The 72,089-nt window shown below is 46.7% G+C and overlaps 1 protein-coding gene and 1 long non-coding RNA gene across 2 annotated transcripts; one reads left to right on the top strand and one right to left on the bottom strand.

Moving 5' to 3' along the window:
* The first annotated feature begins 28,760 nt into the window (after positions 1 to 28,760).
* LOC142586978 (uncharacterized) lies at positions 28,761 to 37,880 on the top strand. The gene is made up of 3 exons (XR_012829320.1): positions 28,761 to 28,860; positions 35,999 to 36,078; positions 37,794 to 37,880. It is a non-coding gene; the product is annotated as an uncharacterized LOC142586978 (long non-coding RNA).
* Positions 37,881 to 46,245: 8,365 nt separating this feature from the next.
* On the bottom strand, positions 46,246 to 48,385 carry LOC142586977 (uncharacterized). The gene has a single exon (XM_075697848.1). It carries the CDS (start codon positions 48,383 to 48,385, stop codon positions 46,271 to 46,273), a length of 2,115 nt encoding a protein of 704 aa, XP_075553963.1. The 3' UTR covers positions 46,246 to 46,270.
* Positions 48,386 to 72,089: the final 23,704 nt, after the last annotated feature.

Here is a 72,089-nt window from a genome sequence, read left to right as displayed (position 1 = left end):
GAAGAGTAGGGCGGAGCGTTTCTGCACTCCCAGAGCACGTGTGCGAGTGTCGCCGTGACTCCGCACGAGGAGCACGCATCGGCGGCGTAGACGTCCGGGTACATGATGTGTAAGGTGGCGGGGTTTGGATAAGTATGTGTCTGTAACAAGCGTAGCGTCAGCGCTTGCGGCCTGTTCAGTTTGGGGTGTGGGGTCGGAAAGAGACGTCGTCCCAAGTAAAGGTGTTGGGTGATTTCATTATACGTTACTGGGGTGTCCCTGTTCGCCTCCAACTCTTCCAGCCGCGGTTGCCCGGGGGTGACGGCGCGGTCGGTAAGCGCGCGCACATCATCGTGGGCTGCCTCATTGGGGTTGGGCGGGGCGCCCGGGATCCAACCCAGGTGGGCGGGAAACCAGATGACGGTGTAGTGTTTGAGGGTGCTCGGATCAGCGCCGCGGAGGACGCGTAACGCCGGGTCGGAGATGACCCCTCTCTCGAACGCTTGATGGCCGGTCTCGAGTCGTTGAATATTCTCTTTCGCTTATGGTCGAGCATTGCTAGAGCTATGGCAACTTCATCCGCCACCTTGGGGTTCACATGTGTGCACCGTGGTGGCGTTTAAATTCCGTTGCGAGGACGAGACCGCTGCCGCGGCGAAGGCACGGTTGCATCGGTAGGTGGCGGCGTCCACGAAAGCGATGTCGTCCGATCTCTTGTTTATCCGTGTGAGGAATGTGGTAGCCCGGGACAGGCGCTTGCTTCGATTTTGTTCCGGTTGTACATTTCGCGGAATGGGTGCGATCGTGAACCGGCGTAAACTCCGGTGGATCCTGGGTGTTCGGTGGGAAGTAGCCGAGCTCCCGCAAGATCATCGTCAGTCGTATCATCTGAGCTCTTTCCTGAGCCTAAGGGATCTCTTCGACAGTATTGTGCACCCCGAGCTGGAGGAGTCGGTACGTCGGCGTGGTGATCGGGAGCCTAACGCCCCGCTTCACTAGCATAGGAAAGCCACATTATTTCATAGTGTCCAAGCACTTTTTGCTTGATTCGAAACAATGTAGGCTATTTTAGTAAACTGTCTCGAATGCTGCAAAGATTCCAACTCTCATAAGGAATAATACGATATTCATTACTTAGGGAATAAAAATGTAAGTAAATAATATTTCAAAGGTTGACATGTCGATATTGAACAAAACATGAGGTGATGCAGATACAAGCGAATCAGAAAGTCCTTCCAACTCCTTTTTTTGCCAAGTTACGGCTGTAAATGCAACTTAACATATCCGTTTCCACCAGTGCACCTTCCTTGGACCGGCCCCGTCTTATCTGCAGGTAGCTGTGCGGCATGGCGCTGCTGTAGTCTGTTGAAAAAGGCGCGTGCGCTGCACTCGTCCACGCTGCAAGAGCAACGAAGTGTGATTCGTTTTGTATGAAGCAAGGAAAGAACGTCTATAGAAATGAACAGAGAAATGCAGCCCGCGTATAGGGAAATGTGTGTCGCTTTGAAATGTGTTAGGTGGTGGTGTTGTGAGTGCGCTTAAAGCCGCGAAGTCCGGCGTGATTACACAGTCGGCCGGATGAATTCTACCACAGGGTATGTCAAGTTTATGAGAAATGTCGGAAGTGGTGTGGGGCCTATGTGGAAAAGTAGTGTAAGGTAGGTAGAATAGTACCTACTATCGCGAGCAATATGAACGGGAACACGCGACCGTGTGGCGACTAGCCTCCAAATCGAGTTAGCGCGATACGCGAACGGCGCTGTCGAAAATAGAGAGCAAAGGGGGGGGGGCTCTTCCGGTAACTCTACCCGCTCCCTCCTCTCTAGCGTTGCTGGGTGGTAGTGGTAAACTTTGTACAAAGGGGAAGGGGAAAGGGGGAGGTGGATGAGGGATCGTGCTCAAGTAAGGCCCTGGGTCTGCTTGGCTCAGGGCCTTACTTGCTTTACAACACAGGATCTCAGCCCGAACATGCTACACGCTTGCAGAATGCCTTCTAGTCGCACTGAAGAGATATGCGTGGGAGCGCAGCCTGTTTTCAGTCATTCAGAAGAAATAATTTTCGAGTGCTTATTTTCAGAGCTCCTCGGCGTTCGCTCTTGCGCGTTCTGCCGGCGCAAGCAACACACTGCAGTGTTATCACCCTTGGCAATCGTTCGTCGCCTCTTCGACAGGCGTGAGTACCGAAAGAAGGTATATATTGCCGGTGCCATAAGAAGCGTCACAATCTTGTCTCACTAATGGCATCTTCAGATGGCCGTTTCGGAGCGCTCTAGACCACTCTCGCGAGCAGTGTTGTCTTCGGCTAGCTAAAATAGGTTGCGCGTTGCGTTTGGCTCGTTCTTTTCCATCGTTCCCCTCCATCTTCGAGCAATCTGAGGCGCTCGAACCCCTGTAGTCAGAGCAGTCATCGAGATTGAGAGCGTTTCCAGTGACGTCATCACAACACGCCGTCGCCGCTGTTGGCGACCACCTACCGTTGGTCCAACTAGGCAACCCAGGAACGTGCATGCTGGCGTCTCAACGAAGGCTCCTCCCGCCGGTGCGTTCGTCGGTTTTCCCGGCAGCACCGGGAGCTTTGGATAAGCGAAACACCGGCCGTTGGCAGTAGTCACGTGGTTTCATATCCGCCCTTCCCCTGTTAGAGCCAGTCACACGTTCTAAAGCCCCTTAAGCTTTGTAAAGCAACGCCACGCTTTTAAGAATGCCAGCTCCTCCTCGCACGCTCTTTCAGAGGCTGACGCCGCGTCGCTATTGACCTAATGGCATCACGTGGGCCGTCGGGCCGGCTTCGTTCGTTTGCAGTCGCGCTTCAGCGCCATTTTTAAAGCGAAAGCTTTACTGGCGCTAACTAGCGATTTCGCCATGGCGGTACTCCGAGGATGCACATGACGTCACAACACGCGCCTTGCCGCGGATATTTCTCTCTCTCTCGCTCCCCAGTCACCCCTGCGCATGCGTCACTAGTAGCACCGAGCCACAGGTACTCGCCGGTGCGCAGCGCCGCGCCTTTCCGCCGACACCGTTTAGTATGACGTCACACCGAGTTCCTCGTCGTTTCGCTCGCCTCCGCTCGTTTAGCCAGCTGCGTCGCATACCTGATAACATGCCAGAGGATTGAAAAGGAGAGCTCGCGTGCGCCGCAACCACAGTTGAGGCGGCAGTGTGAATGGCGACAATTCTCATATGCAGGAGGAGGCCTGGAATCGATATCGGAACGAGATGAAGAGGATAGGAATCGCCCAGGAAACAGACGAACAGCGCGCAGAACGACTGGCTGAACGGCGCAACATAGCTAGACAACCAGACTAACCTGGATTTGAAATCAATATTAACCAAGGCTAACCATGCTATACCTTAGCTTTCGCTGCGTATATCCTGGCATAGCCGAGCTAAGCCACGGCCAATTTTTTCTTGAGAAGCTTCTGCGGAGTGGCGAAGAGCGTATGTTGGCACCGCTGCTCATCGGTATCGTTTTGATTTGCGAACGCCTTGAATTAAGTTTTGTGGAAAGTGCAACGTCACTTTGTGGCATTTTATGTGACCATAACCTGCTGTGTCTTCGGATGCCAGATTAGCTTTAGCAAAGGCGAGAAGCTCTTTTTGATACGGTCCGGTAAGCGCTACGGGTTAAGAAAGACATAATTCCATCGAATTGGGGGGCGGGGGGAGAACTTCAGACCAACATTCTCCACGCGACTGTACGAGGGAGTTGTGAGTCTGTCATAGTATAGTACTACATGGCGTGTACTTTGCTTATATAAGGTGTACGTGGTGGTATTTGGTGCGCTTAATCATATAGTTCGCCTACAGACTTGAATTCGCGGGTGCGCGAGGCTGCGTTAGAAAACCTGATTACGAAGCCTTTAGAATTTAGCGCATTCCGTTTGACAAAACTTGAGGATCGAACTAAGTGAAAACTCATCTTAGGAAAGCAACTCTCTGCCTCTTGTGGTTGCTAACTAGCCTTTTTTCGAGCGAATAGCTGCGTTTGCCTATTTTGTTCGTGTTCGTAATTGGCGGTTGCCCAGTGGATTTACGATAGAGAGGAAAAGTGGGCTTGCTCTCCCGAAACCACTTTCGTCGCCAAACGATAGCACCATAAGTATTCGAGACGTATGCACGTGTTAATTAGTGTCAGCTTTAAAGTGTGAGTAGGTTAAAATGCGGCGGTGGAGCGCTCACAAAGAAAACGTGCGGCCGCCCACTCATTCATTGGCAAGTTTAGTCGTCATTCGCTCGTTCGTTTACTCGTTTTTTAAACTATTAACTAGTTCGGCCACTATGTCTCTCAGACACACATGAGGTAACAAATGGTGCCTAAATATGACGGATTTTATTATTTCCTTTACCACAATTTCGGCCGCATTATTGCCCGACAATTGCTTGCGCGGTAATCACTTCACTAAAGTTATATCGCGCAAATATTATTTCGCAGTGAGCGCAACTTCCTCAACACATGCACCTTGGTGCAACTCGTATTGAGACAAGTGTGACACTTCGTGAACGGACGAGCTAACGCACGATGAAGTGCTATTAGTGATGAGTCACTAACCGGAAAAAATTATTCACTTGTTTGAGCCTGAATGAAGCGCTGTTACCGCGATCCTGCCTAGCGAACAAATACTGAAAAACCGCTTTCATTTTGTATATACGCAGAATTCCGACTCAATGATCGGCCACGCGTATTTCTGTTGACTTTGAGGCACGAGAAACATAATAGCAACAGCGCCCAACTCTCAGCTGTTGCGCGTGCTTAGAAGGTTGGCAAGCACGTAAGTTCGCGGCACTGTAGCTTGCAGTGCGTTCGAACCTTCAGAGCAGCCATCGTTCATGCCCTCTGTCGGTCTTTGTACGTCGTAGCTGATGTGCGCCGCGAATTCACATCGTAAGGAGGGCGGGGAATATTTAGGCTACGGAGGGCTTGCTGTAGGTCAGGATATTGGCATTCAATCCTAAATGTGTTATTTAAAACGATTCGCAACAAGGTCAGGCGACACGCACTTGACAAATGTTGCGTAGCTAATTGTAACGCACTTAATGCATTTGCAGTCGTCAAGACACAGTGTTTGCGTTTGTTCAGATACTTTTTTTTTAAATAGTTATGAAAGCAGGAAAAAAAAGCTGCAGCCACTGAATTTTTATAACCATCCGTATAGAAATTCTATGCTGTACACGAAGTTACTCGGAGCTAAAAAGCCAACGTGCACGCTTCAAGCGCACTGCCTTTCGATGCGTGCATTCATCCAGCGAAAGGTCGTCTCCTGCGCTCGAGCGTTGTAGGTGGCGCCGCGATTGAGGTGGCAGCCTGAAAGAGAGGAGAATCGAGGAGGGTGAAGGTGGAGGAAAGTGTCGCTACATAACGAAGTTTAGAAGTTTAAGGGGTTTTAACGCGTTCGGCTTGCGCGTTGTTACGTTTCGCCAACGACGTGCGGTATAGCCGGCGCGGATGCAGCGGACGCCGGGGCTTCGTTCAAAGCGGCGGACATTTTGGCCCGTTCGGCGCCGCCGCTACGCCTCCCCGCCAAGCGCGTCCAGGCATGTTCCAATGCCAAGTGTCTTCGTGTGTGCGTGTGTGTGCGTGTGCATGTTGGTGCCCACGCTTGTCAAAGTGCGGCAGCCGGGGAGAGGAGCTCCCCCAAGTGTGAAGCAAGGAGGTGTGACCGGCGCCGGCCCGGCGGATGCGTCACCTACTCGTCTCAACGTGCCCGAGCGGCGCCGTCACGTGCGCCTCTATCGAGGCGTTCCTTCTTGCCCTCAACTGCGAGAGTATAAAAGCAGCTGCCCCCGGACGCCAAGAGAGAGGCTCAAATTTCTTCTGTCGAGTAACGTGCTCTCCCGTCTCTCCACTTCGGTCGACCTGACCGGCCGCTCTTTTGCGATGCTAGAATAAACAAGTTGTTCTGTTAGCAGTCGACTCATGCTTTGCCGGGACCTTCGAATGCTTCCAGTTGTGCCCCAGGCCGCCAGGCCAACGCTACCCTTGGCGCTTGCAACCCGATTGCAACAACTCGTGCCAGCGGTGCGGTAGCAACAACTGTCTGCCAGCGGTGAGATCGCGACAACGGAGGCCAGCAGCGAAGATATGCTGTTGACTGTATGCTGAGCAGCAAAACGACCATCCGGGAGCAGTGCAACGAGCCCTGTGTGATGACTGGTTGCCTGCAGCGGAACGACTGCGCTGAATTCTTGGCTGCGAGGTTTGGTGAGTGCGGGACTTCCTTCTTCTGAGTTTTGCCAGGCTTTTGTTAGTGTCAGAAACAGAGCTGGTAATCGTGGTTGTCGTTGCTGCCGGGTTAGCTTGCGGCAAGACAATAGTAGGCAGTAGAGAAAGCAGCATTCAGAGCAGCCATGGATTTGAAGTCGTTGCGCAAACCGAAATTGCTGGAGCTTGCAAGAGAGTTGGGTCTGGATGTCTCAGACAAACTCAGAAAACCAGAACTGCTAAGGGCTATTCTTGAGTTAGAAGCTGAGGATGACGAGCTGTCGGAATGCCTTGAGACCATTGAGGGTAGGGAGACGGCAAAAAGAGAAAGACAGGAGCGCGAACGTAAAGAACAGAAAGAGAAAGATGAGCGCGAACGAAAAGAACAAAAAGAGAAAGAAAAAGAAGAGCGAGACCGTCAACACGCTTTGGAAATGAAGCGTCTCGAGGTAGAGATGGAACGCGCTCGTAATGGAAGTCAGGCACACGGTGCAGGAGAACGAGTATCGTTCAAAGTGACTGACCTGATGCGGCCGTTTAAGCTTGGAGAGGACATTGGTTTGTTCCTGGTTAACTTTGAGCGAACGTGCGAGAAGCAGGGGTTCTCTCGGGAAACGTGGCCACAGCGCTTGCTCACTTTGTTACCCGGCGAGGCGGCCGACGTAGTCGCTCGCTTGAAGAGAGAGGAGGCAGAGGATTTGGACAAAGTGAAATCGAGTTTGAGAGGCCGAAGTTCACACCCATCAGAGCAAGGGGGGGACACACGTAGTGCGGATGCGAGTGAACGTCCGACCGAACGTAATAATAATAATAATAATATTTGGGGTTTTACGTGCCAAAACCACTTTCTGATTATGAGGCACGCCGTAGTGGAGGACTCCGGAAATTTTGACCACCTGGGGTTCTTTAACGTGCGCCTAAATCTAAGCACACGGGTGTTTTCGCATTTCGCCCCCATCGAAATGCGGCCGCCGTGGCCCGACCGAACGTAAGGAGACGGCGGTAGCCGAAGCCGAACGCAGAAAGCGGCTCGAGACGAGGCAAGTGCGCGTGTATTATACGTGCCAGAAGCAGGGTCACTTTTCGGCGCAGTGTCCAGACACAAAAACAAAAGTCGTGTTTTTGACATTATGCAGCACTGACGAGAACATGAACCTTCTCGAGCCTTACATGCGAGACCTCCTCGTGAACGGGAAAGAGTGCCGAGTGCTTCGCGATTCCGCAGCTACGATGGATGTAGTTCACCCCTCTTACGTAGAACCCGATATGTTCACGGGCGAGTGCGCATGGATCAAGCAAGCCGTAGAAGCTCATAGAGTGTGTCTGCCCGTAGCAAAAGTGCTTATTGAAGGACCTTTCGGAGCACTCGAGACGGAGGCCGCAGTGTCATCTATGCTGCCCCCCCAGTGCCCGTACCTATTTTGGAACAGGTCCGATCACCTCCTGCGCGAGAAGGGGCTTTTGTTTGCTGAGGCTAGCGTTCAGGCATTAACCAGATCTAAGGTTCGGGAGCTCGCTGCAAAGGCGGTAGTTGCGGGGCCGACGTTGTCGAACAATGAGAAAGGGTCAGAGGCGCAGCAAGCTGATATTCAGAGCACGTCCGAACTGAATAAAATTCAGCCTGTAGCGTTGAAGCACCAGATACTGGAGAGGGAATGCCCGGCACGGGAAAGTTAGAAGAGCTATCTGCAGATTTGCTCATCGCGCCTACGTCAGACGGACTTAATAGGTTGCTAAAAGTCAGCCGGTCGGCTTTGATAGCCGAGCAAAAAAAGGATGGCAGCCTAGAAAACATACGCTGCATTGTCAAGGAAGGTATCGCCAAGAAAAATGCTCGTTTTGTGGAAAGAGGTGGGGTCCTGTACCGGAAATATCTAGACCGCAGGGGAGTGGAGTTCGATCAGCTGATCGTTCCTCAGTGCTACCGTCAGGATCTGTTTCGCTTGTCGCACGGGGGTTCGTGGTCCGGACGCCTAGGAGTTAAGAAAACTAAGGACCGTCTCTTGCAAGAGTACTATTGGCCAGGGTGTTTTCGGGACGCAGACCACTTCGTGAGGACATGTGATACCTGTCAGCGGGTGGGCAAACCAGGGGACAAATCGAGGGCGCCGTTGAAATTGGTACCTATCATTACGGAGCCTTTTAGACGGCTCGTTATTGATACAGTGGGACCTCTGCCGGTAACAGCCACGGGGTACAGACACATTTTGACTGTGATCTGCCCAGCGACAAAGTTCCCTGAAGCAGTGCCGCTTAAAGAACTCAGCTCAGTTGAGATAGTCAATGCACTACTGTCCATATTTGCGCGAGTTGGTTTTCCTGCGGAAATCCAATCAGATCAGGGCACTGTGTTTACTAGCACTTTGACAACTTTTCTCGAAAGGTGTGGGGTAAAGCAGTTACACAGCTCAGTGTACCACCCACAGTCCAATCCCGTTGAGAAGCTCCACTCCATCATGAAGCGCGTGTTGAGAGCATTGTCTTTTGAACAACAAACTGACTGGGAGCTGTGTCTGCCTGGGGTGATGTTTGCATTGAGGACCGCGCCGCATGCGGCCACGGGGCTTTCGCCAGCTGAGCTGGTGTACGGTCGCTCGCTGCGGTCTCCGCTTCGCATGCTTCGAGACGGATCACTGCCCTCTCCTATGGCTGCAGACCATCTCTTCCGCAAATGGCCGCCTTCCGCGCTGGAGCCTCGCTTTGCAACAATATTCCTTTGAGGTGCGTTACAAAAAGGGGAGTCTCAACGGTAACGCCGATGGCTTAAGTCGAAGCCCCTAACGTAGGATTCAGCCTCAAAGTTATTTGTTACTGATGTTTTTCTTCCTGAGGCAGGATTTTTAACATGTTGCTTTTGTTTAGTGTTTAAAAGTGATGACGTGCTTTCTAGTGCAATTTTCCAATTTGTGGACGCGTTCTGAGTGCTGCTGGACTACTGTAAGGAACTAGGCAGTGGTATAAAAGGGGAAAGAGCCTGGCATAGCTTAGTGAGGGTTGTGCCGTGCTTGCTGACTGAGCGGTTGAGTTTCGGCGTAGTTCTAACGCTTGCTGGGAACGAGAAACAAAAATGTCAACTCTCCCGAAGTCACTTTGCACTGTCCTTTATGAACCTGAACGAGAGAACGAGGCCTTCTCTGTGCGCTGCGCTCAAAAAAGGCCAAGGGACGACCGACTTCGGTTATGAGCATCATCGAGCGACATCCCTCCGGACAGCGGATGCAGTCCCCTGACCATCGGGATCTCCTACCCCCGGCGGGGCGGTCTGTTACGTTTCGCCTACGACGCGCGGTATAGCCGGCGCGGATGCAGCGGACGCCGGGGCTTCGTTCAAAGCGGCGGACATTTTGGCCCGTTCGGCGCCGCCGCTACGCCTCCCCGCCAAGCGCGTCCAGGCATGTTCCAATGCCACGTGTCTTCGTGTGTGCGTGTGTGTGTGTGTGCATGTTGGTGCCCACGCTTGTCAAAGCGCGGCAGCCGGGGAGAGGAGGTCCCTCAACTGTGAAGCGAGGAGGTCTGTACGGCGCCGGCCCGGCGGATGCGTCACCTACTCGTCTCAACGTGCCCGAGCGGCGCCGTCACGTGCGCCTCTATCGAGGCGTTCCTTCTTGCCCTCAACTGCGAGAGTATAAAAGCAGCTGCCCCCGGACGCCAAGAGAGAGGCTCCGATTTCTTCTGTCGAGTAACGTGCTCTCCCGTCTCTCCACTTCGGTCGACCTGACCGGCCGCTCTTTTGCGATGCTAGAATAAACAAGTTGTTCTGTTAGCAGTCGACTCATGCTTTGCCGGGACCTTCGAATGCTTCCAGTTGTGCCCCAGGCCGCCAGGCAAACGCTACCCTTGGGGCTTGCAACCCGATTGCAACAACTCGTGCCAGCGGTGTGATAGCAACAGCGTTTGCCCTCGACCTCGGAGCCGGGGAACGCCGGGTCTGCCCAACTCTGTTTCGGGGATGGAGGCAACGAGTTGAAGATACTAGAAGGTTCAATACACGCCAACCTGTCACCACGGCCGGCTTGCTTTTATTGCTAAATGCGTCCCAAACCGAGGCGCCGTGAGCGTGCCTCAAAAGTATACGAAAAAGTTACAAAATAAATTACAATAACGTCGTGGATTCGAGAAAGCGCCAAAACTTGTCGCATTTCAGTACACGTCAAACTGCGTCACTTGGGCGAGGTGCTTTTCACTAATTGCGTCACAAAGCCAGGTGCGGGGAGCGTGTCCAAGAACTACCGAAATAAGTTATAAGAACCTTGGGGCCCGTAGAAAGCGTCGCAAACATCTCCCAGTACCAGTCATAAACTCGAATTAACTACGCCAGGACTACCGAGCTGCTTTTGCTATAACTGCCTCACAAGTTTGGGTTCCGTGCTTTAAAAGCCAAAATTGCTTGAAATCCCTCGCAGACTGTCAAATTTCCTCACCTTGCCGTAGTCCAATAGCGCAGTGGCGCCGTATCGAAGAGCAGAAGGAACGCAAGAACACGCTGGAGCCCAATAAACACACTACATCCAAAGGGATGGGTCACCGAACAGGCGCACTTCGCATGCGCAACCGGCCTCACTGGCCTATCTGGAGCATGACACATGCATCTGTCGCGCCTGGCGTGCTGTTGGCTTGTTGCTAGGTCACGCAGAAAGATAAATCGCAAAGTAGAGATTCATTTATACGCAAACATTTTTAGTTTTAGATGGAAAGACTAAATAAAAAATAAAATGTCTGTAAGTTCATTTGACATTCTTTTTTCCCGATGGTCGCGTCAACTAATGGATGGGATTAACAGTAGGCGTGACGCGTTTCCTGGCGCCGGTTTTTGACGACTGTCCCCTCTTGTTGAATTTCTTGCTCTATGCTATAGCAGGGTTTGCGCACGGTCTAGTTAGTATTCCATTGAAAACTTCTCTTACAGAGCGTACATGGACAAAAGAACCGAAAGAACGACGAAGACAAGTCCTAACTCCCAAATGACTGTATTTTATATTGAATAACACACATATATACCAAGACACTAAAGCAAAAGCGCCCACTCCAAAACCTAAAGTAAGCATGAGTACGCATTCAAAATTCAAAGGAACCATCCGCTGGTCCTTAAGATGAACGAGCGCGCATGTGCGCACTCCAAAAAAGAGCAGTTTCGTCCTCTGTTAGTGCAATTGTCGGCATGATAACCGAGTTACCTTCAGCGATCACTGCAGCTTTAATGATAAGTCTTTTATGTTTATTAGGACACCTAGCTAAGATACTAATCTTTTCAAAGAACAGAGCACAAGCTGAAGGCATATTTAGCGCCAGCAAACAAGGACGGAAGGGAGACAACACCACAATGCTTTCAGTCTACCATCACGCCCAACAAATGGCAACGGAGCACAGCCACATATTGTGCGCAATGGGCACCTAAAAACACTTCCAGCCCTTCGAGCACTTTAGTTCTATGTTCTTGCAGTGTAACATTTAGACGTCTACCTGTCTGCCCTATACAAGACCAACCGATCATTGGTAGACAGGCAGATCTCTAAAGGTTAGACTGCAAGAACATAGCAATAAATTGCTGCGCAAAGCGCGTGAGAGATTTCAATGTGTCCATTGCGTACAATGTGGGTGTACTAGGTTCTGTGAAAATACCAGTATCGTAGAAGGACATCCTAATGAAAATACTAGACTTGTCATTGAAGCTGCAGCGATCACTAAAGGTAGCTCAGTTAGTAAGCATTAACAGATAAAGAAATTGCTTTTTATTTTTTTTATTTTTGAGATCGCACATGCAGGCTTACTCATCTTAAGGAGGCGGTCATTTTTAGTTCGAATTATCAATGCGTACTCAAGCTGGCTTCGTGCTTTCGAGGGGGCGCTTTGGTTTTGTTATATATGGTTGTCATTCAAAATAAAAAAAGATCAGATGGAAGTCAGGCTTGTCATCGTCGTTGTTTCGATCCCTTTATCTATAGAGGCGCTGCAAGTGAAGTTTGCAATGATACTATAGCTCCTGTATTAGCGTTATTACGCAGGAAAAAGCAATATTCTTTCTATAGTCGTTTTTCCGTATGCTGGTTCTCGTGAACGGAGAGAAGTTGCGAGCAGCAGTTGGTTAAAAATTTTTATTGGGTGCTTGTGACACGGTAACAAACTTTGAATTCACGCAAAAAATGGAACCGAATTATCAGTATTAGCTTGTCCCTTTTCGTGCGCGTTTGTAGGCTAATAACGGGTCGCAGCTTTGCGTGCTCGAATGGGGCCTCCATTCTTTCTGGCAGAAACCCGTAGAGAGGCTCCACGAAGGCTATGTCACCTTGAAGACGTGTCTAGTATTGTATAGCTTCCCGAATGTCATCAGAGCCCGCCGAGTCCAAGGAGAGTGTGGAAAGCTTAGCCTTCATACGTGCCCAAACCTGCTCTATTATGTTCTTGTCCTCACACCCCGCACGCCAGTCAAGGCGCATTACCCCTCGTTCATCTAAAAGACGAGTCACGACCTTTACTGTATGTGCAAAAGTCAAATCCTGTCGCAATAGACGGCACCCATGCGGGTGTGGACCATGAAATGCATATGGGTTCATCTCGTGCCCCAGCAGTGTGCAACACACAGCACTCGTAACTCTGCCATTTTTACAAGGAAACTTAGGCCGTCACGTGAAATAGCCACCCACACGTTTGCTGGCGTGCGTATGCTTGTGGCCAACTCCTTGGTGTTCGGACGGTAGGAGCTTGTGCCTTTTCTAACTTTTTTCTGCTGGTCTCAGCGGCTCGAAAAAGTAGATTAGTCGTAGAAGATGACATATATACAATCCGCCACCCTGCAGATGCGGTGATACACCGCGAACTGCAGTTGAGCACTGTTTTTGGCAGCTGCGAGAATGGGCTTCGGGGCGGCGATGCACCCGCCATGGTTGCTCAGTGGCTATGGTGTTGGGCTGCTGAGCACGAGGTCGCGGGATCGAATCCCGGCCACGGCGGCCGCATTTCTATGGGGACGAAATGCGAAAACACCCGTGTGCTTAGATTTAGGTGCACGTTAAAGAACCCCAGGTGGTCAAAATTTCCGGAGTCTTCCACTACGGCGTGCCTCATAATCAGAAAGTGGTTTTGGCACGTAAAACCCTAAATATTAAATTAAATTGGGCGGCGATGCGACTTCGAGTGCGGCTTTCCTTCACATTTGACATACGGCGTTATCCCTTACATTTGATAGGTCGACAGCACTACGCGCGTCCTTCGCACAATTTGTAGGTCTTGGTCCATTGATGTGACGCAGGGTCACCTCTTGTGCGCCGTATTCTTAATGCGTCCTTCGTCTCGGTGTGCTTGGACTATCCGTTTCACGGTCTTCAACTGGCAGCCTGTCAAGGCAGCAATGTTTGCGCTGTGTGTTACCTTCTTTTTGAGAATTCGGCGACTTCTTCCCGCTTATGGAAATCAACTCGCGAGATCGGTAGGCGCTGAAACATAGATGATTGCTAGGCGCAGACAGTCGTGGTCTACATTATAAGCACATTCAAAAAATAAAATAAATGGCGTATCAATGCTCGGCCAACACCACCAAGATGTAAGCAGACCTTGTGTATCATGGCACGCTACGCCACAGCCGATTCCTCTAGTTACGTAGCCTGATGAGTCATCATTTGTGGCTGCGTGTGCTGATATGAACTCATATCATTGCTAGCGGCCGGTGACACGCAATCAGCTGCCGTTTAGTAGCAACCCTAGAGAGGTGGGAGCGCCAACAGTTATACTCGCGGAGAACTTTTCTTCGCTATAAAGCGAAGGTTACGGAAACTAAGCGCGCCTTTTTCACCGCTGCTGGAAGTTGGCCTGCAGTTTATCCCTTGTTTTCTGACCTGGGAAATAGAAAACATTACTTATTTTGCTTTCCACAGCATCTGATACGTAACACAGCAATGATACGTAACATACCCCAGTCAGATTTTGGTATATTATTGTATGTCTAGTCTGCTCTTGCGAGTTTCAACACACCCGAGAGTGTCGCACGTTTTGCACGATCATCAAACGCAAGATGCCGCCCTTGTTTTCTAGTGAGTGTTCGTCGCTTCCTGTCCCGCTAATGAACTCCCCTTAGAGGCTGGTGGCCAAGTTTAGCAACAAAAGACTGTTGAAGCACGCACAAAAAAGTTTGGCCAGCGTCTGCGCGGAAACCAAGCGAACCCATATGGGAATCGCAACCATCGGCATGCACAAACGAAAGAGCGAGCTGACTGCTGCGCCGGCTCCACCGACGCCAGCGTACGTTGCGCTTCCAAGGCGTAATCGACGCCATACGGCTGCTTCGGAACTCCGACTCGGGCTGCGATGCTCGCTGTTCAAAACTTGGTTTGCGATTAAACATTGATTCACGTCGAGTTTATTGTATCTTCCTAGACTAAAGTAAAGAGGTTGTGCGAGGTTGGCCAAACCGAAATGGGTGCCGAGTGCGCCCGCACTACATTGCGCATCAATACAGTCATGTGCGGAGGCTCCGCTCGCGTAGCTTTCACTTCATAGCCAAAAAAAGTTGTCCGCGAGTACAGCGGAACTGCGGCGCCCTTTCCACTTTGCTTCCGACAGCAGCCGCCGCGAATTGCCCCACGTCGTGTTGGACGCTATATGCCACGCGTTAGCGTGTTCTCGCTCTTATTGTTAGCGATAGTATATTTGTATTGCTCTGTATGTATATTACATTGGCTAGTAACAAATAGGAACAATGACCTTTTGATTCACAATTTATATTAGGAGCTTGCTATAACAATCGTGATTGCCGCTATAATGAAAGAGCGTCGATTTACTTTTTAATTAAAAACACGTCTGGCCAGAGGTGTTTTTCATGCGGGAGTGTGTGGGGAAAATCAGCGCTACCCATCAACGTACACTCTTGGTCAAAAAACTTGAAGCCGCTGTAAATGGCCAGGAAGAGGCTGCGCTCCGCTATCGCGGCGCTGCCACCGCCCGCGCACGCCGCTGCTCGCTTTGGCCGATAATAAAGAAGGCGAGGGTAGCATGACTCTTACTCTCAAGCGTCCTTTGATTACAGCGCTCGTGAAAACTTGCGCGGCATTCGTTCTGCCAGCTGCGAGCTCGTCTTGCGGCCGCCATTGTACGGCACTTCGTGCGAGTAAATGCGATGGTCTGGGCGAAACTGCCCGGCTTTCCATGCAGCGCATTATAGTATAAAAGTTATTCTAATCATTCAAATTTCCTACTGCAATTTTATCCTACGCATTCAAAGCGAAAACCTTCGCTTTATGATTGTAGATGTACATTTTGAATGTATTTGTGAGTGCAATTAAAACAAAAGATAAAATATAAAGCTGACATCTCTCATCGCTGTCTAGCGTTGTTCGAGGTTGCATTGTAATATGCCGGCAATTCAAACATTGTTCGTGTAAAAAGGACCAAACGCAGTAATTTCGACTACGAAGGCTCTCTTCGGAAAGGGCCTGTAAGCAACGTTACAGTATAGATAATGTAGATAAGGCACATGCCTCCACGCCTTTGTGTTTCAAGGGCTCTGGCGAGACACTAGTGCTCCAGGTAATTTTACCATCTTACATATCTTTTATAATGCATCATTCTCTGACGATGGATTTTATTGCTCATAGAACATGTCATTATCATCGACATAGTCTTATAACAAATAGATTTTACGCACTCTAGAGCGACTATTTTTAAGGCCCCTTTACAGCCACGTCACATCAACCTCATTGAACTCATAACAACATTGCGAATTCATCAACACTGGCTTGGCGCTCTTTGGCCATACCTGGCCCTTGCGCCAATAAAAACCAAACATTCATTCATTCAATATAGATAAGGAGACCGCACTTCTCCACTAAGGAACGACCACACGATTGCTCTTGGCGTTGAAGTTCATTATATAAACCATCAGTGAGATTATAGAAACTTTTTCGGACTAGAAGATGTTTGCTCCGCTTGAGTAGCGGTTTGAGTTAGACCTATTCCCTCGGAATTTTGGTCAGGGACCACTACGTGGTCTTTTTTGATATCTTCCTGCACGCTGCGTCCTTGTCGTTAGGTCCCACTTTCCAGCACACTTGAAGGCAGTGTAAGTTCATCCCGTTTGCACTGGGCATCACGCGTTTGAATCGTGTAATGTAGACCACAGCAACGAGGTTATAAGATTCTCCCACAGTGAAGACGACAATCCTGTGGTGCTGTCACTGTCATGGGTTCGCGGGAAGAAATATTTTGGGTATAGTGTACTTAGGTGTCGTTTATCTGTACGAGAAAGGGCTTCACAAGTAGTAAAAAATGGGTTATACCTAGCGTCCTTTCAACCAGACATCTTTGTTAGTTTACAGTGAAACGTAATGCCAATATGCAATTGTTGGGGTCAACTACAGACCAAACCACACTTAATGCCTTGAAGGCGTGCTGCCCCCTGTGATTTCGTCGACAGATGCAGGTGCCACCCTGACGCTTATCCTTTCTTGGTTAAGTTTCTACTTGTGATATTAATGATGCCAAATACGAGATGCCACTGCGGTACATTATTTATTATAGCATTCAGCTGCCGAAGTCAGATTTTAGGCACGATCCTCGCAAAGTGCCCGTGTTCGAGCATGCACAGGACTATTCGTAGCGTTGTTCCGTTAATTTGGTCTCGAAAAACATTAACTGATGATTACGATACCCGGAATTGCGAAATTTGAGCGTACCGCGTTTGACGGTGGTCGCCAGAGACCCCCGCTCGCTCATCCAACATGCAAACCGCATGTTAGCCGGTCGGGTGGCTTCCGCTTCGCCCCCGTCGCGTTCGCGCCGCACTCGCCGCACTATTTTTTCGCGAGCACTGTTATGAAACGACGCTTGAGAGTAAGAGACATGCTTTCCTCGCCCTCTTTATCCTCGACGCAAGCGAGCAGCGGCGCGCCGGCGGTGGCCATGCCGTGATAGCAGAGCGCAGCTGCTGCCTGGCCGTTTGTACAGGCTTGAAGTTTTTTGACCAAGACTGTACCTGGTAGTTGATCAGGCCACTACGCTGAGTGGCGCAGTTCACATCCGAAAGCCGTGTAAGTGGCAACGGCCTTGCATAACCGGCGGCTTCCAATTGGTCATCTATATAATCAGCCTGCAGGACGGCCAATGCAAGAACAGGGGAACACTGCACAAGGGATGGCTAACATTTAGGTGTTTTTTTAATACAGAGAAGTGCATACATGGTCACAAGAGGCAACACTGCTATGTACAAAAATACTTTGGTAATCCTTAAAATAGCCACTACACCAAATCTGATAGTTTCACCTAATTCTGCTTTTCAAACGCATCATTAGCAAGCAGTTAGGGACCCGCAGGCCTGCGTGATGGACGATGACGCGCACTTTGATGGGTGCCTGAAAGCAAGGGGAAAGCGAAGTGTAAACAATTCATGAGTCAAGAACGGTTCCACGGGAACACGCTGACATTCTGAGCATCTGGTATTTCTGCTATCTCATGCAGAGAATAACCTTTCATTCCATCTTGACGTCATTCTCCTCTGGGCGTGAACTACAGCTCTGGCATGCGCTGCTTTGCCGGGTTTCTGTGAGTCAGTCAAAGAAAATGATCGGAAAATGTAGGTACACACAAAATATGCATCTGCATTTTTTTTTATTCGGGGGCCTCGGCAAATCAACATTTTTTTAGAGCTGCCACCTTCAATTGGATTACCACCATCCCTACTACCATAGAGGGTAAAATGCATTGCATTGAATATTAAACCCTACATAGTTGTTCCCTTGCTTCCAGTCGTGCCACGTCAACCAGTTGCCAAATTACTGTGCGCGCTTAAGAAAACAGTGACATTCGGTTCAATGATTTGAATACATAGAACGGAATAGTATGTAATCATACGCATAGTGTAAACAGAAAATTGGTTGTCATTTCTCGCGCAAGAATGGCAAACGGAAGTTTATTTTTGCACTTTGCAGTGGCTTAGGTCGGTATTTTCTTAAATTTACCGTTCTACGCTTGCAATACACAAAATTAGAAGCGCCACATATTGTCATTGGAGGTTTGATAGTTATTTCTACGACATAAATCGCTATCGATATGCAGATTTATTACTGTAAATGCGGAAAATGATGCACAAGAGCTCCAATGAGGAGCACTGAAACCGACCAGAATTTTTTTAAAACCACAGCCCAATATTATACTCATTATTTTATTATCCGAAAGGAATACATCAGCAAGGATGGATGCCATAGACAAGGGATTTTCATCAGCTTTCATCACTTGGAATTTTTTCTGGTGCAAGAAATCTCGGTAAAGGAAACTGTTTTAAATAAAGTGGCCGAAATGAATTCAAACACCAAATCCGGAGCATCGCGCTACACAGCACAGCATTGGAGCACCCGAATAATTCATTTTTCGGCATACATAAGAAACACATAACGTAGAATTGCTTTCCAAATTTTTTAGCGTTAATGTATGGCCGTAATTATGGTTCAACTGGCCGGTCGGTAGTTTGTCGGTCGCTGGGTTGGTCGGCCGGTCGGTCAGTCAGTCCGGTCCAGCCAGCCCAGCCCAGCCCAGCCCCGCTAGCTAGTTAGCTAGCTTCTATTTGCAGGAAAATCACACCATTTTGCGGGTGGCAGAGACTAAAGGCATGTTTCCCTGACGAGTCTTCTGCCCCCGTAACAAAAGGAGGAGCCTACAGCAGTACAGCAGAGCTGGTACAAAAAAGAGAAACTGCATTACAAATACTACACGCATACATCCTACACAATATGGCTGTACTTAAACACCATTGACAGTTTCTTAAAAAAAAATCACATTGAAGATTCACTCATTTCACAAAAACACGTAAAGGGAAGTGAACAATTGAAACGGAAATTTACATTTATCATTGTTGCTTAACAATTTCAACGGTAAACAAAATTGCCCGCAGTTCACGTTGAAACGTTTTTCTGGGTAGGCAGAAATCCAAAATAGAAGCACAGTTATTTAACATGTCTATTACCTGATATTCCAGAACTTGTTTTCCATTATTTGTTCTGGCTTTTTAAATTCTGCGTTTGGGGTTGCTGATATTATAGTGCGCCAAGAGAAGTGTGTAAATACTGCGGAGTTTCTTTTTATATGTTCTCTGTGCTAGTATCCATAAATAGACTTTATTTGCAGGTAAAACATAAAATCTAGGAAAAAGTGGTTACATCGGCAACAGTCTAATGGGGCCGGTGTGGTTCGCAAAAATCCAGAGGACGCGTTTTTGCAGCAGTTGTAGCCTATCATAGTTCCCTTTTGTCGTTGTTCCCCAGACCAGAATGCCATACAAAAGTTTAGAATAGAACAGGGTGTAATATAGTGATTGCTTTAGCCAAAGAGGTAGAAGAGGAGCTATTTTTCTAATACATCCCATAGAACAGACTTCGCGAGTTCGGAGAGCAGATGATTGACATGAGTGGTCCAAGACAACTCTTCACTATACCATACCCCAAGGAACTTTTGCACACTTACTTGTTCTATGTTATGTCCTCTGTACTTTAAGTTAATCATATTTCTATGCTCATAGATTGGCTTCAATATCATTTACTTTGTTTTTAGTGCATTCAACTGAAGTTTCTTTTGTTGCAACCACGTGGATAAATCATTTAAATACAGATTGGCCTATTGTTCGATGTCATGCAGTGTTCTAAATGTAAAGAATAAAGTAGTGTCGTCTGAAAACATGGTTATCGTGGATGTTCTTTGTAGTTCCGTAATGTAATTCACATACAAGAGGTAAAGTAACGGGCCTAATATCGAACCTTGCGGGACACCTAGTTTAATGTCAAGCTGTTTTGAAGAAGTACAGTCTATTTTAACAAACTGACGTCGAAACGATAAGTAGCTCTTGATAAGGTCCAATGCGATACCTCGAATTCCATAGCAATCTAATTTTATAGCTAGGATTTCGTGGTCAACGGAATCAAAAGCTGTGTGCACATCAAGAAATATTCCAAAGGTGAAGAGCTGATCTTCAAAATTTCTGATTATTTGCTGCTTGACGGCAAGAAGAGCGTCCTGAGTTGTCTTATTTTTCTGAAAACTACACTGTGAGGTTGATACTATATGATACTGGGTTAGATACTTTGACAGCCGGTTATTGATTGGCAATTCGTAAATCTTTGCAAACACCGGTAGCACGGAGTGTGGCCGGTAATTTGTAATGTCGGTAATGTCGTCAGTTCTATGTCATTTGTGTATTGTAATTACATTGGCCAGTTTTAATTTATCTGGGAAGACTCCCGTAGAAAACGTGAAGCTAATGAGATTGGCTCAGATTGGGCTGATAATTAATGACACTCGCTTTACAGGTTCAACTTTAATTTCATCATGCCCACTTGCCACATCATTTTTAGGCGTATAATAAGACCATTGATTTCCATTTCGGTAACGGCATCCATAAAGAATAGGTCTACTCGACGAGAAGGTTAGTAGAGCCCACTTTGTTGAACAGACGGTTGGGGCACTGCTGCATTAATGAAATACTCGTTAATTTCTTATGCTAACGTCTTGCCTTCTATAGAGTCGTTGATTACTATTTGGTCAGCCCTAACCGGTGATGGGTTTATGCCAGTAAGGTACTTTACCTGTCTCCAGATCTTTGCCGGATCCGTTCTTATCCTGGCAAACATTGCTTCATAATATGCATGTTTGGCTTTCTTCTTATCAGCGTTTCATTGCTATATTTTTTTGAATTCTTTGAACAAGTCACCGTCTTTGCATTCTATGAATTTGTGGAACATATTTTTTTTCTTTATGCGTTTTAGTAAGGCGGTGTCCAGCCAGGGCTCTTTAATTTTCCGATTGCATTTTTTGTACTCTGTCAGTGGAAATGCATCATTGTAGCAACTAAGAAAAACCCGAAGAAAACGTCATACGCAGAATTTGCATCCTGCTGTAAATACACATTTGACCAGTCATCCCGCTCGATTAACGAATGAAAATAGCTTAATGAGGAGTCATTCACCACCCTATGTTCAAGCCTGCTGCGTATAATGTTCGCGGTTAGGGTGTGTTGTGTGGCAAATAATATAGGCAGGTAGTCACTGATGTCGCATGATATAGCTCCTGCTTTGAAATATGATGCGTTCATGTTTGAAACACATATATCTATAGAAGTAGAACTTTGTGAAGTAATTTGCGTTGTCATACAAATAGCATTTTCGCACCCATAAGAGGATAAGAGATTCATCAAGTCACGCGCAGAAGATTCGTCGGCCAAGGTGTCGATGTTTACATCTCCCAAGAGAAAAAACTGCTTAGTAGTATTATTACAATAGATTATTACATTTTCTAAATGTTGTAGGAAATGCTGCTTGTATCCAGTCGGTGGTCTCTACAGGTCAGCAACTAAAGACGTGCTGGTTTCCACCGTTAGGCACTCTATATCCCTATTCATAACTGTACACTCACCAAAAATATGATATGCGTACTTTCGTTGTAGATAAACAATCAGGCCACCACCTCTACCAGTTCTGTCTAATCGTATTGGCATGTAATCAGTAAAACTATGGGAAGGCTCATCTTTGCTTCACCATGTTTCTGTGAACAATAATGCGTCAAAATTAACTTGCTGGCATTTTAGCCAAATGTCCACCTCATCTTGTTTGTTCCTCTTGCCATGGGCATTTAAGTTTAATACGGAAAAAGATGGATGTAAATAACGAAGATTTGATTTTAGTGTGGACGATTGAGTAATGTAAGAGGCTGAGTTGAGCATTATATTGATTAAACGAAAAACCCGGACCATTACAATGACGTCTAGGATTATTTGATTGCGAGAACTATATTCTTTGTTTGCAATTCGAATGGCATCGCTCAGTTCATCATTTCGTTCCAAAATTTCAGCCGAGCAGACCCAGACGTATTTCCATCCGGCCATTTCCATCCGGCCTTTTCCATCGGGCAGCACCAAGAAGTTGCTTGTTCTGTCATGTTAAGTACTCATTCACGTAAGTGGTAGTGGTGCCTGTGCCCTCACATCCCTCATGTTTATATCACAACTTCTTTTTTTTTACTTGGCAAGGAACGTTTGAATGTTTGAAACCTCTGATGCTAATGTTAGCTTTTGTTCTGTACGTGTTATAGTCACTTGCTGTACGTCTTTTTTCCTACACGTCTCAGACTAAGTGTCTTCAACATTTTATCGAATGCTTCACTGCCACGTCTTCTGCAGCAAGCGGGGAAGAAAACATTCCGGTGAAGGAAGAATAAGTTTTGGCACGCAGCATTTTCCACGTGGTTCCAAACTAGATGTTATTCAAAGGCGCAGTAGCGTGGTCAGTGTGGACGAGACTTCAGGTTAGTTGATGAAGTAGGTTTTACTTGTCTAGGCTTGACAAGTATGTTCTTACGAAATATGAACACTATCATAAGCAGGAACTCCTCAAATTTTTTAGGTGTCCAGTTCACTTAACATTTCCTGAAACGGCGTTCAAGCAGCTCGTGAGCCTTTCAAAGCTGACGCACAGCCCATGAGACTGCAGATTACAGTCACCTCAGCTCGGCTCAAGCTTGTCCAAATCCACATTATTTGCGTTTAGTCGGTCAATCGAACATGAAATATTCGCACTGTCAGCACTTTCAATCACGGCTTGTGCTTCATTTACGAGACGTGTATTCATATGGCGTCGTGCCGTTCCCTGTTCTTTGAGGACTTTGAGGCTGTTCATCTTGCCTTTCAACAATCTGTGACTTCGCTCGCCTTCTCAGATAGACACCGATTAGGCGTCTTATTACGTCGAAAGACAACGGCACATGGCCTAGTCACGTCATCCCGTCTCTCTTTCGGTGGAGGTTTCCACGTTCCTTACGACGTGCTGTCTGCCCCTTCATAGTTTCAGACGAGCACTCCAGGCATGTACTGTCTCGGCGAGTACTACCGGCGGGTTTCGGAACCAGTTTATAAAAGAAATGGTCACGGCCTAGGTAGAAATACAACTGCATTTCCATTATTTACACTAATTATTTCGAATGTAATCCATGGCAGACACTTCCTTGCTTGATTGCTTGTTTGCTCTGCTTGTTTGCTCTGCTTTGCTTCCTTCCTTGCTTGCTTGCTTTGCTTACTTGTTTTGCTTGCTTTGATTGTTTTACTTGCTTGCTGTTTGCCTGCTTTGCTTTGCTTTGCTTCCTTTGCTTTGTTTTGCTTGCTTTGCTTGCTTTGCTTGCTTTGCTTGCTTTGCTTGCTTTGATTGCTTGCTTCTTTGCTTGCTTGCTTCCTTGCTGCACCAGGGCACGTACACAGTACGGGGAATTGGCCAAGAAGCCGATAGTTAAAAGGAAAACAGTTATAGAAAACAAGGGTTTTTTTAAATCAGAGAAACTTAGCAGGTAATAAGTTTTAATCAATCTAATTGGAATTTTGTAAATAAATAAATACTATTTCACTAAATGAAGGTAAATTGGAATTTTGAAATACAATAAGTAGTAGGTCGCTAAATTAACTAGGTATTCTCCTTGTGTCACCAAGGAAGTCCCATACGGCCCTGAATACGTACCTGTGGCTAATAATACCCGATGTATTCGCCCCAGATGAGATAATGTTTTCAGGGTTTAAAGCAATGTCTAATTTTTTGATTCAATTCCAAAGTATTTCTTTCTGTGGATTGTGAATAGGCAACAAGTTAATAAAAATGATCAATGGTTTCCGGTTCCTTGCAGAAATAACAGAGAGGGGCCAGCGCCTGACTAGAGCTGTGCAAACATGTATGTGTATCGGTTGAAGAAAATGCAGGGAAAAGACTCATATGAGGGGATCCATTAAAGGCAGAGGCAGCAGTTCAAGGTAGGTAGAGAAGGTTAAAGTGATTTATGCAAGAATGCTAGAAGAAAAAGCATTGCTAGCTTACCTGAGCAACTCAAGCAGGCTATGTGGCGATTTGTCGGCGCTCCATTTTAAAATGGATGTCAATAAATCATCATCGTCATCCTCATGATCTGGGGCTGATGACGTATAACACGCACCTCCTCCTCTCTTCCAGCCACGCTGCACCTCTGTTCCCATGCCCGCGGCACTTTTCCTCTCTCGTGATGTTAGGTGCCTGCAATCCTGCCTCCTGCGTGGACATCCTGTCCACTCCTCTCCCTTTTGCCTTAACAAGCCGGCATATGGCTCTTCGTTCGCAATACTATTCTATAGCTGATACAGGAATAATCAAAGCCAATGCTACAGCTTAGGTATTGTGTTTTTTTTAAACTTTAGCTTTTTACAGCTCCACAATTGGCGGCATCTGTAGTGGTGGGGTGATTCCGGAGAAGCTGAAGTCTACAGTTTCCATGGGTATTTGCCGTTGGGCATGAGCCGCTGGCTATGTTGTCATGCCCCAGCGTATGTGCCTACAACAACACGAAGTCATCATCTGGCCTCCATCATCATCTTTACACAATCGCCATCATGCGATCTCACACCATCGTCGTCTTTAGTATTTTTTTCGGTTCTTGTTTTACATTTGCCACGCCATCGTCGTCAGACCACTGTCGTCCTACAGTCAACCTCACGCCTTCTTGGTCAGGCCATCGTCGACATGGAGTCGTCGCTATACCGTGACTGATACAGAGTGGCTGCTAAAACAGCTTTTGTCATAAATCTGTCTTCACGCTATTGTCATCACTCATCCATCGTCATTCGATTGTCGCGATGCTGTCGTCGACATACCACGTTCGTTATTTCATTGACGTTATTCCTTCTTGGTGAAAAGGTAGACAAAACCCTGGGCACAACGCCGACCAAAGTAAAATTTGAAAGAAAGGAAGGCGGTGGTTTTGTCTGCCTTTTCACCATGTTCCATCCCGACCAGACTAGTTTCCGTGAAACACTGAACTTTATTATTCCTTCTTCATTCCATGGTAATGATGTTGCCGTCAATCATCATTATGACACCGTTGTCTTGACATCGTCGTCATACAGATGCCATCTTGTACTTGTCATAATGCCAACATGCCGTCGAAGTTGTTCCATGCATCGTCGTCATTTGAATCTGGTCTTACGATCGCCATCGTGACCTCGTCGTCGTACATTGGTTGTGTACATCATCGTCATACGCTCGTCGTCATTTCATCTGGATGCTCGAACATAGGAAAGGAGTGTAGCATAGATTTTGAAAACGAGAACGATATAAGGTATCGTTTTCACTTAACCGACATGAAAGAAGCTCGACCTTTAGACTATCAAGTGGTTCAACGCGCTCGACATTAGGAGCAAAAAGATTTAGCATACACCACAGCTAACTCCTGAACGTTCCTGTTACACACTGGCGAAATGCGAAAACACCCGTGTACTCAGATTTGGGAGCACGTTAAAGAACCCCAGGTGGTCGAAATTTCTACGGTCGTCACCTACGGCATGCCTCATAATCAGAAAGTGGTTTTGGAATCTAAAACACCATATTTTTTGTTACACACTGTTAACCACTCTGTCAGTTAAAATATGTTTCGAAGGCGTCGTCTGTCAATGTTCACTGACACCCCTATGTAACTCTCCAGCCAAGCCCTAGTGTAATAAAATGCACCTATGCTATCTGTTCTGCAAAGATTGCCATTACGTCCATTTACGCTTACGACGTTCGCGTTCAGATCCCCTCATATCTATCTATCTATCTATCTATCTATCTATCTATCTATCTATCTATCTATCTATCTATCTATCTATCTATCTATCTATCTGTCTATCTAGCTATATATATATATATATATATATATATATATATATATATATATATATATATATATATATATATATATATATATATATATATATATATATATATATATATATATATATATATATATATATATATATATATATATATATATATATAGACTATCGAATGTTCATTTATTTGGGCACTTGAACGTAAAAGGCCGTCAAACCGTAGGGAAGGAGATGGCAAAGGTAGGAAACTGATAAAAAATATATAAGACTTCTTCGTACGAATCAGTTTGTGCGTCAGTAGCATTGACGTGGACGCATCATGGTACCATAAAAAGATACTAGCTTGTTTTTGCGGTCGAGCACGTACGCTCCCAAAAAGTACACGCAGCACTGTTGTTCACTGGCTACGTAGCATATTGATACCTAGACCTTATGCTGAAAAGAACTTCAGGAAATGTTGTTCTGCGTCCTAACGGTCAGACAATGTCGACGAACTCATGTCATGGTTTTGATATGAATCTTAATATTAAAATGAAATACGTCAGAAGTGCCTACGAACCTTCACCTTTGCAAGTATAATCCTTCTCAGCGCAGGAAGCGTGCTGTAGAATTTTAAAATCTTCGAAGTGTAGTGTTAAGGTTATTGCCGTAAAGGAGAATATGCCTATGGTATTTACTGTCTGAAAACGCGAAGACTCAGTGTTTTTTTGCTACTAAAGTATCTGTTCGTTGTATGAATTCTGTAAAACCTTTATTGTCTTTACACAATTATCATTACACTTGTTATTTCTATACGCTATTATATTTACTTCCTGCCAAGTTACCAGAAGTATGCCTTGTGCTGGACATTTCGTTTTCTCTCTGTTGTGCGCTTTGTTTTTGCCCAGCAGCGCCTCCTGCCGTCAACTGAGGGGTTCCCGTATACAGACTGAAGCGTTTTCTGCACTGCATCCAGCTAGCTGAGGCCAGGACTGCCGCACGTGCAACATACGTGCAAGAGAAAAACACTTTTATGTAGCACGTATTGAGCAACAGTATCGGAAATTTTTCATGTCGCTGTACAATTTTTCAAATTGACACATTTAATCTGATTATAATATTTGAGAGGTTGAATAATTAATCAACCACCTCCAAGTGGTGGCGAACAACGTTACCTTGGTTTTCTTCAGCCACGTTGCATTTGCATATCTTTAAATCTTCGTCCATGATAGTTGGCACATCATGTATCTGTTTGTATACATGTATATCAAAACGTGGGTTTCTTAACAGGCGAAGCAAATTGGAGGTCCTCTGTACTTCTCGTACTGTTTCTCCAACGGTTAAATGTGACGTCGGTGAAATGTGCTCGCATCGCATTCCAAACTTAATGCACACCTTTAGACGCCTTGTGCTCTTTTGTTGGACGTAAATCGCTCTTTTGTTGGACGTAAATGTAATGATCACTTGGCACCAAAATTTATTCATTCGAAATGTTACAGACCTCTCTACAAATAGTTCAATGATATTTTCTTAGCTTTCTTCTAATGTTATATTTGTGAATATTGAGGTGAGGACTCATAAAAGCTCACTATGCTGCTGCGCTAAGATGCCTGAAGTTTCCGAGAACGTAGATATGGCGCTACTCTTAAAAAGTTTAGTTTTCTGCCTGGTCCTCGTTTTGTCTGTTCACTGGTGCTACGGAGTCAAAATAGATATCACAAAGGTGAGGCCATCCTTACCTAAAGATGTTTAAAATATTGTTACCAGAAATTCACAGTACGCAATTGCTCTACCATACTCGGCGTCACGCACCCGTCCACCTTTTCTTTTACATATGGGTTCTTTTACATATGAAAGCGTATTGACCTCACTCCCTGCTTTGTATGCTACAGTGGCGCTTTGCGGCAATGCCGCTTCTGCAGGCGTAATCTTTAACGGGAAACGCTTTCGGAGAAACCTATGTGGCAAGGCTTGCTTTCTGGTTGTTTTTATTCATTCCCACACACGTATGGCGCCGCGGATGTGCGGGTGTGGGTGCCTTGTTGTGGTGCTGCAAGAAACCCAGCGGCCCACGCCTTCCGCTGTGGTTCGTTGAGCTTTTCGCCGCGGAGATGAAGGAATCCCGGGATCCTAGTCATACAGAGCTTCGCTGTGACACGTACATAGCCCGGGAAAGTGCGTGATGTCCAGAAAAATTCTAACATATTACATATCGATGATATCATTCATGAATGGAACGGTCTCACTCTGCTTCTGGTTATCAATGTTAAAGATATCTAGCTCGGTTGGAATTGTTGTAATTATGTTGTTTTCGACTTATTTGTGTCTCAAATCATTTTACCGCCAAAGTTTGTCGATAGTTCATGGTCTACTGAGTAAAGCATTGGACTGATGTGCCCAAATAACCGCATTAGCCCCACCTATGGTACAAACTTCGGTCAATATGTAGCATTGGCTAAGTGCTAATCTCCAATAAGACTCATTCACGTCAACTTCGGTAACTTCCGATGTTCTGCGTTGTATTCACGGCTCTTCAATGCGCCTGTTTCATTAGAATTTGGACCACTTGGTATGTGCGGCTAAGAATGTGCCACTGTTTATTCACAAGAAAAAGCATGTAAAATATAACCTGTTCAGGGCGGGATCGCACCCGCAATATAACCTACAGTCTTGTCAGAATATATGGTCAGCCAAGAAATGGCGGTGCCACTATACATGGCGCAGCGTTCTCATTGGCGAAGCGCGTAAGGTGACTCCTGCTGCATGCATGCCATCACACATGGCTCTCTCGGCGTTGACAATGACTACGATGTGAGAATGACATCGACAATGCGGTGTCTCGCTGCGCGGCTTCAATCCAAATCGCATTAACGTCAGAAATATTTTTGAGATGAGCTCAGCCAGAAGTTTTTGCTAATTTTCTTTCGCTGTTTTTATTTCAGTTCTTCAACACAAGCGAGAGAATCTGGACATTATATTCTAACACTACAAGGAACATAACCTGTGTAAACGACAGAACGACGCATTACACCCCCAGAGAAGTTACAATAAATAGGACATTTGTAATCGACGGCAACAAGTGAGTCAAACAACCACATAGCTTTGGGAGAAATACCCTTGAGTTTTAAGAGAAAGATTATTTCTGTCGAAACCTGTTAAGTTCACATGAGATCGTTATATAAAAAATTAATCAGCACCACCATGCCCTTCTCTTAACGTAAATATGTTAGGGTGGTTCGCAGGGCTACAACCAATGATGTCCTTACACAACCATTCGATTTTATTTCGTGTCTTTTATCAATAACGAGTTATTTAATTTTTGCACATCTGCGTAAAGGATGACATGTGATTAATTGAGTAATATGGTCTTTTCTTTCACAATAACTGAAGAGATAGACATTACATGAAATACCTTCTAACAGGGAATAAGCCATTTTGAAATATAAATAACTGTAGGTCGCAGCGCAGTGGCACAATAAAAAATGAGCAGTCTCTGCGATAGGGCTTTATAATAAAGATACATGGTTACAAGTAGCGCTAGATTTACGGGCAAATAATGAACAAATAACTGCTAGGCGTTGTCCGCACATTGTGTTTCCGTCTACTCTGATGTATCAAGAGGCGCCACAGTCAAACCACCTTTAAAACCGTGCACACTTATTAAAAACTCCTGCTGGTGAATTTTTCTCTGAACGAACATAAAATTTGGGTAACACGTCATTTGCTGCATTGCGTAGCAAAGGTAGGCGGTTGGCATGCAAGGATGTACAACCCAAGCGCAAGAACTCTCGTATTACGAGAATTGGCTGCATGCGAAAGACGGAACTATTTTTCAAAAAAAATATTAGAACTCCGCAAGGAAGAAGTCGGTGTGGGCAGGAAGGAGCGGCTACGATGCGGGCGTTCCAAATCTATCTTTGCTTCTCGATGCAGATGGTATCGATGTGCGTCCCCGGCGAGCCAAAACCACAGCCTGATGCGTCATCAGACATTTGGTGCCGCTTACCCCTGCGCAGCCCTGTGCTGCAGCCAGAACAATGTTGCCCGGCCACATCGAAGGACAACGCTTGGACCGTCACGGCTTTTCCCATGGATCCGGCATCGCCATCGTCCCTGACATCATCGGATCAACTGCCTTTAAAGACCGGGCTCTCATCGTTCGTCTTCAGTGGGCAGGAAGGAGCGGCTACGATGCGGGCGTTCCAAATATATCTTTGCTTCTCGATGCAGATGGTATCGATGTGCGTCCCCGGCGAGCCACAACCACAGCCTGATGCATCATCAGACATTTGGTGCCGCTTACCCCTGCGCAGCCCTGTGCTGCAGCCAGAACAATGTTGCCCGGTCACATCGAAGGACAACGCTTGGACCGTCACGTCTTTTCCCATGGATCCGGCATCGCCATCGTCCCTGACATCATTGGATCAACTGCCTTTAAAGACCGGGCTCTCATCGTTCGTCTTCAGTGGGCAGGAAGGAGCGGCTACGATGCGGGCGTTCCAAATCTATCTTTGCTTCTCGATGCAGGTCAGTCCTGGCCCTCCTTTGCACTGTAAACGCTCTAGCAATACTAGCTTGCTGCTCTTTCTATGCCCACACACCATGTTCAGCATTGTTTGTGACTGTGCTTATGTCATGAAACTTTTGCTTTTGGGGGGTGATGTCGAAATGAATCCCGGACCTCCGAAGGAGGACCCTAGCAAAACTTCTAACGAACTTCTTTCTTTGATGAAGACACTTACTGCTAAAATAGACAAAAATCATGCAGAGGTGCTCTCAGAACTTTATACAGTAAAGGAAATTCGGATGAATCTGGAAAAGCAAATGACAGATTTATATGACAGGTTGACAGCTGTTGAAGAAAAATTAGAAGCAACTGAAAAGTGGGCCGAGGTGGAAGTTGCCCGAGCAGTGACTGAGGCTGTGGGTAGGGAGACGGCCGGCATTTACAGTCGTTTCGATGAATTCGAAGATCGGTCAAGGCGCGATAACTTGATATTTTATGGCGTCGCTGATGACGGGACAGAAACGTGGGCTGCTTCTGAAAAAAAAGTGCGGGACATAATTTCTTCAGCGCTCAACATGGAACTGTCGAATGAGGCCATATCTCGCGCCCACAGACTGGGAAAGTTTTCGCCAAATAAATTCCGTCCGATAATAACTAAGTTCACTAGTTTTAAAACAAAAAGCGAAATATTTTCCTCAAAATCCCAAATGAGAACGACAGGTATCACTGTAAGTGCAGATTTTCGCATTTCCACCCGCACAGCCCGCAAAAAACTAATCGAGTTTGGAAAAGCTAGCGGTGAACAATTTTCAGTACGCTACAATAAATTGATAATCAAAAAGAAGGCTTATATGTACCACCCATCTACTAACAGTGTCTGTGAGATCGAGTCCGGAATCGAGGCTGATGAATCATCCTTGCATCCTTCTCAAGCCGCTGTTCGATCTTCTGCGCGCATGACACACCTCCGGCATAGCTAAACTCGAACACACACCGCCTTGCACCTGATATTAATCTGCTCTTTTCTAACATTCGTAGTGTTGTAAATAAACGTGATGACATATCTTCTTTAATCGATACATGCACTGCCGACATTGTCACTTTGACAGAGACCTGGCTAACGTCAAAAATATCGAACAAAGAAGTATTCGAACGCCAAGAACAATATTGTATCTATCTGTGTGACCGTGGCACAAGATTAGGTGGTGGCGTGTTTATCGCAGTGGCCGACAGGCTCAATTCGTTTCTCATTCCTCTTTCTTCCGGTTCAGAAGCAGTTTGTACAGGAATTAGAATAAACCACCGTGATGTTATTTTTTGCGCATGTTATAGGCCACCGAGCGCTTCCTCTACGTTTTGCGCTGAACTTCATGACCTGCTTAATACCACCGTAACAAGGTTTCCACACTCACCCATTTTCCTGATGGGGGATTTCAATTACCCCAACATAAACTGGTCCTATCCTGTGCCAACTGTATCCGACTCATCCACTGATAGCAAGGCATTTCTCGATTTGTGTTTTGATTTTCATCTTACTCAGCTGATTACTCAACCTACGCGAACTACAGCAACCAGTGCTAACATCCTTGACTTAGTTTTCACTACCGCTCCGGATCTTGTCAATTCTTTAAGTATTTTGCCAGGGCTTAGCGATCATTCTTTTATTCACTTCCAGCTGAAGGAAAACGTCAACCGTCCCAATAGCAAACAAAAACACATTCGAGACTACAGTGCAGCCGATTACGCATCAATGAACACACAACTTGAAGCTTTTGTAGAAGAATATATGCCGGACTTTTACACTCGGAGCGTTGAACAGAACTGGTCGCTCTTTAAAAATAAAGTTAATGAATTAGTGCAAAAATACATACCCCTCCGAGTTGTCCTTTGTAACCATCGAGCAGCGTGGTTTAATGCATCCCTAAAACGTATCTTGAACAGGAAGAAGCGGCTGTTTCGCCAAACTAAAAAACAGAACACAATTGATAGCTGGCGTGCGTATCAGCAGGTTACTTCACTGTTTAAAAACGCAGTCAAAGAAGCTAAACGCGTTTTCTTTTACAGTACACTTCGATCTCTGCTTACTGAAAATACTAAAAAAATTTGGAAAACTGTGAAGGGTTCCGAATGTAACACAATATCGTTAACTGATGTAGATGGTGCTGCTGTTCCACAAGAAGAATGTTGTTCTGTACTCAATGAACCCGCCGTGGTTGCTCAGTGGCTATGGTGTTGGGCTGCTGAGCACGAGGTCGCGGGATCGAAACCCGGCCACGGCGGCCGCATTTCGATGGGGGCGAAATGCGAAAACACCCGTGTGCTTAGATTTAGGTGCACGTTAAAGAACCCCAGGTGGTCAAAATTTCCGGAGTCCTCCACTACGGCGTGCCTCATAATCAGAAAGTGGTTTTGGCACGTAAAACCCCAAATATTATTATTATTCTGTACTCAATGAAGTGTTTTCTAAATCATTTTTAATAACGTGTTGCCCTGTGCCTCTCTACCTGAAATTGTTAAGATGAAGTTTCCTCCGATGGAGCCCTTGTTAATTGATTACGATGGTTGGTGTCGTGAACTTGATTCGTAAGTTAAAGATTTCGTCATCGTCAGGAATAGACGATATTAACTCTAAATTTTTGAAAAATACTGAAGTGTACTCATCCATAATTTTGTGCAACATTTCTTCGCAATCTATTCTGTCGTGCTCACTAACAAAAGACTTTAAAGTCGGCAAGGTGGTTCCATTATGTAAGTCTGGCGACGTGCATTCACCTTTAAATTACAGGCCAATTTCTCTAACAAGTGTGCCATGCAAAATTCTAGAGCATATAATATACTCTAATCTCATCAACTTCCTAGAAACAAATTCATTTTTTTCATCTCGTCAGCATGGGTTCCGTATATCATTTTCCTTTGACACCCAACTTATTTCCTTTACACATGACATCTGTGCTGCGTTGGATTATGGATTTCACATTGACACCATCTTCTTAGTCTTTTCTAAAGCATTTGATCTCGTCTCTCACCAATTACTTTGTCTAAAATTAAATACACTTAACATTGACCGTAACATTATCTCATGGATTGAACACTTCTTATCCAATAGAACACAATTTGTCTCAGCTAACAATTTTGACTCTTCACGTTGTCCTGTCAGTTCCGTGGTGCCGCAAGGTTCCGTTCTCGGGCCTTTCCTTTTTCTCATTTATATTAATGATTTCCCTAACTGCGTAGCGTCCTCCATAAGGTTGTTTGCAGACGATTGTGCAATTTACAGAGTAATATCATCAAATTATGACACTCTAACACTACAATCCGGTCTAGACAAGGTAACTAACTGATGCGACACTTGGAAAATGCGACTTAACAGCCAAAAGTGCAAACTGATAAGGATTTCCCGCAATAATGCTTCGTCTAACCTATACAACTACTACTTGAAGAACTCTGTACTCGAAGAAGTCAGTTCCTATAAATACTTAGGCATCCACATAACATCAAATTTTTCCTGGCACACGCACATGAACCACATCACTAACAATGCTAACTGTACGCTTGGTTACCTCCATCGCAATTTCTCTATGGCACCCGCTAACTTGAAACTACTTCTATACAAAACACTAATACGTCCTAAGCTTGAATATGCATCTTCTGTATGGTACCCTGGCTTGGATTACTTAACAAATGCCATAGAATCTATACAAAATCGTAGCGCGCGGTTCATTCTTAATAACTATTCTCGGACATCAAGCGTAACATCTATGAAGGCTACTTTAAACCTCCCTCTCCTCTCATCCCGTAGGAAGTTAGCACGCTTATCACTGCTGTACAAAATTTATTATTACAATCCGGAATTAAAATGTGAACTTTTGTCCGAACCTGCATATATATCATCTCGTACTGACCATCGGCATAAATTGAGCGTTCCACACGGTCACACGAACCTATTTTTTATTCACTTATTCCCAAAACTACCACTGAATGGAATCATCTGCCGGCCTCAATTGTTAACATAACCGATACATCTGCTTTTAGAACTACTATTGAAGAATACTTTTGTTAAACCGCACTTTCTAATTTTTTTCTTGTTATTATACCCTGTTATCTGCACATGCTGTATATTTAGTTCCACTCCCTTCTGTAACGCCTTCGGGCCTTGATGGTACAATAAATAAATAAATACATTAGTCTTACTTTGAACGTTAATAAAATGAAATATTCAACGTTTCCATAAGGGGACGCTTTCTTGTCTACACTTCTCCGTAGCCACGTTGCCCTTCACCCTTTGACCAAATTCTCGCTCTCCGCATTCAAAGCGTGTTCTATAAAATGCATCTTCGATGATTGGCGATGCTGCATCTAGGAATAATAATACCGTTAAATCCATGAAAAAAAATCGTAGGCACAATGCACACATTCGAATCTATGGGAAGCATAAAAAGCTTCTCCGCATCAGTTTATCAATGCCCGCGCAATGCGTTGGTACGCATGGCCGCACAAGTCGGGCACGAGTTCTCTCAGCAATATCTTTGGTTATCAACATAGAGGCGAAGTACACGTATTTATGTTTAAATTTTTGGGCTGTAGGAGAACAGTGTCGTTGTCATTTCGCAAGATCGCACATTGGACGTCACGTGAGGTACTAGGGTAGGAAGGGACGGGGAGCCCAGAGAAAACGGAAGAGGAAAGAAATTTCGAAGAAGAAATAAAAAAAGCTTCGCCGTAACACATCTACGTGTTCCTATCATATGCGTCACAGTAGCATACCTAATCATCACAAATGGCAAGTGTGGGCACGTAACTGGTGACGGAGCTGTCATTTAAGAGGAAGCTTTAGCTAGAGGCTCCTGCTAAATACATAAGAAAGAAGAAATCAGGGAATGCCACGCCCCATTTTAAGGGTTTTATGCGTTTAAAAAAGACGGTTAATGTCTAGTGACTGTTGGAAGTTTACTATTTATTTAATCACGACAACGTTTGGAAAGCTTGTTGAAAACAGCAAATTTTCAGACACAGGAACATGAAGTTTACAAGTGTGTGTCGGCAACAAAACTATAATGTTACAATTCTGTACACTGCATTTAATGTTACATCTAAAGTGGACAAAATTATTTGTAGTATACATTGTGCCTCAAGTACACCACTACTCGATTATTAAGACTTTTGCAAAACGCTTGCACAATTTCTGAAACATTATTTAAGCTGTAACCGTCTATGCTAAATTTGCCCTCTTCTAAACAAAATTAAAACAAGTAAATCAAACCATTTCACGGAGTACGGAAAGACATAAACTATACGAAATAGGTGAAATTATTAGTGAATGGCACATCGAGAAACGTTCATCTCCTTACACGTGTTTTCCGGTAAATACAGTATCCCTTGCATCGAACAGATCGGCCAGCGTTCTTTTTCACGCTAATGCGGACAAGTTACTGTGAAACTAATTTTCTAATTCTCTTAATTTATGACCTCCAATATAAATGTGTCTTTGAACGGCACAATTTTTTTCTGAACAATCTTAGCCTTGCAGTCTGTATTGCACTAACTGCAACACCACAGCGAAGACAGGACAAAGATGAAGTATGCGCTTGTTCTGTCTGACTTGGTATGATGTTGCCCGCGTTTGCGAAATACGAATTGTAATATAACAACCAGCGATCCTATGAGCGTGTTGTAATAAAATTGGTTTGCTTGATTTTTTTCGCCTGCATAGGACATCATTCACTTTTCATGGCCGATTTCAATTCACCTACCCAGGCATTATTTTCAACACTATGCAAGTTCACCTACCAGGTAAATGAACTGGCTCATATCCTATCAGTTTTAGTGGCATGTTTAGGCCAGTATCGCTTGCAGATCAGTGAAAAACGGGTGATCAGAACAATGAGGCCAAACGCAGACCCTGTACCGTTAGCGTTCTGACGCGTAATATTATTCGCAAGAAATTGTTCTTGTCAACGATGGATGTATGCGTCATTCTTTGTGTGTCGTAGGGCTCTGTAAGTATAGTGCTGGATGATAGAAACCAGAAAATTAGACCGCACGGCTTCCGGCGCCTTCTGTGCCATCTGAAAGCAATGGGTGATCGTTGGAGGACCAAATACAGTCATAGGAAGGCACAAACGTCCTCGCTTTCGTCATGTACGAAAATGCATTTCTACAGTGTTCCCATCCCCTACCAATTGCGCAAAATCCACGGCAGCTGCGTGTTCCAATTATCACGTCTTCATCGTTCAATACTATGCAAATGTGGACGAAAGTAAATGGTACACGGTAGCGGTACTCCAACTGCCTTCCAATTACCTCCACCAGCCTCAAGGTTTCTAGACGACATTTCTTTCGAAATGTTTCTTTCTTAGATATTCCTTAGTAGGTGTTCCTGCCATGTGGCCTGTTGTCAAGCACCGACAATCTCCCGACGACCATCTTTAGGGACAACTTCCAGAGTTCCGGCATAGTAACCGTGTGATTGCTAGTTAGACGTCGTGCTGGGCTCGATATCTCGGTTCCATTGCTATCGGCATTGTATAACTAAGTACACTGAGAGGAAATAGAGTCAGTGCCCATTTTGTATATTGTAGGAGATCAGCAGAAAAAAAACTGCGTGTTTATAAGCAGGTTTTGAATGCTGGTCCCCGTATTTATTTCCAGGCATTTTCAATTTTTTATTACGGACAATATTATGGAAAGAATTTCAGTGTTGCTATTTCATGGTTGATAAGGCGCCCGTTTTTAGCTGGTAACAGCCGAATGACCGCTGCTCCAGTGGATTAGTGGGCATGGAACAAAACCCGGATGCACTCCGCATTTATTGACCACGTTAATCGTACTTCATTAAGCAAAACTTCTACAAATTCTTTTTGGTTATAGGCTGGTATGGCGGCGAGCGTAAACTGAGAATAAAATTATCTCTAGGATTGCTTCTCTTGCAGGTGTTTCCTTTTTCTCGCACTTCCGGTAATTTCGACCAGGACGGGGGAGATTACGTGTCAACCATATTGCTACCAGATCCAGGAAACAGTCGATTGTAGTAGAGAACTAGTGCTGTTAAACAATGCCTAAGCTGCTAAGCAGGCACTTTATACGTCTGCTGTAAGTTCTTGTCGCAGAGAAGCCACGAATACGCAATGGCTGTGCAAATTATTTGGCTTTCTGTGCAAAATGGAGTTGATTAAGGAAGCTCTTGCTTTCCTGGCATTATCTAAGCGCCTCATAAATGTTTTTCTTACGAGACGAAAATTTGCCTTATATTTCATGTATTACTCTGCACATCAAGTGTTTAGTCCGCCTGTATCTGTTATTGGCCAATATTCCACCATAACTTCTTTGATTGCATATCGTAGAATTCATTGGCAGCAAAAGGGTAATTGTTTACTGCTTTAACGTAGTTTTTAACTGCTGTTTCAAGGACGTACTGCAAAAGGGGATCCTTGAATTTGTCTTTAAAACGCGCGCTTTCCCGAAGGAGCGTCAGTGATAGAATTATTTGTACTTTCATCCATATACAGGTTTCTTCTTCAACGAAGAAATTGTATATCAGGACCCTCAAGATAGATGTGCCATATTCAAAATTTTCTTTTACCGAAATAATGGTGAGTATTTCACATGTTGAACGAAACATTTTCTTTGCACCTTACGCTTCCTCAAAGTGTAGCCTGCGCTTTTATAGTATATTGCCGCTAGGTGTCACGCGCCAGCGCTAAGAAGTGACTGGAACGCGCGCTCGGCAAGAGGTGGGGGCAGAAGAAGAAGAAGTAGTCGAGGCTGCGGACGCCGGCTTGAGTTTTTGTGTACGCCATCTTGTACGACTGTCTGTCTCGCCGACACCTGGTACATCTTTAATTGTCTTTTCGTGACAAAACTGGTGAAGGTGCTGGGTACGCTTCATCCGATGCCACGAACCCCTCCTGGTTGATATGTCGCACTAGGTTTAAAAACACTGACATCAATCAGACATAACGCCGCAAGCACCGCAGCTTTATTGCAGCCTGCGTCCGTGTGTTCCGCTGCTCACGTGTCATGATGATCATGGCAGTGGCGATGAAGGCACGATGAAGATGACGATGAAGTTGGCGATACATCACTGGCACGATGAAGATGACGATGAAGTTGGCGATACATCACTTCTCCCCCTCTTACAGGTCCAAGCGTTCAGGAGGCCGTCGCTGTCGGGTCGATCTTCGTAATGGTGGCGGGCTATCCGTCTGGGCCACTTTCGGACTATGTCGCGACGGGATTGGAGTGCTATCTGCAGGGTTTACGGCTACCCTCTGTGTCGAGAAAGAGTCTGAGACAGTTCGACGTCACACCTGGTCCAAGTGTCGCCGCTGAATTCCTTTCCCGGAATCAACAGTGACCATTCTGGACCCCAGTTGATCTCGCACTACTCCTGGTGTCCACCTGCGACGACTTGTTCGGAAATCGCGCATCCAGACTGGGTCACCTACCTGAACTGGAGACCCTCCAACTCGTGGTTGGATTTCTGGTGACCTTTCATCGGGAGCGATACAGTCCAGTTTTGTCCTTATTTGGTACCCCAATAAGAGTTCCGCCGGCGACTTCCCATCCTTGACGGGCGTTCGGCGATATCGACATAAAACCCGCGCTATGCGTATTCTGAGGTCTATTCCGGGGTTCTTCTTTACTCCTTCCTTGAGCGTACGCACAGCTCGTTCGGCTAACCCATTCGGCTGTGGATGATAAGGGGCTGTTGTGAGTTGTTGCACATTGTTCCGTGCCAGAAACGCACGAAAAACTTTGCCCACAAATTGTGGTCCGTTATCAGAAACAAACGTTTTTGGAAGGCCGAACCGTGCAAATATTGATCTTAGCGCGTTGGCCGTGGTTTGCGAAGTGGCAGTTTTCATTGGAATGGCTTCCATCAATTTCGTTTCCGAGTCGACGACGACTAAGACCATTTGTCCGTCCAACGGGCCTGCGAAATCTGCGTGCTGCCGGCTCCACCTTTCCCCGGTGGCTGGCCAGGCCAAAGGTATCTGTGCTGGTGGCATTGCTGAAGCCTGCGCACATGTGGAACATGAGTTCACCAGTCGCTCTATGTCGGAATCCAGTCCCGGATACCAAAGCAACGTTCTCGCTGTGGTTTTCATGGCTGTCATGCCGGGGTGTGTCTCGTGCAAAAGACGCAACACACGCCTTGCCGCTGCCAGGGGTAGAACAATGCGATGTCCCCAGTACACCAAATTATGGCTGACTGTAAGCTCTGTTCTTCTGTTGAAGTACGGCCGGAGATGCTCATGGCCCTGCGGAAGATATGACGGCCATCCCTGGGAAATCCATTTTTTAACCTGCAGAAGGCTGGTGTCTCGATTAGTCAGATGTTCAACCTCGCGGGCACAAAGCGCTGTTTCCTCAAGAGAGTGGGCATACAAAACGTACTCGTCGGCAGCAAAGTCCCGCGGCTCCTCCATTACTGGCAAGGGCAACCGACTGAGGGCATCAGCATTGGAATGGTCACTGCCCTTCCGGTACTACAATGTGTAGTTGTAGTTGCCAAGAAACAAGGCCCAACGCTGTATTCTTGCGGCCGCCATCGGCGGTATGGCTTTACCTGGATTGAATAAACCAGTAAGAGGCTTATGGTCTGTTACTAAGACGAACTGATGTCCGTACAGGTAGTCTTTAAACCGGGCGACGCCGAATACCAGTGCCAAAGCTTCTTTTTCTAACTGCGAGTAATTGCGCTCGCTCTTGGTAAGTGTCCTGGACCGGAATCCGATGGGGTAGTCAACACCATTCACGCGGTGCGACAAAATGGCCCCAATGCCTACTGGTGATGCATCGCACTCCAGCCGCAGTGGCTTATCCGGGTCGAAGTGAGCCAGAAACTTGGAAGCCACAATTGCCTGCTTAACTTGCTGAAATGCTTTCTCCTGTTCCTGGCTCCATTGCCACTTGACTCCTTTGGATAAGAGAGCATGTAGCGGAGCTAGCATGGTGGCCAGATTGGGCAGGAACTTGCCATAGTAATTTATGAGACCGAGAAAAGCTTTCAGCTCACTCACCGAGGTGGGCTTTGGGGCTTGAACAACGGCTTTGATATTGTCGTCCTTCGGTCGCAGACCCTTCGCGTCGATACGATGACCGAGAAATGTGACTTCGTCTTGCCGAAACTTGCACTTTCCCTTGTTCAGTCGGAGACCATACTCCCGCAGCCGCTGCAGCACGGCTTTGAGCCTAGATGAATCATGTTTTTTCTCGGCGATGATAACGTCATCCAGGTACACCTGCACTCCAGGAATATCCCCCAGCAGTCCGTCCATTCGCCTTTGGAATATGGCTGGAGCAGAACTTACGCCAAACGGTAATCTGTTAAAAGAAAAAAGACCCTTCTGGGTGTTGAGGACTGTTATCTTCTTTGCTTCCTCATCCAATGGCAACTGGTTGTAGGCTTGACGCAAATCCAAGGTCGTGAATACTTCGCCACCGTTTAACCTAGCAAAAATGTCGTCCACTCGAGGCAACGGGTATTGTTCTACCACAGTGGCCGCATTCACAGTCATACGGAAGTTGACTGTGACCTTGCGTTGACCTCCGGAGCATAGTGATCTTCCAGATACCCGACGACTTCCTCATAGCTCAGTTCATTCACCTTTTTTGGTTGACACCGGCCCTGCACCACACGCACTGCGCTGTCCGTGAGCGAAGCGATGAGCAGCGCTCGCTTCTTCGTTGGGTCCACGATGCTATGAGCCTCAAAGTACGCCTCCAAGCGAACGCGATACGTAGGCCACGTACCTTCTGCATCGGCGAATTCCGGTGGCCGTCCAGCACTCATGCTGACGCGGGTCTTCTCACCTAGCGACGCTAAGCCTCGTCGCCACTGATATGTCGCACTAGGTTTAAAAACACTGACATCAATCAGACATAACGCCGCAAGCACCGCAGCTTTATTGCAGCCTGCGTCCGTGTGTTCCGCTGCTCACGTGTCATGATGACCATGGCAGTGGCGATGAAGGCACGATGAAGATGACGATGAAGTTGGCGATACATCACTGGCACGATGAAGATGACGATGAAGTTGGCGATACATCACTGGTAGCAGGAGCACCAGCACCATACTAGTGGACTCCCCTGTTCACCAGGCCAGTAGGAGAATCCGAGGATTGCCTCCGGAGCTTGACCATCTCTCCGTAGCCACATCGACGCCCCCACGGACCAATATGGAAGGAACATCGACCTCTCTATCGACCGTTATGCAAGGTACGGCCCCAACGGCAACTCAGTACCTGCTGCAGAATCTCCGAGTGCCGAAAGTGTTCCACGGAGATATATTCGAGGATGTAGAGGAATGGTTAGTCCAGTTTGAGCGCGTTGCCGAGATAAATGAATGGACCGACGCGGCAAAGTTGAGGAACGTCTACTTCAGCTTGGAGGACGGTGCCCGCACTTGGTACGAGAACCGAGAAGGGCTCATCAAATCGTGGCTCGAGTTCCGTCGTGCCTTGCTAGACACCTCCACCAATGCTGATCGCCGTGAACGAGCCGAACGGGCGCTCCAATCCCGCATTCATCTGCCGAACGAGAGCGGGACGTCATACGTCGAGGATATGACGCGCCTCTTCCGTCGGGTGGACCCAACCATGTCCGAGGAAAAGAAGTTGCGCCATCTAATGCGAGGAGTTAAGGAACAGCTATTTGCTGGCCTTGTTCGAAGCCCGCCAAAGACCGTGGCTGAATTCTTAACCGAAGCCACCATGATGGAAAAGATGTTACACCAGCGCTCAGCCTTCTATGAAAGGCAATTGAACCCAACCTCACCTTCGGACCAGCGCTCAGCTCCGTATGACAGGCACGCGAACGCTGATTCACTGACGGACGCGATTGCCTTTGGAAACGTGGATGTTCTCCGAGAACTTATCCGCTCTGTGGTGCGTGATGAGCTTCAACGGCTCACCTGTCCGCCTCAGCCCACGCTAGGTTCCATATCTGCCCTCGTGAGGAACGAAGTGCAGCAAGCGATCCAAGGTCCCGTTCCAAGCAACAATGCGCCGCCTGTGACAGCACAGTTGCAGTGGCCGTCGTATGCGGAAGTTTTGAGGCGAGTCCCTGTCCCCGCTCCGACCCATTTCGACCCCGCCACGTCTTACGCCGCGTCATACGTCCCCCCGCTCCCATCTGTGCAACCGATCCAATGCATGGAGGATCGTCGCCCTCTGCAAAGGAAATCTGACGTTTGGCGTACCCCGGACAGAAGGCCTCTGTGCTATCATTGTGGAGAAGCCGGTCACGTATACCGCGAGTGCCCATACCGCCGCCTTGGACTGCAAGGTTTTGCCGTGCATACGCCTAGGCCCAGATATGGCGAAAGGCCTAGGGCGATTGAAGAATACTTGACCCAGCAGAGTATGCCACTGTCCCCGCGGCGGCAGTCGCGCTCGCCGTCCCCCAGGCGATTGTCCCCCGCACCTAGAAGCCCTCCAATGGCAGCGCAGGGACGATCGCCAAGCCCTCGCCGGGAAAACTAAGAACAGCGACCTTCGGGGGCGACGCCGCTGATAATCGCTCTTCCGAAGATCTCCCATCGACGCGAGCACGGTCCATTCAGCACTCTCGCTTGACATACCTGTTGTGCTCGATGGCCGCCACGTTAGTGCTTTATTTGACACGGGGGCCGACTACTCAATCTTGTGCGGAAAACTAGCGACGGAACTTAGAAAAGTTATCACGCCTTGGTCTGGAACGCAAATTCGTACTGCTGGCGGGAATATCGTAACACCGTTGGGCATGTGCACGGTCAGAGTACAAATTCGTGGGTCCACGTTTCCAGCCAGCTGCCTTATACTCCGCGATTGTTCTCGGGACATCATCTTGGGCGTCGACTTTCTGCGAGAGTATGGTGCCATTATAGACCTCCGGGAGCGCACAGTGACTTTTTCGACAGAAAGAGCAGCGAATAACCGCGACAATTACCGACGTAACGCGCTTCGAGTTTACGCCGACAGTGTAACTGTACCACCACGCGCAAGTGTCCTGGTAATGGTCGTATGCGACGATCTGCGTGACGGCGAAGCTGTTGCAGAGGGCAATTCCTCTCTTATGCTGACTCATGGTGTATGTGCAGCACGCACTCTCATTATGCTTCGAGGTGGACTTTCGGCGCTCCTCGTGACGAATTTCAGCCAGGAACATCGGCACCTATTTCGTCGTACTACTATCGCTTTCGCTGAGCCCATAGCAGACGTTGCTGAATGTTTTGCGTCTGCGACGAAGGAGAACCCAGCTCAGACACTCAGCAATATCGACATCAATTCAGACCTTTTGGAGGAAAAGCAGAAAGCGCTGCGCGAGTTGCTCCTTCAGTTCAAGGAGTGCTTTGCATCTTCCTCTAAGGTACGCCAGACGCCCATCACGAGACACCGCATAATCACGTATGACGACGCTCGTCCCATACGACAACTGCCTTATCGTATATCGGCAAAAGAGCGCAAAGTGATTAATGCACAAGTGAAAGAAATGCTTGACGATGACGTCATACAACCATCCCAAAGCCCTTGGTCATCGCCGGTGGTCCTCGTCAAAAAGAAAGACGGAACGCTTAGGTTCTGCGTTGACTATAGAAAGTTGAATAACGTCACAAAAAAAGACGTTTATCCGCTTCCCCGGATCGATGATTCGTTAGATCGACTCCGGCGAACCAGGTATTTTTCATCCATAGATCTGAAGAGCGGATATTGGCAAAATGAAGTTGACGAACGAGATCGCGAAAAAACTGCTTTTGTTACCCCGGATGGACTGTACGAATTTAAAGTACTTCCATTCGGCCTGTGTTCTGCACCGGCCACATTCCAGAGAATGATGGACACTGTTCTGACGGGTCTGAAGTGGCACATTTGTTTAGTATACTTAGATGACGTCGTCGTGTTTGCGGCGACCTTCGAAGAACATCTGAAGCGTTTAGAGGCGGTACTTGAGGCGCTCCGCTCCGCTAATCTTACGCTAAAGCCAGAAAAGTGTCACTTCGGTTACGAAGAGTTGAAGTTTCTCGGTCATGTCGTGAACGCCCACGGCGTCCAGCCTGACCCAGACAAAACATCTGTTGTTGCTGCTTTTCCGACTCCTCGTGACAAGAAAGCAGTACGTCGCTTTCTCGGTCTGTGTGCGTACTATCGTCGCTTCATCGCTAATTTCTCCCGGATCGCCGAACCACTCATACGCCTCACGCGAGAAGACACACCCTTCATTTGGACGGATGAGCAGGACGCAGCTTTCACAGAGTTATGGCAGCGCCTGCAGGAATCACCCGTCCTCGCTCACTTTGACGAGGACGCTGACACCGAGGTGCATACCGACGCAAGCAACATCGGTCTTGGCGCTGTACTCGTTCAACACCAGGAAGGCGTCGAGCGAGTGATCGCTTACGCCAGTCGCACCCTTTCACGCGCCGAGATCAACTACTCCGCCTCCGAGAAAGAGTGTCTAGCGGTTGTGTGGGCCATCATGAAATTTCGGCCTTATCTCTACGGTCGCCCTTTCAAGGTGGTGACAGACCACCATTCCTTGTGTTGCTAGCCAACTTACGAGACCCGTCCGGGCGACTTGCTCGATGGAGTCTCCGTCTGCAGGAGTTCGATGTTACCATCGTCTACAAATCGGGCCGCAAACACGAAGATGCGGACACGTTGTCGCGTGCTCCCGTCAAAACTTGCGATAAGGACATGGACGAAGAAGGCGCATTCCTTGGGGCCCTCACCGCATCTGACCTGATCAGACGGCAGCGCGAAGATGCCGAAATACGCCCTCTCATCGATCATCTCGAAGGCAAGAATGCTACAATCCCACGGCACATTTCTCGCTGTCTCTCGACCTTCTGCCTCCGACAGGACGTCCTCTACCAGAAAAACTCGAGTGCCAGCGACAAAGAGTATCTATTGGTCGTACCTGCCACCCTCCGTGATGACATTCTCCTAGCCTGCCATGATGAGCCCACGTCTGGACACTTGGGATTTTCACGTACGCTTGCAAAAGTAAGCCAGACGTACTACTGGCCCAGACTTTCTACCACGGTGAAGCGTTACGTGCAAAGCTGCCGTGAGTGTCAACGCAGGAAATCGCCGTCTTTGAAACCCGGGGGGTTACTCCAACCCATCGCACCACCTAGCGCGCCGTTTGATCAAATCGGCATGGATCTTCTGGGACCCTTTCCCTTGTCAGCCAGCGGAAACAAGTGGAATATAGTCGCCACAGACTATCTAACACGCTACGCCGAGACGAAAGCTGTACAACGTGTCACGGCCTACGAAGTTGCCCAGTTCTTTATCGATCAGATAGTCCTCAGACATGGTGCCCCATCATACGTGATCACCGACAGAGGAACTGCCTTTACAGCCCAACTGATAGAGGAGATATTCGAGTTGAGCTGCACGCAGCATCGCAAGGCCACTGCCTATCATCCGCAGACCAACAGACTGACGGAACGGCTAAACAAAACCATTGCTGACATGCTGTCTATGTATGTAGACGTGCTGCATAAAACATGGGATCAAGTCCTGTGAAGTGAACTATGAGGTCATTCCCGACGGTGCCGCATCGCCTCGGCGTCGGCAGCACCACTCGGAGATAGTGCATGTTGTTCGCCTCAAACCGTATTTCGCGCGTTAAGGCGGCGCCACCCCGATGTCATACGACTTCCATACTTCCAGTTTCTTTTCGTAAGCATCGTAGTTTAGTAAGCATCAGGGTCAATGCTGTTGTTTTGGCGGGGGAATAATGCCGCTAGGTGTCACGCGCCAGCGCTAAGAAAGAACTGACTGGAACGCGCGCTCGGCAAGAGGTGGGGGCAGAAGAAGAAGTAGTAGTCGAGGCTGCGGACGCCGGCTTGAGTTTTTGTGTACGCCATCTTGTACGACTGTCTGTCTCGCCGACACCTGGTACATCTTTAATTGTCTTTTCGTGACAATATTACATTGGGGGGTGTTACGTGCCAAAAACTAGTAGTAGTATAAGACTTTTATTCAGCCAAAAATTACAGGCCGAGCATATCGACCGCCTGGGTGGCCAGTCGACGCTGTTCTTCTTCACCTTCAGCGCCAAGCCAGTCCAGCCAGGTGGTGATGGAAAGTGAAGGGGGAGGATAGGAACTTGATTGCTGAGCAGCCGGACAGTAGAATAGGCAATGGGATAGGTCTGCATAAGTAGAGGGGCAGTTGGGACAGGAGGGGTCGGAGCGATAGCGATAGAGAAAGAGGCGGGAAGGGGTTACCAGTGCATTCATTTGGATGTGCCGCAGAAGGCGAGCCTCCGGCACAGTGAGTGATGGATGAGGGGGAGGGTAGAGGCGCTTGTCGAGACGGAGTTGGAGGTAAACTTCCTTGATAGTGCGGCGCAGGGAGAGTCCCCCAGAATCCTGCGAGGGCCCCGACCAGGGGATCAACGGTGCCCGGTTAAAAACGTCACGGGCGAGCTGATGGGCCAGCTCATTGCCGTCAATCCCCGAATGCCCAGGGACCCAGCGGAGGAAAACGGTGGAAGGTTGCAATGCGGAGACCGCTCGTTCGACCTCTTGTTGGAGTGAATGGGGTAGGGTGCGGTTTTGTATGTGGCGAATGGCGGCTTGGGAATCGGTGTATATCGTGTACTCTGGGAGCGAGGGCAGGGAGGGAAATGATTGTAGGGCATGTACAATGGCAAGGACCTCGAGAGATAGTGCATCCGGAGGGTGTAGGTACGGCCCACTCGTGTGAGTTTCAGGTGCTGGGAGGTGGGGATGGTAGATAGCGTAGCCGCAGGAACCTCGAGGGGCTATGAAAGAGGCATCCGTGTAGGCTACTCCCTGGGTAGTAAAGAGGGGGGAATGATGCTGCGCGGCCGCGTGACGACGGCCGGCATGCAGGACAGGGGACATATTGGACGGCAGGGGGAGAATGCGAAGATTGGGCGCCGGGGTGGATTTTGGAGAGGTAAAGGAGGAAACGGGAATGGGAGAGATACCCGCCTGGGCCAGTAACCACTGACCCTGACTGGTAAGAGAAAGCCGGGCAAGCTGGGAGTCACGGTGGAGAGAGAGAAGAGAACGAAGAGGATGGAAGAGGCCTGTGGCAAAGAGCTTAGCAGTGGAGGTGGTGATAGGGAGGTTGAGAGCTGCCTTGTAGAGGCCCACAAGGGCGGTCTCGAGGGTGTTAAGCTGAGTGGGGGTGAAGGAAACGTAAGGCACAAAGTACAGGAACTTGTTGAGGGCGAGCGCATGGGCAACTCGGCGCGCATGAGCCTCGTGGAGGCCCGAGCGCCGAGTGACCACGCGCCGCAGGAGGTGAGTTACCGAGTGACAAGTCCTGACAGCATGGTGTAGGGCTTGCACATTCTTGGCTGCATGCAACGGGAAGCCAAGAACTTTGCATTGGGGGACAATAGGAATGGGAGAGCCGGAAAGATGGAGGGAGATTAGGGCGTTGTGGGAGCGCTGGTATGAGGAGTAGTTAAGAAGGAGAAGCTCGGATTTCTCCGGAGAAGGTGACAAGCCAGCAGTGGAGAGAAAGGAGTTGAGATCGAGGCCACGTTGCAGGGTGTCCTGTACGTGACCGGGAGAACCAGACGAACACCAGAGGGTGATGTCGTCGGCATAAAAGATGTGCTGGAGGTCAGGAATCTGGGCTAGTTGGGAGGCGAGAGGGGTCATAGCAAGATTAAAAAGGATAGGAGAGAGAACAGCACCTTGAGGAGTGCCACGGGTGAGCGGGTGTGGATCGGACAGATGGGTGTCCACTCGGAAACGAGCCACTCGGTTAGAGAGAAAGGAGCGGAGATAAGAGTACATCCGGTGTCCGCAGTCCAGGGAGGAGAGTTGAGACAGGATATGGTCGTGGCACACACCGTCGAAGGCCTTGCGGACATCAACAGTCACAAGAGCGTGGATCTGGCTGGGATTGGGTGAGAGAAAGGTGTGCTGGAGGATCAGGAACATGTCCTGTGCACAGACGCGCCGTCGAAAGCCGATAAGAGAATGGGGGAAGAACTCTTTCGCTTCAATAAAATCAGAGAGGCGAGTCAAAGCCATTCGCTCATGGGTCTTGCCAACACACGACGTCAAGGAGATAGGGCGAAGGTTAGAAAGGGAGGGAGGTTTGCCCGACTTCGGAATCATAGAAATAAGGGAGGATGTCCAAGCGCTCGGCAAGCAGCCGGTGTCCCAGGCATTGTTGAAAGTCTGAAGGAGGAATTCCTTGGAGTGGTCGGGGAGGTTGCGGAGTGTAGTGTATGTGATGGTATCCTCACCGGGAGCCGAGCGAGAAGCATTAGCAGCTAGGGCAGCTTCGAGCTCCCGGAGAGTGAAAGGCCGGTCGAGGTCTGGGTTAGGATCACCAGAGTAGGTTGGGTAGGAAGGTGTGAGAGGGGGTGGGAGATACAAAGAAGTGAGCTTGTCAAAGACATCGGAGGGAGTCCCCTGAGTGAGGGCTTTTGCTAGAGTAGGAGCAGGGGCAGGCTTCGTACCTAAGAAAGATTTAAAAAGGGACCACGTGGATCGCGAGTGTAATGCAGAATCGAGGCCGTCACAAAGCGCACTCCAACGAGAATGCTCGAGGGACGTGCCATGGGCAACTATCTCGGCCCGCAGAGCAGCAATCCGGGAGGAAAGTTGGGTATTTTGGGGTTGGGAGCGCAAGGAACGTTGGAGACGTTTCAGCCGACGCCATAAACGGAGAAAGTGAGGATCCGGGTCTGGGATAGGGGGACGTGAGCGAACGCGACGGCTACTGGTCGAAAGCGCTGCGGAGATGCGCGACGTCCAGTCGTCGTAAGATTCAAAGGAGGCGGAAAGGAGATTAGTGCGTAATGCGTGCCAGTCAGTGTGAGTGGTTGAGTGCGATCGAGGGATGTGGGAAAGAGAAGCGCTAATATGAATGAGGAAATGGTCGCTGAGGAGCGTTTCAGCTGTGACCTGCCAGTGAAAGGAAAGGGAGCCCCGAGAGAAAGAGAGGTCGGGTGTCGTGGAGCGCTGTGAGACAGTGCCCGCTCGAGTAGGGGAGCCAGGGGTATTAAGAAGGGTGAGGTGGCGCTCCTGGGCAAGACAGTGGAGCAGACGGCCGGGCTTGAGGGTCTGGGAGTAGCCCCAGAGCGTGTGAGGGGCGTTAAAATCGCCACCAAGGAAGAGATAGGTGGTGGCGGGAACAGAATGAAGGAACTTGCCCAAGGCAGTGAACAGAGAGGATGTGGCAGGGGGATTATAGAAAGACATAAAGGCGAGTGAGATGCGCGATGAAGGTTGGTAATAAACCACACCAACTAAATATTTTTGGAGGCTGGAGGGGATATCAAGTGGCTCGACGAGGACGTCGCTGCGTACATAAATGGACGCAAGCGGCGCGCCCGTCGTGGCATGGTAGGCGCGGTAACCTGGGACGGTGCGGGCCGTCCGCGTCTCCTGGAGAAGGAGAAAATGGGGCAGGGAAGGGCGGGTGAGGAGATACTGGTGGAGGGGGGTCTTATTGTGGCGAAGGTTTCGACAGTTCCACTGTACAATCTCGAGGTCCTCTCCACGCGCCATGTTTACGATAGATTAGAGGTAGAAGAGTTTGCGGGGACACGTTCCTTCTTTTTGGCCGGGGGCAGTGACTCCTGGAGGGAGCCCAGCATAGAAGCGAATGATTCCAATTGCTTGGATTGGGTTTGGAGGGTGGTGAGGATCTGGACAATCGAAGTTTCGAGCTGAAGCAAGCGAGTGTGGTGTGCGGTGGTGGTGGTTTCCACCAGGTCAGCCAATGGGGCGACCTGGGCGTTAGGGGACGGGGTAATGAACGTGGCAAGGTGCTCATTTAGCTTGCTAAGCTGGGATGTAAGAGAGGAGGTGGTTGTCTTTAGGGTTTGTGTCAATGCGTGGATTTGCTGTTGTAAATCTTGGGATATGTGCTGTTGTTCGCTCTGGTGACGCTCAAGCATTGTGAGCCGGAGATCGAAGGAGCGGTTCTCGTCAATCAGGGATGGCGAGGGTATAGTAGAGGAAGAAAGGGATGCTTGCACCGAGGGCCCTTTCACTGAGCGGCGTAGGAGCCTGGAGGTGATGGAGTCTGAGTTGAAGGAGATGCATGAATAGCGAAAGAGGCGGAAGAAGGGGTGGGCTGCGTGGCCCTGCGCAAAGCTGTGCGACGGAGAAACGCGGCTTTGGCACACTCGCGTTGTTTAGCGAGGAGGAAGGGGCAGGTGGGGTCGAGAGAGGGATGTGTGTTTACTTGGCAATGAATGCACCATGGTTGGGCACACGCGTGAGCGGTAGGATCTGCGGGTAGGGGAGCAGCACAGCGGCAGCACTTGGCCGCAACGTTGTGCTGAGGGCATTGGTGAGCACGGTGTCCCAGAGCAAGACAACGGGTGCATGTGGGGGGCTTAGGCTTATGAGGGCGGCATCGGAAAGCGACGCGTTTAAAATATACGAAGTGGGGTATGACGGTGCCAGCGAAGGTTATGAGCACTGATTCTGTGCTGCCCATCATACGAGCAGCGAGAATATCAGTCGTGTATGATTCAAGGTCATGCATGAGCTGAGCAGGAGTAAAGTGACCACCGACGTTATGGATGACGCCGAGGCAGGAAATGGGAGGATTGGGGGCATATGTTTTGACGGTGATTGGCTTACCGTGGAGCTGAAGATGCGTGAGAGAAAGTAGGAGTTGGGCGGTGAGAGGGGAGTGTGTTTTCAGAAATACAAGGCTCTGAGCTGGCTTGGCCTGAAGGGTAATCTCTGCGCTGGTTTTGGAGGAGAGATGTGCGGCTGAGATGATGGCGGCAAGCAAGTCGTAAAGAGGCAGCTTGGGAGTGAGGGTACCGGGCGGAAGTTGGATCCCAACTGAGATGAGCTCGGTGCGAGGGCGGGCGGCGGAGGCAGGTTTACGGCTGGTACTGACGGTGCTCCAGCCACTTTCTAATGATGGCGTATTATGGTCGTTGTCTGGGGACGACGTGAAATCCATCTCCGCCAACGAGTCGTCAGCCGGGTACACGGTCGTCAAGGAGGTAGGCGCGACAGAAACACATCTCGAAACATTGGGAATGACATCGGCGGGCATAGAGCTTGTAGTGTCCAACACGGCAGATGTGGTGGAACCGGTGGGAGCGGCTGCAACAAGCGCGTTCAGCTGCGATTCTGATGTCTGATTGCGGCTCTTTACAACAGGCGCCAATGTGGCCGGAATAGACGCGGCGGCATCCGCGGCGGCCACGGTGAACGCTGCTGGCTGCGACACGTTTAGTGGTCCGAGACTCTTGGCGCCGCTGACAGCATGGAGCTTGGTCGTAGGAGACATTGAGGCGACGAACGCCGACTGCGACGCGGCGGTCGAGTCAGAGCTCTCAGCGTTGCTCACAGCGTTGAACGTGGCCGGAATATGCACGGTGGCGTGCGCGGAGTGCAGGAACGCAGCCGGTTGAGGCAGGGCTGCCGGCGTAGAATTAGTCACGTCACTGGTAACATTCAGCGTTGACAGAGTAGGCACAGTGGCACCGGCGGCGGTAGAAGAGGAGGCCAGCGGGGCATTGGTGGCTGTCGGCTGCCGGGTCTTCGTGAGACGCTGCATTTCAGACGTGCAGGCGCGGCGAGTTAGGGTTAGCGCGGCGCCGCGCCGCTTCGTAGATTTGGAGGGGCCTGGAGGGCCAGCCTGGCGTCGGACCGGGAGTCGTATGGTGCCCACTTGTGGCGGAAGTCTTCGTGAAAAGATGAAGAGTAGACCCAGGGGCGGGCAAGGCCCTGGACCGGGCCAAGGGCAGGTGAAAACGGAGCACGATATGCAGCCAGATAACCGGAGTGGCGCCCTCTCTCTATATCGCCAAAAACTACATTATGATTATGAGGCACGCCGTAGTGGGGCATTCCGGAAATTTGTACCTCCTTGAGTCCTTTAACGTGCACCTAAATATGAGTACACGGATGTTGTCGCATTTCGCACCCATCTAAATGCGGCCACCGTGCTCGGGATTTGAACCCGCAACTTCGTGTGTAGCAGCCTAACACCATAGTCGCTTTTATAGTAAGACAAAAGGTTTTACAATGTTGAGATGTTGCGGTTGAAAGTCATGTTTTGAACGAGGCGAGAAATTAGCGTGTGCACTTACTCATAGATTCTACATGCTCCAAGTCAAGAATATATATATATATATATATATATATATATATATATATATATATATATATATATATATATATATATATACACATATACAGACAAAAAGAAAGCGGATTAACCGAGGGGCCTGAGTGTTATTAGCCATATCATAAGAAGCCCACAAACACTGACACCAAGGACAACACAGGGAAAATTCCTTGTGCTTAATAAATGAAATAAAGGAACGATAAATTATAGGAAAAAAACAGTGGACGACAAAAAGAACTTGTCGCAGGTGGAGAACATCCTGTGAGCTGTGGCGTTGGCTAATACTCCCAGCGTTCTACTGGGAAACACAAATACCGAAGAAAGTGGATGGGGAAGCGGTGCCGCGGTAGGTAAATTGGTAAAACATCGCACGCGAAACGCGAAGGTTGTGGGATCGTTCCCCACGTGCGGCAAGTTGTTTTTTCATCAACTTTTATTTATTTATTTTTTTATTTATATACTTATTTATTTATTTTACAATACCGCAGGGCAACGTGGCCCAAGCCGGAGTGAAATTTCAATGAAATGGCAAAAGAGAACAGCACAGTAATAATTTCCAACAATATTCGAACGACAAAATATTACATCGGTTTCACTTGAACAACATCTAACGCACACACAAAAGTAAGAATAGCACATAAATAATTTCCAACAGCACTTGCACGACAAGTAATACAAGTTTCGCTGGGTCGATATTTAATGAAACAAATGCAGTTCAAGGGCTTCGTCAAAGCTATCAGCCTCACAAACGAATTAAGGAAGACTGTTCCAATCTAAAAGTGCGCGTGGGAAAAAATTATGTTTCAATGCCTCTCTTTTCACGAAAATTAGTTGTAGGTAGCGTTTGGGAGTGTTGCGTGTTGATGTTCTTGTAACGGACTTTAAATATTAGGGTTAAGATATATTTATTTTTCCAGACAAAATATCACGCAAGAATTTTAGTACACTTACTTTTTACGTACAGCTAATGTGTGGATGGTATTAACAATCATGAGCTTATCCATTATAAAATATGAAGACGCCAAGTAAACAGACACACACAGGAGAAGCAAACCTTTAGCTGGGGAATCCCAGCCGTTTTTTATTTATAAATATAAATCTGATTGCTTTCCTTTGCAGTCGTTCTAAGCTCTGTATATCTTTTTTAGTGTGGGGATCTCATACAACGAATGCATACTCCAATTTATATCTGATAATGGAATTGGGCGCTTGAAGTTTAACATTCACCGTTTATTCCAGTATTTCCATTAATTTGTCGTTTCTTTATTTAATTTATTAAGCACAAGTAATTACTCCTTTGTTGGCCTTTGTGTAAGTGTGTGTGGGTTCCTTTTGACGTGGCTACATATATATATATATATATATATATATATATATATATATATATATATATATATATATATATATATATATATATATACGCAACAAAAACATGCTGTCTGCTAAAGAAAAACAAGGCAACACTTCTCCAAAAAGCACTTATATTTCTTGAAAGTATTCTGAAATCGAGTCAATACCTCTTCCAACATGTTTCCCCACTTTTCGAAGCAACTCTGCACCTGCTCAAGCTTAATTCACATGTGTGCAATCAGACGATAAGTTGTCTTCACATCGTGCAGGGTGGTAAATCTTCTTCATTTACGTAACGTTGGCGGTTAAGAATGAACAAAAACTATACTGAGCTTGATGCGATAAATAGCCAGTTTAGAAAACGCGCTCCTATGACAGATATGTTATTACCAACTTATCGGAAAGCAGTGTGACGTTTGGTGCTCTCATGACGGAGAGACCAATCACTCGCGTTCCAGATCTTTGCGCGCCTTTCTTGTGGACAATATTTCTTAATCGCCTGATTTCTTCCAACTGAATTTGATGATTGATAGTCGGTCCCGCAATTGCACCATTGCAAAAACTCTAAAGAAGCAAAACAGTGAAACGATGCTGGTAATCTTCACACGAGCGCACTTGTCCCATTTCTATCGATCTTGGTGAAAAACGCACTTTCCAAAGTCCCAAATTTTCTTGGTTGGGGTTTCATACCCACAATACTAGCAAGCGTCACGGGTGATAATTTTGGAAAGAATGTCGGTGTCGCTTTCTAGTATATATCAGAAATAGTGGGAGAAAACGAAACAGTTGTTCTTTGTGTTGATTTTTGAGTAAACCGACGAGCAGAAAACATCGTTTCAACGTGTGTCATGCTAAATAACTGTCAAAAATCACTCACAAGATATTCCGAAAATATATTCAATCCGGCAGCTTCTGAAGTCTCGTGAATTCAGTAGCGTTGAATCGCGTTGTGGTTATTGTTATTGTGTTGCTGTTGCTTTTCCGCAATATCGCAGGTAAGACTTGTTAAACGTCAGTTAAAAGAGGATAGAGTTAACACTCATTTCTTATTTTTTCACCAGCCAAACCAATCAAAACAAACGCATGGGTGTGTACTTCCTCCAACAAGCACGATGGAATTTGCGGCGCTAAATAATGTAAAGCAGTTCCCGTCTGTTTCTGTTCTGTTTCTGCCGCGAGCCCTGTATGATCGGTGAAACATTCTTCGGCCTACCCCCCCTTTGCGTGCCTGTTCCGAAATCTGTGAAAACTCCGTGTCTGATATGACGTGTAAAGGACAATTAAATTTTATTCGACGGAACAAAGGCCAAGTTAGTCTTTGCTATGCTGCATCCTTTCTGTAATGAGCCCCAGGCTATTAGTCAAAGTTTTATGGGCTGCGCGCACTTCTCCTGTCTGTCACACGATATTACAAAAACCGCTAAAAGTCACCACGTCAAGGTAACGTAACCGCACTCAAGATGCAATAATGCGCTAAACGAAACTGAGCATTGTTAGGAATAGTCGGAAACTGCCCCGTTCCCAAATGCATAAAAAATGGTTGCCCACCTATCGATGGGGCACTGGCTACTCCAGGCTTTCGGGCTGAATGGGTTTGTCTGCGCATTACAAAAATTCGCAAATGCCATGTAACATCGTCGAGCATATTCGGAACGTTTAAAGCAGCGCTCTGCACACCAACTCGCTCGCTGAGGAATCATTTTAAAGGTAGTTTTAACCTTCGAGGGGCTCTATTCTCGACAGGCATGCCAGCTGCATGGCCACCATTATGCGCCATGTTGACTAACTAATTTACTGTCGAGAGATCACGTGCCTTGAAATTTCTGCCGGGAAACAGAAATTTTGCCAAATGCAATAACTCCTTTTCATGGAGACGACGAAGCGTGACGTCGAGCTGGAAATTTTATCGACTAATATTTTTCTCTGATCTTTGGCAGCTCTATTGCTGGTTTAGCGCTTTCAAAACAAAATGAGTGGTAGGTAACAGATGAGTGGTAGCCAGTGCAATGCATGTGTCATTTCGCGAATATGTGCTAGTGGTCCATGATAGCTACCATGCCGACTTGCTGATTGGCTGAATAAATGTGCCGGGAGGCCTGACACGGGAGGAGGACGAAGAGCCGTTTCGTAAACATCAATTTGACGTTATGTGACGTCGTGCTCGGTCGCATTGCAGGGATTGTCCGTCATAAGTCGTGGTGCAACGAGGTGCGCGAATTATGCTAATGAGCGGCCATATGCAATAGCGTTGGAGAGACATGCGTATCGCCGCATTTTCCCCGTCGTTTGCGGCCGTGCATACCTTTTGTTCATAACGCGTGCACATGGCATTTGCATGGCGCTAAGGTGGTGTTGGCATTTGTGTTTTTGGCCAGCATATATTTTTAAAAACATGCTTATTTGAAATCACATTTGTGGAACATTACAAACCTGCGATGTTTTTGCACTTATCACAGTTGTGTTTGCATTGTAATCAAGAACAATTAGTTTTCACATCATCATAGGTTATGATAAGAGTAGCTTTTTAATTATGAAAAGGAATGTTTGCTTGGTGACGTCTTGAAACTTCCTCGTGCCGTGCCGGTGAGCAGCGAAGTGAACAACAGATGGCAGCACCGGCGCTTGCGTGGTGCAAGCGGATACCTCTGGCGCACGCAATGCTATCGGTGATATTTGTCCGTTTTTCAGCCAACCGAGTCGGGCTAAGTCACTTGCGCTTCACGAGATAAGAATAAGGCGGCATCACCACTGGTAGGTCGCGTATGTTGTTTAAAGGTAGAACACAAGCGCATTTGCACCAATATACGATGACTCATTCCGTTTCCCGGGAATACGCATACTGGCTAATGAAGCAGACAACTGCTGTTACGTAGCAGTTGTTTTTGATGAAGCTGAAGTTGAATCTGCCATTAGAAGACCTTGCTTCCCCTTTCAGTGTGTCTGAATCAACTGCAAATCGAATATTCGACACATGGCTGCATATTGCATTTGCTAAACTTCAGCGCCTAATAACGTGGCCCTGGCAAGGCATGCTACAAAGAGGACAATGCAACAGCCCTTTTTCGATTCTTTCGGAGAAAGGATAGCTGTAATACTAGATTGCATTGACATCAATCTTGAGCGGCCGTCATCTCTGAAGCCAAGGAGTGAGACTTGGTCTCAGTATAAGTGCAATAACACAGGCAAGTACCTGATAGGATAATGCCCCCCGGGGGTGATCACTTTTGCTTCTTAGGGCTGCGGAGAAAGGACCCCTGACAAGCACGTTACCGAAATCAGTGGCATTCTTGTCCATTTGTTACAAGGGGACATGGTGTTGGCTGATCGAGGCTTCGATATTGCGGACACTGTAGGTCTGTACTGTGTAAGGTTGCAAGTACCTGCGTTCAGGAAGGGCAAAAGACAACACTCGGCAATAGCTGTAGAGACAACAAGGAATCTTGCCTATGTTAGGATACATATTGAAAGGGTAATTGGCCTGATTAGGAACAAGTATGTTATAGTGAAGTCGGTCCGGCCACTAGAGTATGCGACTCGCAAACCGGGACGCCAGTTCACTCCACTAGACAAACCTGTTGTCGTGTGCTATGAACTTCCAAATTTTAGCCAATCTGTCGTTCCTGCCAATCGAAAATTACGCGGCTAAGTTTGCTACAAATTCCAGTTAGTTTGCAGACGGCAGTATTTGCACGCATTCTTTGAACTGTGTCTGTAATCTAGGCCATTCTTAGTGAAAGCAGAAAATATTTCTTTATATATACTTGCAGACTTTGTTTATTTGCATATATATGTGCAGAACAAATTAGAAGACTTCCAAATCACATCAGTTTCGAATCCTTTTATTGTCACATGACGTAAATCATAAAAAAAAATCAAGCTGAAGCCACAACTTAACGCTGACACTTCAGAGACTGCTGTAATGTTATTTTTCCCACGAAAAATTCAATTGCGATTCGCTGCCAGTAAGTATTTCATGTATAAATTAAATGAAGTTCGCATTAGAAGCCAATATTTTTGGCACTTGTCTGACAAATGAGCTGGAACTCCTTAACATTTCACAATTTCATCCTGCAGATTTGATGCTTACACCGTGCATAAAATTTTCTCCAGTTTTTTTATGCTGCTTTGTCACTTTGCTTTAATCATCAATTTTTCTGTCGTAACAGGGATGCTTCTTTCTCTACCCTATCCTACTTTACACATGCTATAAGCTTGTGTGAAACACAAATGCACAGCACTCGCTCACTTGAGCCCAGTGCGGATTTCCACAATTCCATACAGAAATTCAGGAAAGATGGTGACCATCCTCCGAAGCTCTCCAGATTCTAAGGAAAGCTGGTCGACAGCCCCGCGATCATGTGCTTCCCAGCCCACGTCACCACCCTACCAATGAGGGCCCCTCTAACATGAACGAGGTGGCACATCGCTCTGCGCGACAACTGAACCACCGCGCAGTTTCGAAGACCCCCTCTTCGAGTTCGGATCTCCTGGTTCAAAACATGCGAGGACGGTTAGTCAAATGCAACGACGTCAGCAAGCACTATTAGCTAGGCAGGCTGATATTGCCCAAAGCTCCCCACAAACTGAAACGTAGCCAGGCAGTCGTCTGGCGACAACTGCAGACACAAGCCTTCCCCAGTCCGGTGCGATTGCGGCACATTTTCCTCGCGGAATACGCGAGTGTTCTTTGCAAGGTACGTCAGAAAAATAGAGCGACGCTCTCGCAGATGTTGTGGGAGTGTCGTGTTATATCAGCTAAAATGACAGTTGCTCCGGGGGCTCTTGGGCCGAAGTGGGCCGCCGCTAAGCGCAGCTCCAACCTCAAGACACAAGAGCGGGCAGGCCAGTAGGCCCGAGAGGGGGCGACGAGGCAAGGCCTCGAAGTCCCCTCCTTTGTCGTATTTTAATAAAAATGTTTCCATCCAAGGATAGTGCGCGTAATTATGTTTCTGTCCACTCAAAACCTGGACTCCTGCCTCTGGGACCCTACTGTGCTTTCTTCCGTGGCTAACAATCTGCACGAAACCAGAGCTCTTGCTTCAGTGCTCACTTCAGTCAAATGCAGGTGTAGTGGAACCATTTGTATTCACAGAGTTTCCCGTCACATGCCACAATTCTTCGTGTCTTTGAGTCTTGACAGTAACAGCAAACAGGTTTTTGGGAGCTAGTGCCAGCCTCCGGTGCATCTTTTCAGGTGAAATATACTGGAAACATTTTCGATAGGACAACATGTGCGAAATACTGCGTTGCCGATTGCAAAATTTCATCAAAGAATGTATTGCCTTCCAATATCCTTTCAATATGCACAGAAAGAGGTGTCCAAACAACAAAGTCACAATACTTTGCACTACACATTGCCAGTTGTGTCTGCACCTGGTAAAAGTAGCCATGAGTTATCTTTAAGTGAAATCCGTCTGTACTGGTCTCCAGGAAGAAATATTTGCTTCCTAACGCAGCTTCTATGCCAGACTCTGCTAGGGATAGGGTCACTCGACCTCAACAATGCCTTCACCACAGAACGAACAACTGAGAAGAGCATCTGGGGATGCAAGAAGGGGGGATAATTTGTACTTAAACAAACACCAACTCTTCTCTCAGTCTGTTGGTGCGGTGTTGCGCTGCTTCTGTTTCTGTTTCTGGTAGGCGGAGATGGCTGTGCATTCATGCTTACGTCCCCATTCTGTCGCTGCAGAAGGAAACTTGTTTTTCTCAGGGTAATACATTCTTATTAATACATTATTTGACGGCAGCCTCAGACTTGTGCTGCGCACACACTTCATAACAGACGCAGTTACCTGGCCTGCTCTGTTTGGAAACCACTGGGCGCATTCGGCAGCTCTTTTGTTGTGGCTTACACATGCCAGGCCATCTCTGTTATAACAATTTCTTTTAAAAACACTTCAGCCCAGCGCACGATGGCAGACAAATCCTCCGCGGTAGCCTCTTAAGAGATAAGGTTATGGAGGACCATTTGTTCCTTTTTTTTGTGGTAGCTGATAAAGTGCGATATATTCTTCTCGTAGCATGAACAGCGTTATCATGGCCCTTGCTTTTGATATTGCTGCAAAACACAGCTCAATCACTGCCTTTGTTGGAGCTAGGATTGGTTGTGGAGATGAGGCTCCTTCAGGAGAACTCCTCTTCGTAACGTTCTACATTTTCCAGTTGTTCATTTTTAACTGCAACTTGAACTTTATTAATTTTTCTAGTATATAATAGAAACATCGTCCTGGGCTAAAAGCTGGCATAAGCAGCTTGACTGGACCCAAGAGACCTTGCTGTACATGACAGGGCGATAACAGGGAGTACTTTGTAACATAAAACAATTCAAAAGCAGTTCCACCCGCACAAAATCAATTGTAACATTTTCATGTATAAGCCTATTTACAGGATAATTGTCTTGCGATGCAGAAACAGACAACATTAAAAGATATATGATAAGATTAAGAAAAAAAATATCAAACAACACCATACAATTACAATAATTATACATGAAATATATATGTTTACAAGTCGACAAGTCAGTTGTATCAACATAATTATTAAGGATTTCGGTATATTGTGTTTAATGGATTATAATTTGTATTCATTGCGAAAACGTGGTATATGTAAAGGATCATGGTTTCTTAGATGTACTGCTATTCTATGGCGCTGCAATGCGGCTATGGATGTAAGCCGATTTCTTAACTCATCCTTTGCAAAATAATACATTCTTAGGGGTGGTCTACCCAAATAACTTGGTATTTCTGTTACAAAGTTTTTGTCGTCGATAGGCATTCAGTATTGGCAATGTGCCTGAGGAGCGCTTTTTCTAATGTAATTATTCTATTTATGTTCGTTTGTGTTGGGGTCCCCCATAATAATCTACAATTATTAAATTGTAAGGTAAAACAAGGAATTATAAAATAAAATAAAAAGAACCGCTTTCGCCTTGGCAGGATTATTTCTAAATCCATTTTACTGTCACCACTCAGACTGATTACGTAGCAGTGCATTATACCTAATAAATAGTTCGTTGATATCCTTTCTAGTAAAGGCTAAAGTGTTATCATCTGCATATACAATGAAATCAACTATAGCATCAGTAGTTACTAAGTCATTAACATGTATGTTAAATAATCGGGGGTCCAGAGTCGTGGGTCCTTGTGGTACCCCGTTTTTAATTGACAAGAATGAAGATTGGACGTTATCTTTACATACACAGTGTCATATTTTTCACGTACGACTTCATCAAGGCGACGGGACTGCCGAAAACTCCATACATTGAAAGCTTAGATATAAGAATGTCATAATTGAGGCAATCAAACGCCTTGCTGTTGTCAATGAAAATCCCGAGGGCGAAATTCCACCCACCGTCTATAGCTAACGCTATACTTTCGTTCAAGGATAAAATAGCTGTCCCCGTAGATCTTCCTTTTCTAAAGCCAAATTGTGAATTTTTTATAACGTTATATTTGGCTAGAAATTTTGTTAGGCGTAAAGCAATATTTTTTTCTAATGTTTTGGAAAAAATTGTTAGCACAGATATTGGCCGGTAATTGGAGACTTTATTTACATCACCGTGTTTGAATAACACCTATATTCTAACTCGTTTGATTCGATCTGAGAAAGTTACCGACTCTATTGCTAAATTCAATATGTGAAACAACGCACGAGTGAAGGGCATGTTCTAAAACGTATTTTATTTGCTTGATTATAAATTATCAATATGTAATGCCTTGCTGATATTTAAATTTATTATTGTTGTGAACACCTCATGTTCATTTCCTGGTTCCATAAATATATAATTACCAATACTATCATTCAGCGAATAAATAACTCGGGGGTCACGGCTGTGCACTATGCCTGCGGTCACAAAATGAGTAATAAAGTGATTAGCCAGCGCTTGACAGCTAAGTTCACAATTATTATCAGTTATTGAATTGCGTATTTTGCTTTTATTTTCACGACCTAAGACGCAATTTATTACTTTCCAAACCGCAACCGGACGCTTCTTGTTCATTGCAGAAAACATAACACGTTGATAGTAATGTATCGTCGCTTGCCTCAGTATTTTATTCAATCGATTTCTTTCTGTGTTAATTTCCTTAAGTTTGATTTCTGATCTCGAATGCAGGAAAGTATTATAAAGGTGGTTTTTGCTTTTTATCAGCTTGATGTTGTCTTTGGTGATACACGGTCTTCGTATCTTTTTTGAACGTCTGACGTGTCTGAATAGAAAATGCACAATGTCAATGCACACAAAAGCTTCAAGGAACTCGTTATATACTTCGCTTACCTGATTTTTTCTTAACACGAAATTCCAGTCGTGCGTAATCACAGCCTGGCTAAATAAATCGAGTGCGTAATTCGAAATGTGTCGATAAGTAATTCGTTGTGTTGTTTGTTCATCACAGTATACACTACAAAAACAGGACCATGGTCACTAATATAATAAGAAATTTTACCCGTAGTGCATAGAGGTGTATCTATATTTGCAATGAGAAGGTCGAGGGCAGATGAAGTTGAAGGAGTAACCCTGATTGGTGTAGTAATCAGATTAGTAAGGCAAAATGAAAATACTAGGCTATTTATATAGTGCACATAGTTATTACCCTCCAAAACAGTTATGTTAAAATCACCTCCAGAGACAAAATCAAAATTATCGGCTAAGCTTATTCCAAAAGTTTGCTGAAATAAGACAAAAAGTTCTTGATACAGCCGGTTGGAGAGCGGTATATTACTGACATCACCCTTTCTGTGGTTTTGACCGTTAGTATTTGGTAATCATGACTTATGAATGAAAATTCTGACACCATTTCATAATTACAATTATTTTAGCATAAAGGGCCACACCACCTTCTCGCCTATTCTGGCGGTTCATGTAAAATGAGGTACAGCCTTCCAGTTGAACAACACCGCAGCTGCTTTGCAATCAAGTTTCAGATATCATGACGTCAAACTGAAACGAAACTTTATTGAGAAAACAAGTAATGCTGTTGCCCTTGCCAACAGGGAAACGGGAATTGAAATGCAAAACAGAGGTATATGTAGTGTCTGGATGATGAACATTTTGCGGTAAGGCAAAATCAAGACATTTCATTTGAACAGAAAGTGCAGGTTGTAATGCAACATTAAGCATATCTTAGAAAGTTCTTCCTTATGATCTATCGTTATGATTCGCGTGTCGCCAGACAGTCTCGCGAAAACTTTTGAATTCTACGACCAAACGGATTTCCATTCATGATCACGTTTTCTACCGATAGCAATTCCAAGCAGCCGCTTTAGTGTAGGGCACAGCTGCTCGTTAACACATATATTGTGGAAGTTAACAATACCAATGTCTTTGTTGACAAGACGCGCTTTCCTTGCCTTCTTCAGCGCAGCATCACGCTTGGTTCGGGACTTAAACTGCACCACAATGCTCGATTTTTTCGGGTCTCGAGTTGGAATAAGATGACATACTTCAATATTAGTCTCTATAATTTCTTGTTCGATGGCGTCTCTGATTTTTCGAATAAATTTAAGCACACTTTTATCATCAGACCTAAAAACGCCTTGTATCTAAATATTCTTGTTTCTGACTACTACGAGCGCACAAACCTCTTTTCAAGCTCTTCAGTCCTGAATTCGAGAGCCCGCATTTTCCTTAAAGTATCTTGTTTTGATTTTCTAGTTTTTGTCTTGCGGATTCTTCAGCTCCTAATTTTGCCTCAAGTTCTTCAATTGAGGCGGGACCCAACTTTATGCTCAGAGTACAATCCTTCTGTTCTACCTTATGTTCTCGGATCTCATTGCGCATGTCCCTAACCATTGTCTCGCGACACTGCTTTAGTTGATGTAAACTCTTGCTTTAGCTGAAATGTTTAGCTTTTATTTCATCTTTCAGTTAGGCCATTTCTTTAGTCATGCTGTATCAACAGAAACAACCCGCGACATAGAGAATATATATAAACGATGCAAAAAGGAAACAATGCCTGGCTGTAGCAACGGTGAAACTGTATGCAATAGTAATAATGAGCCGAGAACAGAAACCTGCAGCAAAAAAGGCAGACAAGAGCTCAGCGTTGCAGTAGGTACGTCGTCGCTGCTTCCAAGCGAAGTGCCGCAGAGCACCCATTTTTGCAGCTTTGGGTGCTGTGATGTTGTTGCCTATGGTACAGTTGATTGGTTCAGCTGACAGTCGCGCCTGACGGGTGCAGTGGTGGAACCCTCACCGCACCAGTCAACGTGCACACGTGCACGCTTGTAGGCGCACCAATGTTGGCAAAACTTGCAGCTGAAATATCGATGTCCATTAGCCTCTTGAATTTAGCATTTCGGATATGGGGTGGCAGCCATTGATTCTTCTTTTCTGTGCAAGTCACAGAGTTCCTCAGCCTCACAGAAGTTTCAATGGCGAAAAGGGTCGCGGCAGCGTGCGAACATGCTGCATCTACACCTGCCATGCAAGGGCAATGAGGTGTAGTAATAGTGCCATCTGTTCTGGCGAAAATCCAGGTTTTCAGCGGTTACTTTCGTAGGCACTGGGAATGGTTGAGGTCAAAGGTTGATTGAAATTTCAGTAAGTCCACTTTTGAAATGCGAACTTAAATTTGCTGAATACAACAACAGATCTGGCTTGTGGTTCCATGCTGCACTATCAACAAACTTACTTAAAATGTTACAGTAGCTGAATGATTTTACTTGTGCATTACTAGTTTCAGGCAAACACAGAAGTAGCCTGCAGAAATCAGCGTTCACCTCTAGCTTTCATTTAATGTTACCGATATTTCCCTGGTTCTCACAATTTATGATTTTTTTCTGATTGCTGGATCATCTTTTATTGTTGCCACGTGCGGCCGTCGTAAGCAACGAAACTGTAGTGCACAAAAGGAAAAGAAGCCAAACATTGTCTACAGCGACGAAATGAGTGCAACTGCAGTGACGTAGGAAAAAATGAACATTTACTTGGGTCACAACATAAAAAAGCGTCAACTAACCTCACTTGGAACATTGACACGCTGCGATGTAAGCTGCTTTGCTGCTACCCTCATTGTCCGTCTACTGGCAAAGTATTTGTGGCCGCCCTGTGACTTGTAGTTTTTCGTCTGCTGCAGAGTGCCGTTTCTTGTTGAAAGGACCAAACAATTGACGATGCCACTAGGTCTCACGGCAGGCAATCACGACCACTATTCAGTGCAGTGTCTTTACCGATGCGCTCTTTGTAGGGGTCTTTCTATCGCGCATTTCAATTTTCGCTCGCTAACCAGCCCGTGTGGTTGGCACGAGCTCTTCAAAGCACGAAGGGCAAAGAATGTGCACGTTTTCCTTCGCCAAGTCGACAAGGTGCTCCGGCCCGACTATGTGTTCTTAAATAAGGTGCTCTCTAACTGTGCAAGCCGGAAGTTACGTCATGTGCAACCCGTGTATAGATGAGAATAGTGAGCTGTTGAAACAATGCTTCAGGTCATCGTTTACTGCTTGTATGTAATAGTCCTACCTTACACGGCCCCGGTAATACATACTAAAGAAAACTGTTACTCAGGGATGGCATGACAGCTATGAACCGGGCAACCTGTCAAAAAATTAAATACGCTGATGCCTTGGTTCAAAGAACGACAAGTTCCAGTGAAATTGTGAATGTTTTCCAATCTCAGCTTTAAGGTACCTGTCATTGAATCGGGTGGCGCACCAGGCGCGCGCCACTCCGAAATTTTTCTGTTAGCAGGTGGCCTACACAGCTCCTCTTTTAATCTCACCTTACCAGCACCCAGTAGAGTGGGTGCCACTTCCCTCCCTAAAAAAAACCTTCTAGATACACCGCTGGCGCACGTGCTTTAAATTTCTGCCCTACAACGACTCATTGTGACAGTGTTTAGTTGTTTGTAGACGCGGATAACTTTTAGCGCAAAGTGAGGTAGCAGGAGAACCTTGGTGACAGAGCAGTGACTTCCTTTTTCGCTTTGCTTGCCGCGCGCGTTAATTTTAGTACGAAATTATTATAGGCATGCATGCCTATTTTATGCAATCCAATAAAGAGGACCCTGTAAAGTTGTAGCATAGATTGTATTGGCACTCCCCAGGTCTTTCTTGCTAGGAACTTCAACATATGGCAAATTTCTGTCAGGCGTTTTCTCACATAATTCACATGAGTGGTCTAGGAGAGATTTCTGTTAATTTGCGTCCCCAAAAATCTGTGACTCGTGCTGCACGAGATCAATTGTCCGTCGAAGAATATCACGTATGGAGACATTGATTTCCTGGTAAACGCCACCCCTGCACACTTTTCATATGATATATGAAGTCCTTGTTCTCGAAGGCAGGACGATGTTAAAGTCGCTCCCTTCTGAAGCCACGCGCGAAGCTGCAGTCGCGTCACAGCCGACGTCCAAATGCAAATGTCGTCGACATAGACGGAGAGCCTAGCGGTGCATGGCAGGATGTCGGCGAGTCCAATGAGTGTTAGACTGAATAGCGTTGGGTGCAGTACTCCGCCCTGAGGCACCCCACGATTATTTTAATGCTGAGATGTCGGACCATCCTCGGTAAGTACGAAAAATGATCTCTTATGTAGATAGTTACTTTTCTAGAAATAGACCTTGCCGCCAAGTCCTACTGCCTCTAACACGTTGAAAATCGCTTCGTGCGTTACGTTATCGTACGCTCCTTTAACATCCAGAAATAGGTCCGAAGGTAGTCTTTTGCAGGACTTCTGGTGCACGACGTACGCCATTAGGTTGATAACGTTGCGAATGGAAGAACGGCCACTGCATCTGGATATACCAGGTATTGTTCGAGGTACCATTCTAGCCGTGCTAGAGCCATCCTCTCCATTAGTTTTCCGATGCGACTGGCAAGCGCACATGGTCTACAGGCGACTTGCTAGGCTTGTGGAATTAGGCGACTGGTCTTCCATTCCTCGGGATCCGTACTGTCTGCCAGGAGTTGTCGAACAAAAGCAGGAGCACTTTCCGAGCCTCTTCGCCAAGATTACACAGGGCACGATAGGTTATACTGTCGGGTCCTGGTGAAGATGAACGCTTGCACAAGGTCATTGCAGCTTCGAGTTCGTCCATGGAGAAAGGATTCTCCTTGCGGGGATCGTGTGAAATCAGTGAGTGGTGGGGCGTCGATGTTCCATCGGAACTAGCTTCGCCAGCAATCCTACAGTAGAAAGCTACACCGACGTCAATCTCGCTACATTGTTGGTCAAGGGCCTAAGGCTTAGAAGCGTGGCACTGCTGAGGGGTTCCACGGAGACCACGAACAGTTCTCCATATGTGAGACAAACGTTTTCGTTGGTTCAAAGACTCGCGTAATGACATCCACCTTTGCGATGCAAGTTTGTTCATGTGACGCTGAATTTTCTTTTCAGTTCTTCTGGCCAAACACAAGTCATGTACAGACTTTGTGCGCCTGTGTCTTCGCTCTGCACGGTGACGAATTGCACGAAGCTTCTCCAGCTCAATGTCCTATTCGGTGCATGCATAGATTCTCTGAAACAAATATGTGGCGCGCTCTAGGGCACCGTTTATGATATCCTCTCGGCTAGAGGACAAGTCAACACTACAGCTGTCTTCGACAATTGATTTGAGCATTGACCAGTCTATGCATTGTGCGGCGCCGGCTAACTTGGAGCCCGTCAGCCCTTCAATTCTAAGTGGGTTGGTGGTCGCTTCCCCGCATTTCAATATTCGAAAACCACCTGACCTTTCCAGTGAAGGAGCGTGAAACAAAGGTGAGTTCAAGGCAGCTACAGTAGGCATTTCCACACAGAAAGGTGGTACTTTCATCATTTAACAAGCGCAGTTCTCGTTCGGAGGCAAATGACACAAATCTTCTGCCTGTCGAGTTTATCTTAGAGCTTCCCCAGAGATGGTGGTGGGCATTAAAATCTCCAGTCATCACCAAAGGCTGCGGAGTCGCTGTCGTGTTTTGTCGTAACCGCTCACAGTCCAGCCGACTTGAGGGTGATATGTAGGCTCGAACTACTGTGAGAGTGAGCTTGCCTTTCTTCACTGTCCGACATACGTACTGGTTTTCTTGATCAGGTGGCACTGGATGATGGAGATACGTAAGAACACGTCGTATGAATACGATGATTTGCTGCAATCTCCGTCGGTGGCGGACATGAAACACTCATACCCGGACAGTCTCATGTTATCTGGTAGGCGCTCGCAGATGACGATGATTGGGAACATATTCGTGAACGCCAACTGTCGAAAGCATGACATGCGTGACTTAAGTCCTCTGGCATTCCACTGAAATATCGATGCGTTCGGGACTTCGTTACGAAACGACGGTTTCTGGAGAGCCATGATTTCAACCAAGAGCTCCAAGTACTGGACTCAATGTAGGGCGCTGTAGCGCGCTTTGTGCAGACGAAGATTTTATGTTGGTAAGTATAACGCGAATGGCATTCATGAGCGACCGCAGAATGTTGATGACCTGGAAGTAATCTGCCAGCGTCGCTTCAACATTTGCCGAGGCAGTCGAAGTTGTTGTGCTTTGAGGCAACTTAGCAGGGAGTTGTGTCCTCGGTAGCTCAGGCCATTCTTCCGGACGGGCGAGCCTCTCCACTTTGTTTGCTTTCCTTGTATCTGTCTTGGTGACACTGTGCGTTGACTCGGCAACCCTTCGGACGAAAGATGGCGTGTTCCTATCTGCAGTTGCAGAATGTCGTAAATGTCTTCGGTGTCAATGCCGACGTCGCCGAACAGTGGCAGCAGCCTCTCGATGCATTGAATTGTCCCGCACCATTCATTTTAGGATCGCGAATTCCTTCCGCACCCACGGAAGATCCTTTGATGAGGCCTTGTGAGGACCGCTGCAGTTAGGGCACTTTAGAACATCTGTGCTGCAGGCGTCTTCTGAATGGGACCCAGAGCACTACGGGCACACGATGTTGTTCACGCAGACACCCTTTACGTGGCCAATCTTGCAACACTTGAAACACTGGAGGGGCTTCGGTACGAATGGTAGTACTGGATGGCGGAAATGTTCTACTTTGACGTGGGAAGGAAGGCTGTCTCCTTCAAACAAAATCTTCAGATAGCGTGTGTTTCCCAGTCTGAAAGTCTTCGTAATAAAAGTGCCATCTGTCGTTAACTTGATCAGTATTGGCAAGTCATCATGCGGCATGGCAACGTCGACGTCATAAATGACGTCCGCAGTGCCTTCGCGCCGGTATGGATCATTGATGGCACCTTTACGTAGTTGATCTCAGTTATATTACGTAGGTCTTCTAGGGCGTTGCGATGTAAGACATCAACTGCCAAGATATACTTCCGCGAGTTTATTTGCACGTCTTTAACCTCATTTGGTGCGATTCTCTCGAGTAACGAAGGGAGGACTTGCCTGCTGAGGAGCCGCAAATTGGTCGCCGGGTCCACGGGCATAAAGAGCATAGTGTGCGTGCAGCGCAGCGGCGAACTCTTCACGGTAGAGGCACTAGGCGACGAAGATGCCTGCAGTAGTCTTCTTTTCGCTGATCTACTCATCATCACCTGGAAGTCATCGTCGGACAAGTCGTAGCTCTCCGAACATAACTGAGTGGCCTCGCTGTTTGTATCACTTGACGCGCTTTCACGTTTCCTGGACGCTATCCAATCTGACGATTGCGCATCAGGAAAGTCCTCGGTGATCTCCCCATCCGTTGCCGCAAGGAGGGAGCGGAAGCTCTGAGAAATGCAGGGAAACAAAGCGAAAAAGTGGAGACAAAAGTACAAGCGTTCCATTAAAGAATCACTTTGTATTCCTTTTCTTCTTGACCACACCTCACATCTCGAGTGTTTCAAATATGCGAGAGTGCTGCATTGCTTCCGACACGGAGTTGAGGTTATCTCTGTCTATCAGGGAATTGTACACGTATTCAGCTATTTCATTAAAAAACTTGTACAATCTTGCATCGTCAGGCATCCTGAGATTCACTATGTTGCACAGCTTCAAAATTACTTCTATATATATGGTACATGCCTTGCTTGGAAGCTGTAACCTCTGAGCCAATATCTGCTCCGCTCACTTATTCGTCGGGTTAGAATCCCCCAAGCAGTTCTGCACTTCCTCAACAAAACGATCGCAAGTTGTGAACAAGTCTTCGGTGTTTTCATACCACAGGAGGGCGGTTTTAGCTAGAGAGAACAGAGCCTGACTGAGCTGCGATGCCGAGTCCTAGCCATTGCTTCCGCTCCCCCATTTGTTGTTCTTGAGCCGCTGATCGACGTCTTCTCCTGAGGTTCCGTCGATGTTCGGCGTCACTCGGTAGTACGGCAAGGAACCCATCCGAAATGACCCGAACTAATCTGTGGTATAGACTTGGGACGTCATCTCGAACGGCGAAGGCGGAAGTAGAACTCTAGTATATTCTACTCCCGGGAGTAAAGTCCAGGGAGTAGAACTTCTGTTGTTGGGTTCGTCTTCGTCTGACCCAGTACTTTCAACCAGTCTGATACAGACTCCGGAGAGGGTTAAGCGGGTGCTTCATTGATCAAGGCACAAATACCCCGTGGGGATCGCAGGAGCAACGTCGTATTTGTTTTTTCCTCCACTGTCAATTCCGGTTTGTTCCGCTTGCTGTGACCTTTGTAACAATATATATATATATATATATATATATATATATATATATATATATATATATATATATATATATATATATATATATAAATATATGTATGTATGTATATATATATATATATATATGTATGTATGTATCACTTTTGGGCCTTTGTATTGATGTAGTGGTGCAGGACCACGCAGCAAGAGATTTTTTTAAGAATTTAGAGGGTATTTCGAGCGATTTGCTTAAAGCACAACAAATTGATTGCGCCGGATACATCGCACTCAAAGCCATTAAATAGCAAGGCACAATAAAAGCGCAAGCATAGGTAGCCATGTCCATAACAATAAAACAATGAAATGTTCATTATTCTTATATATTTAGCCTTGTAAATGAAACGAAAAAAAAACCCTTGCGGCGGAAGACGACTGATGACCAAATGTAATTATTTTCCTATTTGTGCAGTGCACAAATCATTTAGGAGCGTGACTAACGCTATCGGAGACACCCTCCATGTAGAATGTTCGCAAGGCCTCAATATTTCAAAATTTTGCTCCAACTCTGTGCACTTGGGACATCATCTCGATCGGCGAAGGTGGAACTCTATGCTTGCGCGATATAGAGAAGGAGGTTTAGATAAGCGGTAATGGGCATTATATTCAGCGGTAATTGTGCACGCAGAACTATCGTCTTAAGCATACTTGGTCTTTGAAGTCAACCTGTTGTCGCACATTTTAATAGAAACCACTCGAGCTCCTTTTCCCAGGTTATTCGTCCTTCCGGTCGCCATACTACCATTTCCCCCGAGGAAACCATTGTAGCGCGGCAAATTTGGTGTCCAGTCAAATGCCTGTTTATATCTTTTACAGGATGTTCGACTGCTAAAACAACCAACTCTAGTCGATACCCCATGACACACTTCTCATGCTTCAATTTGTTGAACGTGGTTCACTACGAAGAATAAAATCTTCTTCTGCATCACAGCCTAATACCCCGCCCCCCTTCCCTATGCACGAAACAATGTTCAGTATATTTTACGGATATATTTCCCTTTTCTCTATCCTCTCTTCTAGCTATACCAGGCCCATCAAACCCTACCTTTCCAGGTAAGATTACAAATGAGGAACCTTATCACTGTTTATAACCTTTAAACCGCAGTGTGCTATGCCATCTAATAATAATAATAATAATAATAATAATAATAATAATAATAATAATCTTTATTTCCCTCATGAAGTGAGTGAAATAAAGATTATTATCTCTCCGCCCATTTTTTATTTTGGAAATGAAGTCATAGTATTATGGCTAATTTCGTTGCCCTTTGGTGTTCGGGAACCGTAATGCACGAAAATCTCGGAACTCTATGTTTGCTTTTCTGAGAGCATGAGGGAGAGAAACAAAATAAGACAGGTGGTGACGTCACGTTTTTTAAAGCCGGAAATGCAGCCGTATTGGGGCGTCATATCCTTTTGTGCCTGCAATCAGCTCACAGAATCAGAGAGGAGCGAGTTTGAACTTGCATTGCTACGAGTCGCCAGAAGTGTGTACTGCCGACACGCTTCAGAACAAAGCTTACGAAACTTCTGTGGTAGATTTAGTAGAGCAGACGCGCCCCAGTGCTTTTCCGTGGCACGTTCAAGGAGACAACAAAGGCCCGCGCCGTGATTAGTTGAGTGTCTGTGCTTCTGTCTTACACTCACACTCATAGACCCTAACACAACTTTCAAGCTTACACCACACGCTGCAAAGTCAGCTTGTGTCGCGAAAACAGTGTGCTGCGAGAAAGACACGGGCCTCAAAATGTTATCTCAGTTTTCAGAGGCCAAGAGCAGCAGCGA

Source organism: Dermacentor variabilis, chromosome 7 (genome assembly GCF_050947875.1).
Source record: "Dermacentor variabilis isolate Ectoservices chromosome 7, ASM5094787v1, whole genome shotgun sequence".
NCBI lineage: Eukaryota > Metazoa > Arthropoda > Arachnida > Ixodida > Ixodidae > Dermacentor > Dermacentor variabilis.
Note: the sequence above shows the minus strand (reverse complement) of the source record. Positions and strands in the feature narration are given on the sequence as shown.

Coding starts and splice junctions, on each gene's coding strand:
- LOC142586977 (XM_075697848.1), bottom strand. CDS start 48,385: ATGATTCCGAAGTCGGGCAAACCTCCCTCCCTTTCTAACCTTCGCCCT.